This window comes from Diceros bicornis, chromosome 26, assembly GCF_020826845.1.
Source record: "Diceros bicornis minor isolate mBicDic1 chromosome 26, mDicBic1.mat.cur, whole genome shotgun sequence".
Taxonomy (NCBI): Eukaryota; Metazoa; Chordata; class Mammalia; order Perissodactyla; family Rhinocerotidae; genus Diceros; species Diceros bicornis.
The window spans coordinates 4746274-4803599 of NC_080765.1; the positions used below are offsets into that span (position 1 = coordinate 4746274).

The 57326-nt window shown below is 50.4% G+C and overlaps 3 protein-coding genes and 1 long non-coding RNA gene across 6 annotated transcripts; 2 read left to right on the forward strand and 2 right to left on the reverse strand.

Annotated features, from left to right (window-relative positions):
* Positions 1-9992: 9992 nt before the first annotated feature.
* On the reverse strand, positions 9993-16336 carry LOC131422132 (uncharacterized). 2 transcript variants are annotated; one of them, XR_009224034.1, is made up of 4 exons: positions 16117-16336; positions 14975-15104; positions 11257-14875; positions 9993-10228 (listed from the first exon to the last, which is right to left on the reverse strand). It is a non-coding gene; the product is annotated as an uncharacterized LOC131422132 (long non-coding RNA). The 2 variants fall into 2 exon arrangements; XR_009224033.1 differs by lacking the exon at positions 9993-10228 and having other exon boundaries at positions 10235-14875; positions 16117-16329.
* Positions 16337-27316: 10980 nt separating this feature from the next.
* NAT16 (N-acetyltransferase 16 (putative)) lies at positions 27317-35278 on the forward strand. The gene is given in 4 exon segments (XM_058569103.1): positions 27317-27613; positions 31162-31552; positions 32303-32527; positions 33187-35278. Coding segments are annotated over 3 exon segments (1182 nt in total). The 5' UTR covers positions 27317-27613; positions 31162-31165; the 3' UTR covers positions 33757-35278.
* Positions 35279-40256: 4978 nt separating this feature from the next.
* Positions 40257-43512, forward strand: VGF (VGF nerve growth factor inducible). The gene is made up of 2 exons (XM_058569097.1): positions 40257-40613; positions 41112-43512. The coding sequence occupies exon 2, from the start codon at positions 41132-41134 to the stop codon at positions 42995-42997; it is 1866 nt and encodes a 621-aa protein (XP_058425080.1). The 5' UTR covers positions 40257-40613; positions 41112-41131; the 3' UTR covers positions 42998-43512.
* Positions 43513-44447: 935 nt separating this feature from the next.
* AP1S1 (adaptor related protein complex 1 subunit sigma 1) lies at positions 44448-50391 on the reverse strand. Of its 2 annotated transcripts, none has more exons than XM_058569105.1 (5): positions 50291-50391; positions 48301-48479; positions 47580-47688; positions 46459-46596; positions 44448-45222 (listed from the first exon to the last, which is right to left on the reverse strand). In XM_058569105.1, the coding sequence occupies exons 1-5, from the start codon at positions 50291-50293 to the stop codon at positions 45175-45177; spliced, it is 477 nt and encodes a 158-aa protein (XP_058425088.1). In that variant the 5' UTR covers positions 50294-50391; the 3' UTR covers positions 44448-45174. The 2 variants fall into 2 exon arrangements, with proteins under 2 accessions (XP_058425088.1, XP_058425089.1); XM_058569106.1 differs by lacking the exon at positions 50291-50391 and adding an exon at positions 49777-49834.
* Between the last annotated feature and the right edge of the window lie 6935 nt (positions 50392-57326).

Below are 57326 nucleotides of genomic sequence, written 5' to 3' on the forward strand. Positions count from 1 at the left end.
CAACAATTATGTTTTGACTACCCACGAAAACTTCATTAGACATTATACAAAGTCAGCGATCATATCAAGCTACTTTTCCTGCTGAAAAATTTCATAATAGAGATAACATGAATTTATTTGACTAGTAAACCCAGGTAGAATAAAATTTGTTTATCTGCAATATATTTAATGCTGACAACTCTAAAGACACACCTATTTTAATTAAACCAAACATAACTAGCTTTTATTTACCAAACATTATCTCAGATCACGTAAACTTGAAAAACATTAGGGTCAGTTTCTATATTTCTCAGTTTTAGCAATAGTTAATTCATAACTCATTATTTTTTTAAACCAATTGAATAGAGCTCTTTGACAAATTAATTTTGGCAATACCATCCATAGGTAGAAAGGATAAAAAAATCACATATACATAACAGACATCCATAGACATACCTAGACACACAGACAGAGACAGAGACTCTATCGCTTCTGTTCCAAAATTTTAACCTTGAACCAGGTACAACAATATAAAAATCACTAGTTTATAAATAACAATTGAATCCAAATTGGCAGATGGAACAAGTTGAGGTTACTTGTTCCAATGGCTAAAGCTTTTTACTAATATTTGTGGAGAAGACTTTTTTTTCTTTTTTGTGAGGAAGATCAGCCCTGAGCTAACATCCATGTCAATCCTCCTCTTTTTGCTGAGGAAGACTGGCCCTGAGCTAACATCCATGCCCATCTTCCTCCACTTTATGTGAGTTGCCACCACAGCATGGCCTGACAAGTGGTGCATTGGTGTGCACCTGGTCTCTGAACCCAGGCCGCCAGCACGCGCACTTAACCACTACACCACGAGGCTGGCCCCTGGAGAAGACTTTTAAGATTTGTATTGTCCTTGACAAGTAATCTTTTCTTTTTCAGATTTCCTTTTTTTATTATTATTAAGGTAACATTGGTTTATAAAATTATATAAATTTCAGGTGTACGTCATTATATATATTTCAATATCTCTGTAGATTACATCATGTTCACCACCCAAAGACTAATTGCAATACATCACCACACACACGTGGCTACTCATCCCTTTCGCCCTCCTCCCTCCCGCCTTCCCCTCTGGTAACCACCAATCCAATCTCTGTCTCTCTGTGTTTGTTTGTTGTTGTTTTTATCTTCTATTTATGAGTGAGATTATATGGTATTTGACTTTCTCCCTCTGACTTATTTCACTTAGCATAATACCCTCAAGGTCCATCCATGTCGTCACAAATGGCAAGAATTCATCTTCTTTTATGGCTGAGTAGTATTCCATTGTGTATATATACCACATCTTCTTTTATCCATTTGTCCCTTGATGGGCACCTAGGTTGCTTCCAAGTCTTGGTTATTGTGAATAACGCTGCAATGAACATACGGGTGCATTTGATCTTTATGCATCCATGTTTTCATGTTCTTTTGATAAATACCCAGTAGTGGAATAGCTGGATCGTATGGTAGTTCTATTCGTAATTTTTTGAGGAATCTCCATACTGTTTTCCATAGTGGCTGCACTAGTTTGCACTCCTACCAGCAGTGTATGAGAGTTCCCTTCTCTCCACACCCTCTCCAACACTTGTTATTTCTTCTCTTTTTAATTATAGCCATTCTGATGGGTGTGAGGTGATATCTCATTGTAGTTTTGATTTGCATTTCCTTAATAATTAGTCATGTTGAATATATTTTCACGTGCCTGTTGGCCATCTGTATGTCTTCTTTGGAAAAATGTCTGTTCAGATCTTTTGCCCATTTTTCAATTGAGTTGTTAGTTTTTTTGTTGTTGATATGCATGAGTTCTTTATATATTTTGGATATTAACCCCTCATCGGATGTATGGTTTGCAAATATCTTCTCCCAATTGTTAGGTTGTCTTTTCATTTTGTTGATGTTTTCCTTTGCTGTGCAGAAGCTTTTTAGTTTGATGTAGTCCCATTTGTTTATTTTTCTGTTGTTTCCCTTGCCTGATCGGACATGGTACTTGAAAATATGTTGCTAAGACCTATGTCAAAGAGCATACTGCCTATGTTTTCTTCTAGAAGTCTTACGGTTTCAGGTCTTACATTCAAGTCTTTAATCCATTTTGACTTAATTTTTGTGTATGGTGTAAGATAATGGTCTACTTTCATTCTTTTGCATGTGGCTGTCCAGTTTTCCCAACACCATTTATTGAAGAGACTTTCCAGGGCCGGCCCCATGGTGTGGCGGTTAAATGCATGTGCTTCGCTGCCAGAAGCCCAGGTTCAGGTCCCGGGCACACACCGATGCACTGCTTGTCAGGCCATGCTGTGGCGGTGTCCCATATAAAGTGGAGGAAGATGGGCACAGATGTTAGCCCAGGGCCGATCTTCCTCAGCAAAAAGAGGAGGATTGGCATGGATGTTAGCTCAGGGCTGATCTTCCTCACAAAAAAAAAAAAAAGGAGACTTTCCTTTCTCCACTGTATATTCTTGGCTCCCTTGTCAAAATTAGCTGTCCATAGATGTGTGGGTTTGTTTCTGTGCTCTCAATTCTGCTCCATTGATCTGTGTGTCTATTTTTTGCCAGTACCGTGCTGTTTTGATTACTGTAGCTTTGTCGTATATTTTGAAATCAGAGAGTGTGATACCTCCAGCTTTGTTCTTTTTTCTCAGGATTCCTTTGGCTATTCGGGGTCTTCTGTTGTTCCATATAAATTTTAGGATTCTTTGTTCTATTTCTGTGAAAAATGTCATTGGAACTTTGATAGGGATTGCATTGAATCTGTAGATTGCTTTAGGAAGTATGGACATTTTAACTATGTTAATTCTTCCAATCCAAGAGCACAGGCTATCTTTCCATTTCTTTGTGTCTTACTCAATTTCTTTCAACAATGTTTTATAGTTTTCAGTGTACAGGTCTTTCACCTCTTTGGTTAAATTTGTTCCTAGGTATTTTATTCTTTTTGTTGCAATTGTAAATGGGATTGTATTCTTAATTTCTCTTTCTGCTGCTTCATCGTTAGTGTATAGAAACATAACTGATTTTTGTATTTTGGTTTTGTATCCTGCAACTTTACTATATTCATTTATTATTTCTAAAGTTTTTTGGTGGATTCTTTAGGGTTTTCTATATATAAAATCATGTCATCTGCAAATAGTGACAGTTTCACTTCTTCCTTTCCAATTTGGGTCCCTTTTGTTTCTTTTTCTTGCCGGATTGCTCTGGCTAGGACTTCCAGTACTATGTTAAATAGGAGTGGTGAAAGTGGGTATCTTTGTCTGGTTCCTATTCTTAGAGGCATAGCTTTCAGTTTTTCTTCATTGAGTATGATATTAGCTGTGGGTTTCTCATATATGGTCTTTATTATGTTGAAGTACTTACCTTGTGTACACATTTTATTCAGAGTTTTTATCATAAATGGATGCTGTATCTTGTCAAATGCTTTCTCTGCATCTACTGAGATGATCATGTGATTTTTAGTCTTCATTTTGTTAATGTGGTGTATCGCCTTGATTGACTTGTAGATGTTGAACCATCTGCATGCCTGGAATAAATCCCACTTGATCATAGTGTATGATCTTTTTAATGTATTGTTATATTCGATTTCCTAGTATTTTGTTGAGGATTTTTGCATCGATGTTCATCAGTGATATTGGCCTGTAATTTTCTGTTTTTGTGTTGTCCTTGTCTGGTTTTGGTATCAGGATAATATTGGCTTCATAGAATGAGTTAGGAAGCTTCTCCTCCTCTTCAGTTTTTTGGAAGATTTTGAGAAGGATAGGTCTTAAGTCTTCTTTGAATGTTGTATAGAATTCACCAGGGAAGCTGTGTGGTCCTGGACTTTTATTTTTTGGGAGGTTTTTGATTACTGTTTCAATCTCCTTACTGGTGATTGGTCTATTCAAATTCTCTATTTTTTCTTGATTCAGTTTTGGAAGGCTGTATGATTCTAATAATTTATCCATTTCTTCTAGATTATCTAATTTGTTGGAGTATACCTTTTCATACTATTCTCTCATAATTTTTTGTATTTCTGAGATGTCCATTGTAATTTCTCCTCTTTCTTTTCTGATTTTATTTATTTGAGCCTTCTCTCTTTTCTCCTTGGTGAGTCTAGCTAATGGTTTGTCAATTTTGTTTATGTTTTCAAAGAACCAGTTCTTCATTTCATTGATTTTTCTATTGATTTTTTAGTCTCTATTTCATTTATTTCTGCTCTTATTTTTACTATTTCCTTCCTTCTACTGATTTTGGGCTTTGTTTGTTCTTTTTCCAGTTCCTTTAGGCGCACTGTTAAATTGTTTGTTTGAGATTTTTCTTGTTTGTTGAGGTAAGCCTGTATTGCTATAAACTTCCCTCTTAGAACCACTTTTGCTGTATCCCATAAATTTTGGTGTGCTTGACAAGTAATCTTAAGAAGGCTGAGGACTAGATTTGGGGCAAGAGAGCTTTTATAGCAGTTTGTATTTTAAAAGGCTTCTTTCCCTCCCTTTTTTCCCTTCAGTCTCAGGGGATTGTGGGTAGAGTTTTAGTTACCTCCTGGGGTGTTTATATTTCAAAGATATGAAAAGATTTACATTTTAAAGGGACAGAAAGAGAAAGTAAATTTTCTCCTAGGAGTTTTAGTGCCTTTTGAATGTTTTTGGGCGTCCCGATAAAATGTAGTAGTACCACCCTGTAATTAGGGGAAGCACCCTGTAAAAATAATTCTTTGGACTCAGGGTCAAATGGGGTCTCTTTGGAGTTGGAAATGAAGAGGGTGTCACTTGGGTCACTATGGTCCTGGAAATGATAAACACATTGGACCGTGCCAATTTTGCACAGCAGGAGATGGGCCACATCCTAATGTTTTCCATTCACTGTGAGCCTTAGCAGTGACCACTGGGATGGAAGGACGGGCATGGTGTGAAGCAATAAATATCCAAGTGAGAAGAGGAAGGACCCTGGTATGAATACTGGTGACTCTAGTGGCCTTTGCCTTTCCATTTCCCTCTTCTTCCTCACTAGAGGCCTCAATAACCCTATCAGCTTTTCTCTTTGCAGCAGGGGCACCTCCTGAAGTGTGTTTCTTAGTTCTGCCCTGTTCAGGGGAAAGCTGAGGGGGCTTAGGATCTGTGGTATCTCAGAGGCAGCAAGCATATAGCCTGGATGGATCTTTAAGAAAGTTATGGGGCCGGCCCCGTGGCTTAGCAGTTAAGTGCGCGCACTCCGCTACTGGTGGCCCGGGTTCAGATTCTGGGCGTGCACCGACGCACCGCTTCTCCAGCCACGCTGAGGCCGCGTCCCACATACAGCAACTAGAAGGATGTGCAACTATGACATACAACTATCTCTGGGGCTTTGGGGGAAAAAAAAAAGGAGGAGGATTGGCAATAGATGTTAGCTCAGAGCCGGTCTTCCTCAGCAAAAAAAGAGGAGGATTAGCACGGACGTTAGCTCAGGGCTGATCTTCCTCACACACACACACACACAAAATCTCTTGCAGAGAATGTGTTAGGGGTCCATTTGAGGTGAATAAAAAACAAAAAAGAAAGTTATGGAATTTAGGGTCTTTAGAGATACCAGATACCAGCCAGTGATATATTTTGGCAGCCATGAATAACAATTCAGAGCCCATTTCAAACAAACAAACAAACCCTCAATAGCCAATTAGTCCCCCTTTCTCCTTCCTGCTGCGTAAAATCTTTAAGAAAAGTTTGAATTTCAATTGAGATATAGTTTCTGATCTCAGTTTCTACCTCTTGATTTTCTTCTGTTACCTTAATCTTATGTGTTGTTACTGGAAAATTTTGGAGGATGTCACTGTGAGCTCTCTCTGTAGATGGCCCCTTTCCTTTCCAGAGTGTCCCAAGAGACCTCTCCCGGATTGGGTTTGCCTCCACTAGCGTGATATGCACAGGGTGTTTGGGAAAAGCCCCTAGGCTTCTGGAGTGAAATACCAGAGTCTTGACATGTTGGTATGCCATGGCACTGAGCAACGCCCAGGAAGCTTCCATGGGGTTTTTTATTTATCAAGGAGCTGGTGCCCCTCCTCAGGGTTCTTAGGAGGCACTGGTATCAGATGTTCAGGACATTTATATTTGTCCATTAATTTTTTTGGTAAAATCACACCAGGGATTGGACCCACAATATCCCATCTGGTCAGGGGAAGAAGAGCGAAAGTAGTTAGGGAAGTGGTGACTTTGTATTTTCCCTCTGGTGGTGCCATTGATTTCCAGTTGCAAGGCTATTTCACTCTTCTAGGTTAGAACACATAGTCCAGGCGCAACCCATCAACTCAGCGGTCGCAGGAAGAGGTCTCCCATCCTCCTCACCTATGAGAATCTTTTTCTTGTGTCTTTAGCCCAGAGCTTCTCCTTGGGCAGCGACAATAGCCTTGTGATCCAATCCACTCTCCTTAGCTGTCCTTGGTATTGAGGTGTGGAGGACCCTCACTCACATTAATAGTCAATTAAGGCCTTTATAATTGGTGGTCTAATGGTCTCATTAGACCATAGGGTCTTGTTCATGCTGCTCTGGGGAGATCTTTGGATTATTATGGCAGCCGTGACCTTTTGGATTGGATACCACAGACAACGCATGACAGAGACAATATGTGAAAGCACGTAGCAGTGTGACAGACCCCCAGCAAACAATGCTCCTTTCCACCTGAGTTAGGTGGTTAGTAAGAAGTTATAGGTAAAGGGCATTCCCCTTGGTTAATTGTAAGGGCAATCCTGCAATCCTGCTGACTACACCAATTGTTTTGTGCTGGTCTCAGCCTATCACCAACCAGTGTTGTGGCTGGACTGGCCCTTGTGGTTCTTTCATGATTGCAAGATGCCCTTCAGCAATAACCACTAGAAAACTTTGAAAAGATAAAGGTTTGTTACTTATAGGAGCTGAAAATTACACAGCACACCTGGGGCCACACAGTGAAGTCAAGGGCAGAAAGAGAGAGAGTGCGTGAGTTCTGCTTTTATTGGGGTCGAGGGTGGGGGCTTGGGGTTTCATGTGCTCACTCTTTATTGGTGAATTTAAACAGAAGAGCTGAAATTTAAAGCACGGGTAGGAAAAAAACAAGAGGTACAAATGGTCAGTTATTGAAATCAGCCAAGATCTCTAAAACAGAGGAGCATCTGTTGGGGGAGGTGGCCTGGCTCCTCGTCTAGTGGGTGCCAATGTCTTTATTTGAGATAGCCGTCTTTGGGTTTTTTTCAAACTTTTTATTTTATTTTTAATTTTTTTTGTGAGGAAGATTATCCCTAAGCTAACACCCACTGCCAATCCTCTTCTTTTTGCTGAGGAAGACTGGCCCTGGTTTAACATCTGTGCCCATCTTCCTCCACTTTATATGGGACGCCGCCACAGCATGGCCTGACAAGTGGTGCATCGGTCCACATCTGGGACCTGAACCTATGACCCCAGGCTTCCGAAGCAAAGTGCAAGAACCGCGAACCGCTATGCCACCGGGCTGGGCCCATGAGATAGCCATCCTTGAAGTGGATGGCTCTCGGCAATCAAAGCTTGAGTCAGACACTTGCACTACAAAAAGAGAAGAGAAACTGTCAGGGTTTACACTTCCCTCCTCTCTCCCTCATCTCCAGACTCTGATCCTTGTCTGGGAGAGGGGCCCCAGAGTCACTTCTCAGCCATTTCCTTGGAAAATGTTGCATGTGGTCTGGTCTGGTCCCTTTTGGGATGCAGGACATATTTATTGTATCTCCGCGCTTCAGCCTGAACATCAACGTTAGCATCATGTGTGTTTTTCTCTGGATTCTTCCCCTGTGGGGCAAAGGCACCAACTTCAAGAGAGAACTGGCCACCAAAAGCTGGGGGTGTGTGAGTACTAGATCACTGTGGGTCTTCCTCTCAGAAGCCCATTCCCTCCTCTTAGCAGCAGTTGCCTCTCTCTGGGACTGTGGGGTTGGGCTGGGTGGTAGGTGAGGAATAGGATCTTTATGTGAGACACAGGGGCAAAGGAGGAGGGCCTTCATTCCCCTTAGGTCCTGTCTGAAATCCAAGACCAATGAACTCAATGGGGAGGTGGGGGGATTGGCCTGAGCCTGGAGAGGATGAGGAGAAGCCAGGAAGTCCAGTTAAGGAAATGGAGTTGGCCCTGGAGACAGAGATATGCTCAAAAGGGGGAAAGTGCTCCCAGTACCTGTGAAGCCAGTTGGGCAAGTTTCTCAGGAAAGGGGCCAGGTCTGATCGGAGTGGAGAGAGAAAGAATCCGCAGGGGCCGTTATCCTCCATGTGGAAATATCCTGGTTGGATGAGAGGCCACAGCAAGAACCGGAAAGGTACAGGAAGGTCAAGATCAGGCTTCTGTCCTGGGAGAAAGACTTCTGCCCACACGTGGGTGGGGGATGGGTGTGGTAAGTAGAATGTGCTGTAACTGCTGAGGGTGGTGGAAAGACTGTTCAGGGCACAGGTGATACTGGCTCAGCACAAGGCTGATGTAAGGGAAGCCATATTGTAGAAAAGAAATCCTATTGTAGCTTTTAATGACCTCTGACTAACTAACCCAGACGTACTCTGTAGATTTTATGGCCCCTCCCAGCTGCTGTAAGTCGATAACTTTGTTCTCTTGAGCTCCTTTGGCAAGTGATGACCCCGGGCAGAGAGTCTGCTGATAGCCGTCATCAAGGACAACTGAAAGACCAGGGTATAGGGCGTTGCTCCGGTCTCTGATGCATGTCCAGAAAAACCAAGGACTATCAGGAACTAAGACCAGATGTCCGCCCCCACCCAGAGATGGGATGGATGCCCCCACCCGGAGATCAGCCCTGTGTGTAACTGGCCTGTAGTCTTTGTTATGTAAGATGGTTCTTTTGGACATTAGTCGGCCATCCTCCCCCTTGCTAGCAAGCTGTAATAAAAGGTCCTTTCTCTCTTACCTCCTTGCCTCTTGACTATTGGCATGTCTTGTGGCGGGCAGACGACCCCGCCTTGGGCGGTAACAGAGGCAGCTGGAAACGACACTGCTGGACAATGACAGGTATGTCCCCCATTAATATCCCTCCAGGGTCCGCTTCAGCGAGGTGAGTACTACTTCTCTGTGCCTCATGCCGGTTTGGAATCCTTCCTGTCCACTGTGACAGGCCAAAGGCAACCCCCCCCCCCCACTATGAACCTTCTTCTGAGTGTGCAACCCTTCCCAAGAAACCAGCCCAGACTGGGAGGAAGCTATAGGCTTCAGGGGGCCCTGCCACGCCTCCCACCCTTTCCTGAGCCTCCCCAGGTGACCTCTGCTGCCATGCTCTGATCTCAACCTCGCTGAGGGTACAGGTCCTCTGGTCCCCAATTTCCTCCTGTTATCTGGATTTCTAGCCCTCCCTCATTAGGCATTAGTCTTGAGTGAGACTTGGTCTGAGGGGCTGGAGCCTCGTATGGAGAAGAGTGGAGAGTCCAGATGGCAGGTCCATGTCACACACCTACCACCAATCTGTTCAGGATATGGGGTCCAACTTGGAACTAGATCCCCCAAAGTCAACCTTCAACTTGGCCAATGGGTTGAGCTTGGCTAATGGGTGTCAGGATCTGACCCTGATCAACACTGCAGGCCCTAATAGGAATCAAGACTCCAAGCAAGAGGAGCTGGAGCCCAGGCCTCAGAGCAGCATCCTGTCCCTTCCTGTTCCAGCCTCCAGGTCCTAGGTCCTCAAGGAAAAGTATGCTGCACAGCCACTCCAGTGCTGTGACAATGGCCATTTACTGGGAACAGAAATAGGACAGTGAGTTGGAAGGCACCTATTTCAAGGGGAGGCTTGACCCAGAAGCTGGGTTTGCGGACCCTAAGTGGTCCCTGAGCCATCTCAGCAGGGGAACAGCAGGGAGGAGGGGCCACTGTGCAGGCAGAGGGGGAAGAGCACTGTCTCTGAGCTCCACAGACCTGGCTTTGAATCCTAGCTACCGACCATGACCTTGGCCAAGTCATCTAACCTTTCCAAGCCTCAGTTTCCCCCTGGTAACATGGGACCAACTACTTTAGAGAGGTTTTTTTTTTTTAAGTTTTTATTAAAACACAACACAGACAGGAGCACAGATCACAAGGGCACAGCTCGCATTTTCATGGACTGAACATGCACTGGGTTCTTCTGAGAAGTGAACGAGATGCACTGAAGCTCCAGGGACAGATGCACAGATGTCTTTGTGTTTAGGTTGAGGAAAACTGTCACCCTCCAGCTTGCCACCACTCTCCACCCTTGGGTTGCTGTCCTGGGTGGGTGCCCACTCATCCTCAATGGAGCTGGGGGAAACTTCTGGAAGCCTTTTTGGAGAAAGAGGAGAGAGGCCAGAACTTCAGAAGCAGGAGAGGAGTTGACCCAGCAGGCCGTGGCTGCGGGATGTTAGGGCACCACGGCAGTTGTTCTGGAAGCTCCAGACCCGGACAGAGAATCCCGCAGGGCTCAGGCTTGAGCCCTGTGCCTGGTGCCATTCGGCCACCACTTATGCAGACCCTAACGTGCTTTGGGACCCCAGCAGTCTCCTCTCTTGTACTTCTACTGGTCCTTCCTCCCGAGCTCTAGCCCGTGGGTCTTCCTCCCCTGCTCATCCCTCCGGCCCTGAAAAGTCAACCCTTCTACAGGCAGTACACGGCATCTGCGTATCTAGTGAGCTCCGTATCCTGAACTGCCTGCTGCCCCCAGAGGTAATTACCATTCCCCATTTGCACGCTGGAGATGCCAGAGTCACCTTTGCCTCCTTCCTCTCTCTCCGCCTTCCAGAACCCCAGTCAGACTTCCTGGCCTCTGCTGTCTTCCTTCCGAGTGGTTGTCAGCTTCTTCTCTTCCTCCATGCCCCCATCCCTCTGGGACCTCTCCTCAGAGATCAGAGGTCTTGCCTCTCATCTCCCATATAATGCTTTCTCATACTGTCACGATGCTCTTCCTAAAACACTGTTGTCATCATGTCACTGTCCCTACTCACTGTCACTGGATCCTCATTGCTAGAGGGTAGAAACTCCTCAGCACAGCATTTGAAGTAGCCCAGAGACAGAGCCCAACCCAGCTTCCCACCCGTCTCTAACTCGGCTCTGCTTCGTAACTAGAGTTCTGCCCAGCATCCTTGGAACTCCCACCATCAAGGCACAGCATGGCTTCCTGTATTCAGCACTTATTTGGTGTAAACCTTGGCAGGCTCACGTAGCACAGGTTGTGCTCTGTGCTAGGATGCCCAGCTGGGGATGGGAATGAAGAAGGGTTCCCTTCACAGAGCCAGACATGGGGCTGCATCCATCATGGGAAGAAAGGGTGCCGTATTAGCTTCCTAGGGTTGCCGTAACAAAGTACCACTCACCTGGTGACGTAAAACAACAAAAATTTGTTATATCACAGTTTGGAGGCCAAAATCAAGGCGTCAGCAGGGCCATGCTCCCTCTGAAACCTGTACGAGAGAAATCCTTCCTTCTGTCTTCTAGCTCCTGGTGGTGGCCATCAGCCCTTGGTTTACAACTGCATCACCCTAATCTTTGCTTCTGTTATCACATGGCCTTCTCCCTCCATGTCTGTGTCCAAATGTCCCTCTTCTTATAGGACACCAGTCATGTTTGGTTAGGGCCCACTCTTATTAAGTATGACCTGATCTTAACTTGATTACATCTGCGAAGAACTTACTTTCAAATAAGGTCACTTTTACAGGTGCTAGGGGTTAGGACGTCAATGCATCTTTTTGGAGGATACAATTCAACTCACAATAGGTACCTTTTAAAAAATTTACACAAAAGTACTGTCTGCTTGTTCCTGGGGGCTGCATCCATCCAGAGGTGGGTCTTTGGGCAAATTAGAAAAAGGATGCTCCATGGGGCAGGCCCCGTGGTGTAGTGGTTAAGTTCGTGCGCTCCTCTTCAGCAGCCCCGGGTTCACAGGTTCGGATCCTAGGCGCGGACATACGCACTGCTTATCAAGCCATGCTGTGGCAGGCGCCCCACATATAAAGTAGAGTAAGATGGGCATGGATATTAGCCCAGGGCCAAGCTTCCTCAGCAAAAGAGAGGAGGACTGGTGACAGATGTTAGCTCAGGGCTAATCTTCCTCACCGAAAAAAAAAAAAAAAAGAAAAAGGATGCTCCATGTTGGGTGGTGACAAGCATTCACCATGGAATCTTCTCTTTGAGGAAGGACACGAGCCAGGTGCACAGAGATTGATCACTAGACGGTCCTGAAGGATCTATTCTATTTTCAAGAGGCCTGGGCCCCATAGTGCAGAGCCGTTAAGGGGCTTCCCTGTACCATTTCTCCTCCCGTGTAGCGGGATAATAAGCCCCAACACTGTGCAATTTCTCCTCCTGATCTGGAATAGTCTGACTTACAAATATATGAGCTAAAGAAGCCTTATGGGCTCAGCTTCTTGCCTCCTCTCAGGGCTTCTTCCCTCCCTGCCATCCTCCATGTGGCCACCAGAGGGCTGCCTCTATTCACAAGGCAAACCTGTCACTCTCCTGCCTAAAACTCTCCCCTGGTTGGCCAGCCCCTGACTACAGGATGGATGCAACCCAGAACCGCTTATTCTTGAAAGCAGGCTGTTTCTCAGCTCTGGGCTTTGCGCAGACTGCCCCTCCCGCTGGAGGGACCCTGCCCTTCTTTATCATCGGGAGGGGAATTTTTAAGACTCAGTTCAGGTCTCACTTCCAGGACACCTCTTTTGACCTGCCAACCTGCCAGGCTGGTCCAGGGCATCCCTCCTCTGCATCTCTGTAGCTTTTCCTAAAGATCTATCACGACCCTTCTGTGTCTCTTTAAGACACCAATTTATCAAAACAGCATCAAGAAGGAGAATAACTGCATTGGATTACACCCCATTAAACATGTTTAAAATCCATGAGTTCATAATGGTTCTAAAAGTAATACTTAATCACCATTGAAGGATGCTGAGGAACCAACTCATTACTTTGAAAATTAACAAATGAAGGGAGGGGCCGGCCCCGTGGCGTAGCGGTTAAGTGCGCGCGCTCGCTGCTGACCGCCTGGGGTTCAGATCCCACGCCGGCACCGACGCATCGCTTGTCAGGCCATGCTGTGGCGGCATCCCATATAAAGTGGAAGAAGATGGGCACGGATGTTAGCCTCTTCCTCAGCAAAAAGAGGAGGATTGGCATGGATGTTAGCTCAGGGCTGATCTTCCTCACACACAAAAAAAAGCAAATAAAGGGAAAACTTTAAGCAATTTGTCCTGTCCTTCCTCCACAAACTATGCTTCAGGGTAATCATAGTAGAAGAGAACAAGTTTCCTTCTATAGGCATATTTCCGCTGGTTAAAAAAAAAAGAGCCAGCCCTGATGATCTAGTGGTTAAGATTCAGTGCTCTCACCGCCGCGCACGGGTGTGGAATCACACCACCTGTCTGTCAGTTGTCATACAGTGGCGGCGGCTCACACAGAGAACTACTAAACTAACAACTAGGATACACAGCCATGCACTGAAGCTTTAAAATAAATAAAATAAATAAACAGAATAAGAATATCACCATTTTGCAATCCCCAATAATGGATTGGATTTAAGTCTTGAACATCAATGTCTGACAAGATTTTAACAAGACAACCAGATTTGAGCCTTTGATGGAAGAATGCCACGCCACCTATGAAACAGTCTTTCCAAAAAAATGCAACCTGACTCTCAGCAAGACATTCAAGGTGAGCCACTTTATAATTTAAACTTTTCTAGTAGTAACCACTTTAAAAATGTAAAAAGAAACCGGTGGAATTAATTTTAATAATATGTTTTATTTGGCCCAATATGTCCAAAATATTGTTTCAATATGTAATCAATATAAAAATAGTAATGAGATATTTTACATACTTTCTTTTTGGACTATGTCTTTGAAATCGTTTGTATTTTACGCTTAGAACACATTTCAATTTAGATGCTAAACATCCATTGGAAATATTTGACACATATTTATCTCTTTTTTCGCTTGTTTTTTGTTTTTTTGGGTTTTGTTTTTTTGAGGAAAATTGGCCCTGAGCTGACATCTGCTGCCAATCTTCCTCTTTTTCTTTTTTTTGTTCCCAAAGCCCCAGCACACAGTTGTGTGTCACAGTTGTAGAGCTGTAGCTCCTCTGTATGGGATGCCGCCTCAGCATGGTGGTGAGTAGGTCCGGGCCCAGGATCCAAACCAGCGAACCCCAGGCCGAGGAAGCAGGACACGCCAACTTACCTGTTACACCACCGGGCCGGCCCTTGACTCATATTTAGAGTTATAAGATTCACAACTGAAAAAGTTGTTCTGAACATACTCAAAAGTTTTCCAGTAACTGAATCAATTATCCATTTTAAAATTTAAATTAATTCAAATTAAACTAAATAAAAAGCTCGGTTCTCCAGTTGTGCCAGCCACATTCCAGGTGCCCAACAGACACACGGGGCTAACGGCTACCGTACTGCACAGCACAGGGAGACCAATGCCAGCCTACAGCACAGACAGGACAGAGGGACACGGTGAGCAACATCGTGGAGTGTAATCAGCAGAATCCAGATGGTGAGCACATTTCCAGGCCGAACAATCTTGTTTCTTCACCAAATAAGTTGCAAAGAGAGCGAGATGGAGGGGAAACCTATAGATTAAAATAAATCTAAAATACATAACCCCTGTATCAGTTACCTGTTACTGCCTAGCCAATCACCCCCAAACGTACCAGCTTAAAACAACAAACACTTGTTATCACATGGTTTCTACGAGAGGAGCTTAGCAGGGAGATTCTGGCCTAGGGTTATCAGGTTGCAGTCAACTGTTGACCCAGACTCCAGTATCTCAAGGTTCGACTGGGCCTGAAGGATCCACTTTCAAGTTCACTTATGTGGTGGTTGACAGGTCTCAGTTCCCGGTTGGATGGAGGCCTCGGTTCTTTGTCAAGTGGGCTCTCCACAGAGCCATCTGAGTTTCTCAAGGCAAGGCAGCTGGCTTCCCCAGAGCAAGTGAGCTGAGAGAGAGAGAGAGAGGAATTATTTTAGGTGTGTGTTTTAGTCAGCTCAGGCTGCCATAATGAAATACCACAGACTGGGTGGCTGAAACCACACACATTTATTCTCTCACAGCTCTGCAGTCTAGAAGTCCATGATCAAGGTGCCAGCAGATTCAGTTTCTGGTGAGAGCTCTCTTCCTGGCTTGTAACGGCTGCCTTCTCTCTGCCTTCTCACACGGTCTTTCCTCTGTGCACGGAGAGAGAGAGATTTCTGGTGTCTCTTCCTCTTATGAGACTACTAATCCTATCAGATTTTGGCCCTGCCCTTATGACCTCCTTTAACCTTAATTACTTCCTAAAAGCCATATCTCCAAATACAGTCACATTGGGGATTAGGGCTTCAACACTGAATTGAGGGGAAGGCAAAATTCAGTGCATATCAAGGTGATAACGATATTAAAATAATTTACTGAAATACCAGTGAAATGATATGAGGTCTGAAATTTGTTTCAAAACATCAGGGGAGAATCACCAAGACAAAAAACAACAAATGTTGGAGAGGATGTGGAGAAACAGGAACCCTCATACACAGCTGGTGGGAATGCAAACTGGTGCAGCCTCTATGGAAAACAGTATGGAGATTCCTCAAAGAATTAAAAATAGAGATGCCCTATGACTCAGCCATCCCACTACTGGGAATCTATCCAACGAACCTGAAATCAACAAGCCAAAGAGGCTTATGCAGGAGAGGCGGAGTCAAGATGGCGGCGTAAGCAGACTCTGAACTCACCTCCTCCCGCAGACACAGCCCATTTACAACTACTCATGGAAAAATTACTCCTGAGACAGAACTGAAAACTGGATAAGAGGAACTCCTGCAACAACGGACAATCCTAACTGAGGTGGAAGAGGCAGAGACTCCCTTCTGGAGAGGAAAAACGCCGCCTTCACAAGCCGCCAGCTTCACGGCCTCTGGGAGCAGCGCACAGGTACGCAGCCCTCCCTGGAGGCGCGGGGCCCTGAGCCGGGGAGTGCCCCGCACTGTGGGCATTTTGTGGACCCAGCAAAATCGACACCAGCGGCATAATATCTGACTTTGCCTGCTACTGAAGCATTGCCGAGTACCCCCAGAAAAGCTGGTTCACAAAGAAACTAAAACTGGCTCTTAAAGGGCCCGCACACAAACTCACCCGTTTCAGAAAGCATCCTAAAATCACCAGAAAGAAAGGTGCACAGTGCTTTGGTGACAAGAGACTCACCTAATAAGCCCTGAGTGCATCTTGGTGAGGGGTGAGACCTCTCCAGGGACTGGGACATTAGCGGCGGCCATTGTTGTGGCCTGGTGCGAGCGTGCTGACACAGATGCCATTGGAGTTCTCCCTGAGGCCTGCTAGCCCAGGGTCTGCTCCACCCGCTAGAGAACCGATTTAATCCAGCTCAGCCAGGGCAGGCAGCCCACCCTAGAGACTGGCCCCACCCAACAACAAGCCCTCAGGCAACTTGTGGGCCTGCATAGATTGGTGACTGGATTCTCTGCAGCCTGGCAACTGAGCCCACTTTAGCGGGGCAGGGTGTGCACAAGGAGCAAGTGGAGAGTGTGGGGCGGTGGTAGAGTGTGTGGGGCTCCCGCCGTGGAGAGACTGGGTCCGCTTGGGGAGGTCAGGGCATTCACACGGGGCAGGACTGTGTTGACTGTGTGTGTGGACCTGTGGGCGGCAGGGCTTGTCAGCTGCAGAAGACTTGTGCTTCTCAAAGACCCACATAGGAGGTTTGCCCCACCTTCCAAAGCCCGAAACAATTGGGTGCTCCTGTGCCTGAGGCCAGCCCCACCCAGCTGCAATCCTCAGAGAGCTGACAAGAGACCTAACAGGCTAGAGGCTTACAGCAATTGTAAGGCCCTGAGCCTAACAACCTGCCACGCTGTGGGCCTACTCACTTAAAAGAAATACTGCAACACAAATGTGGTATTAGAACTTGCAGCCAACTGTGCTGGGGCTCCCCACACCTGATAAAGAGACTGAAGGGCCCACAACAACTACAAGCAGCTGAGCATGACAAGAGCTGGCCAGGAGCATAACTCAGCCTCCCTGGGCGCCTACAGGGAGAGCAAACAGGCCACAACAGAAGGACACACGTAGCCCACATAGGGGTCAACCCTGGAACATTGAGAACTGAGGGAAGCACACTGGAAGCCTCCTAAGGCATCACTTACATAAGATCACCTATCCAAGAGCAGGAGACGTAGTTGACCTACCTAATACATAGACACAAGCACAGGGAAAGAGGCAAAATGAGGAGGCAAAAGAATACATTCCAAGTAAGGGAACAGGACAAAACCCCAGAAAAGGAACTAAGTGAAACAGAAATGAGCAACCTACCTGACAGAGAGTTCAAACTAAGAGTGTTAAGGATGCTCACTGATCTGGGGAGAAGAATAGATGAACTCAGTGAGAATGTCAACAAAGAAACAGAAGATATAAAAAAGAACCAATCAGAAATGAAGAATACAATACGGGAAATGAAAAATTCATTAGAGGGACTCAAAAGCAGAGTAGAGGATACAGAAGAACGGATCTGTGAGCTGGACGAAAGACTAGAAGAAATTACCCAAGGTGAACAGTTAAAAGAGAAAAGAATTAAAAAGAGTGAGGACAGTCTAAGGGACCTCTGGGACAACATCAAGCGCACTAACATCCGTGTTATATGTGTCCCGGAAGGAGAAGAGTGAGACACGGGGGCAGAGAACCTATTTCAAGAAATAATAGATGAAAACTTCCCTAACCTAAGGAAGGAAACAGACACACCAGGAATCACAGAGAGCCCCAAACAAGATAAACCCAAAGAGGCCCATACCAAGACACATCATAATCAAAATGTCCAGAATTAAAGATAAAGAGAGCATCCTAAAAGCCGCAAGAGAATGTCAAGTTACATACAAAGGAAACCCCATAATGCTATCAGCTGACTTCTCAGCAGAAACCTTACAGGCTAGAAGAGAATGGCACGATATATTTAAAGTGCTAAAAGGAAAAAACTTACAGCCAAGAATACTCTACCCAGCAAGGTTATCATTCAAAATGGAAGGAGAGATCAAAAATTTCCCAGATAAGCAAAAATTAAAGGAGTTTGTTACCAAGAAACCCGTGCTACAAGATTTAAGGGGAAAAGAGAAGACCACAAATAGGAAAAATTATCTATTTCCATGATTAGAACGTAATGGATACAAATGCACAAAAAAGAGGTTAGATATGATATCAAAAACATAAAAGGAGGGAGGAGGGGAGTTAAAGAGTACAGCTTTCAGACAGAGGTCAAACTAAAGTGACCATCAATTCTGTATAGAAGAAGAAAGGAACAGAGAAGGACTACTAAAACACTGAGAAAAAAAAAAAAGTTAAAAAATGGCAGTAAGTACATACTTATCAATAGCTACTTTAAACGTCAATGGACTAAATGCTCCAATTAAAAGGCATAGAGTGGCTGACTGGATAAAAAAACAAGACCCATATATATGCTGCATACAAGAGACACACTTCAGACCTAAAGACACTCACAAACTGAAAGTGAAGGGATGGAAAAAGATACTCCACGCAAATGGCAATGAAAAGAAAGCTGGGGTAGCAGTACTCATATCAGACAAAATAGACTTTAAAACAAAAACTGTAAAAAGAGACAAGGGCATTACATAATGATCAAGGGAACAATCCAACAAGAGGATATAACACTTGTAAATATCTACGCCCCCAATGTAGGTGCACCTAAATATATAAAGCAATTATTAACAGACATAAAAACAGAAATAGACAGTAACACAATAATAGTAGGGAACTTGAACACTCCACTTACACCAACGGATAGATCATCCAAACAGAAGATCAATAAGGAAACATTGGCCTTAAATGACACGCTAGAACAGATGGACCTAGTAGATATATACAGAGCATTCCATCCAAAAACCGAAGAATACACGTTCTTTTCAAATGCACATGGAACATTCTCCAGGATTGATCACACATTAGGCCACAAAACAAGTCTCCATAAATTTAAGAAGATTGAAATAATACCAAGCATCTTTTCTGACCACAACGGTATGAAACTAGAAATCAACTATAGGAAGAAAATCAGAAAAGCCACAAATACGTGGAGATTAAACAAAATGCTACTGAACAACGACTGGGTTAACGATGAAATCAAAGAAGAAATCAAAAAATACCTGGAGACAAATGAAAATGAAAATACGACATGCCAGAATTTATGGGATACAGCAAAAGCGGTTCTAAGAGGGAAGTTTATAGCGATACAGGCCTATCTCAACAAACAAGAAAAATCTCAAATAAACAATCTAACAATGCACCTAAAGGAACTGGAAAAAGAAGAACAAACAAAGCCCAAAATCAGTAGAAGAAGGGAAATAATAAAAATCAGAGCAGAAATAAATAAAATAGAGACCAAAAAAACAATAGAAAAAATTAATAAAACCAAGAGCTGGTTCTTTGAAAAGATCAACAAAATTGACAAACCTTTAGCTAGACTCACCAAGAAAAAAAGAGAGAAGGCATAAATAAGTAAAATCAGAAATGAAAGAGGAGAGGTTACAACAGACACCTCAGAAATACAAAAGATTATAAGAGAATACTATGAAAAGCTATATGCCAACCAATTCGACAATCTGGAAGAAATGGATAAATTCTTAGAATCATACAACCTTCCAAAACTGGATCAAGAAGAAGTAGAGAATTTGAATAGACCAATCACCAGTAAGGAGATCAAAACAGTAATCACAAACCTCCCCAAAAATAAAAGTCCAGGACCAGACGGCTTCCCTGGTGAATTCTACCAAACATTCAAAGAAGACTGAATACCTATCCTTCTCAAACTCTTCCAAAAATTGAGGAGAGGGGAAAGCTCCCTAACTCATTCTACGAAGCTGACATTACCCTGATACCAAAACCAGACAAGGACAACACAAAAAAAGAAAATTACAGGCCAATATCACTAATGAACATCGGTGCAAAAATCCTCAACAAAATACTAGCAAATCACATACAACAATACGTTAAAAAGATTATACACCATGATCAAGTGGGATTTATTCCAGGGATGCAGGGATGGTTTAACATACGCAAATCAATCAACGTGATACACCACATTAATAAAATGAAGAATAAAAATCACATGATCATCTCAATAGATGCAGAGAAAGCATTTGACAAGATCCAGCATCCATTTATGATAAAAACTCTGAATAAAATGGGTATAGAAGGAAAGTACCTCAACATAATAAAGACCATATATGAGAAACCCACAGCTAATATCATCCTCAATGGTGAAAAACTGAAAGCTATCCCTCTAAGAACAGGAACCAGACAAGGATGCCCACTGTCACCACTCCTATTTAACATAGGACTGGAAGTCCTAGCCAGAGCAATCAGGCAAGAGAAAGAAATAAAAGGGATCCAAATTGGAAAGGAAGAAGTGAAACTGTCACTATTTGCAGATGACATGATTTTATATATAGAAAACCCTAAAGAATCCACCAGAAAACTTTTCGAAGTAATAAACGAATATGGTAAAGTTTCAGGATACAAAATCAACATACAAAAGTCAGTTGCATTTCTGTACACTAACAACGAAGTAGCAGAAAGAGAAATTAAGAATACCATCCCATTTACAATTGCAACAAAAAGAATAAAATACCTAGGAATAAACTTAACCAAAGAGGTGAAAGATCTGTACACCGAAAACTATAAAACATTTCTGAAAGAAATTGAAGAAGACACAAAGAAATGGAAAGATATTCTGTGCTCTTGGATTGGAAGAATTAACATAGTTAAAATGTCCATACTTCCTAAAGCCATCTATAGATTCAATGCAATCCCTATCAAAGTTCCAACAACATTTTCCACAGAAATAGAACAAAGAATCCTAAAATTTATATGGAACAACAAAAGACCCCGAATAGCTGAAGGAATCCTGAGAAAAAAGAACAAAGCTGGAGGTATCACACTCCCTGATTTCAAAATATACTACAAAGCTGTAGTAACCAAAACAGCATGGTACTGGCGCAAAAACAGACACACAGATCAATGGAATAGGATTGAAAGCCCAGAAATAAACCCACACATCTATGGACAGCTAATCTTTGACAAAGGAGCCAAGAACATACAATGGGGAAAAGAAAGTCTCTTCAACAAATGGTGTTGGGAAAACTGGATAGCCATATGCAAAAAAATGAATGTAGACCCTTACCTTACACCATACACAAAAATTAACTCCAAATGGATTAAAGACTTGAATGTAAGACCCGAAACTGAAACTTCTAGAAGAAAACATAGGCAGTACGCTCTTCGACATCGGTCTTAGCAACATCTTTTCAAACACCACGTCTGACTGGGCAAGAGAAACAATAGAAAAAATAAACAAATGGGACTACATCAAACTAAAAAGCTTCTGCACAGCAAAGGAAACCATCAACAAAACGAAAAGACAACCTAACAACTGGAAGAAGATATTTGCAAACCATACTTCTGATAAGGGCTTAATCTCCAAAATATATAAAGAACTCATGCATCTCAACAACAAAAAAACTACCAACCCAATTAAAAAATGGGCAAAAGACCTGAACAGACATTTCTCCAAAGAAGATATACAGATGGCCAACAGACACATGAAAAGATGTTCAAAATCACTAACTATCAGGGAAATGCAAATCAAAACTACAATGAAATATCACCTCACGCCCATCAGAATGGCTATAATTAACAAGACAGGAAACAACGTGTTTTGGAGAGGATGTGGAGAGAAGGAAACTCTCATACACTGCTGGTGGGAGTGCAAACTGGTGCAGTCACTATGGAAAACAGTATGGAGATTCCTCAAAAAATCAAGGATAGAACTACCATATGATCCAGCCATCCCACTGCTGGGTATTTATCCAAAGAACTTGAAAACACCAATTTGTAAAGGTACATGCACCCCTGTGTTCATTGCAGCGTTATTCACAATAGCCAAGACTTGGAAGCAACCTAAGTGCCCATCAAGGGACGAACGGATAAAGAAACTGTGGTATATACACACAATGGAATACTACTCAGCCATAAGAAGCGATGAAATCCAGCCATTTGTGACAACATGGATGGACATTGAGGGTATAATGCAAAGTGAAATAAGTCAGAGGGAGAAGGTCAAATACCGTATGATTTCCTTCATTAAGTAGTAGATAATAACAACAACAAACAAACACATAGGGACAGAGATTGGATTGGTGGTTACCAGAGGGGAAGGGGGGAGGGAGGAGGGTGAAAGGGATAATTCGGTACATGTGTGTGGTGATGGGTTGTAATTAGTATTTGGGTGGTGAACATGATGTAGTCCATGCAGAAATAGAAGTACAACGATGTACACCTGAAATTTTTACAGTGTCATAAACCAATGTTACTGCAATAAACAAAAAGTTAAAAAACAAAAACAAAAACAAAGAGGCTTATGCACCCCTGTGTTCACTGCAGCATTATTCACCATAGCCAAGACGTGGAAGCAACCTAAGTGTCCCTCGACTGACGACTGGATCAAGAAAATGTGGTATACATATACAATGGAATACTACTCAGCCATAAAAAAAGACAAAATCGTCCCATTTGCAACAACATGGATGGGCCTGGAGCGTATTATGTTAAGTGAAATAAGCCAGAAGGAGAAAGACAAACACTGTATGATCTCACTCATATGTGGAATATAAACCAACACATGGACAGAGAAAACTGTATTATCATTACCAGGGGCAATGGGGGTGGGGGGGGCACAGGGGGTGAAGGGAGACATACATATGGTGATGGACAAACAAAAATGTACAACCCAAAATTTCACAATGTTAAAAACTATTAAAACATCAGTAAAAAAAAATCATATAAAAAAATATCAGGGGAGGTGGGAAGTAGCTTGAGGAAAGAACGATATTAGTTATGAGTCGATAATTGCTGAGGTTGATGATATGATCATGGGGCTTCATTATACTGCTCTCTCTATTTTGTGTATATTAGATATTCTCCAGAATAAAAGTGGGTTTTTTTTTTGATGGCCAGCTAGAGTGAGCTCCTTGAGAGCAGAAGTGGAATCAACCAGGCCCCTAGAAGACGACACTAATGCTTGCCGAATAGATGACAGACATTCGAGCCAGAGTTGGTTTATGCAGACGGGAGAGAGGAAGCTGATGACTAGGGGAGAGAGGATGCGAAGTTCCAGGTACTTTTAGGCAGGCAGTCACACCTAACCTTCAGAAATGTGGTATGAGGCTGGTTGTGTATTGGTTTGGGGTTAGGAAAGCAGGAGTCTGGTTTTACCTCCACCCAACTGGGTGACCCTTGATAAATAATCAGTCTGGTCTCACTTTCCTCTACTGCAGAAACACATCAAAGTCATTCATTCATTCATAACATACTTATTAAGTGCCTACTATATGCCAAGACCTGACCTAAGCACCAGAGGTGAAAACATAACTGCGACGTCGAGCCTGTTCTGAGAGAGTTCACGGTCAGGCTCGACGGTTTTCCATCTTTCCATCCCCTGATTCATGAAGTTCCTAGAGTCCACAGCCCTGACAAACAAGAGGGGCTTCTGGTTATGTCTGAATTCCAGGGTACAAACCGTAATGCACCCCTATGAGAACTGCTGCTCCAGTAGGCTATAGCATAATATCCACCGTTAACTGAATTTCTATGCTGTGCCAGGCACGTTACATACATTATCTTCTTCAATCGTTACTAGAAGTTAGGTGCTATGCCTTCTTTACAAGTGAGAAGACTGTGAGTCACCAGTGAGTGTGTGCCATCTGTGATATCTTGCCTTCTGGAGTGATCTGGATGATTCTTTTCAGGGCTCTAATTCTGAGTAAGGCTTTTAGGCACTCACCAGCTCTGTGACTTTGGGTCAGGTACTTGGCCCTTTGATCTTTGGTCTCCTTGCTTATCTGCAAAACGAGCTGGTGGTGAAGGTTGTCCAACGTAAAGCAGCTGAGGCGTCCGGCTCAGTTCCTGTACAGCACTTTCGCATCTTTGACTTGACTGCTCTCGTCCAAGAGCAGATGCTCCACAGACAGCTGGAGAGAGCCTGGAAAGTCAAGACTGGACCCGTAGATTAGGGAATTGCCCAGATAGAGGGGTTGCTGTATCAGGGGTGGGGCAGGAGACTCAGTCATGGTCTCACAGCTCCAGAGCCAGAGGAAGAAGAGGGGTCAGAGAGGAGAATGCTCAAAACCCAAAAATCTGGAGGAGGAAGTCTTGGTCACCAGAATTCCAGGATGCTGAGGTGTTGAGAAGGCCAGGGAAGAAGATCCAAGGTGGTCCATTGTTGGGGAGGGGTGGGAGAGGAAGAGGGGGCTGGAAGGGCACTGCAGCAGAGAGTGGGCCCCACCGAAATGACAGGGATCAGCTGTACCACCCTGCTGACGGTAAAGCATACCTGGCCCAGAGAGAAGACCTACAATAGGTTGTCTCAAATAAAAGGCCCAAATAAACAAGCCCAGCATGAGGATCAAAGCCAATACTCAGGACCCAAAGTACAAAACATTGTTCACAAAATTCAGAGTGACTAAAGGAAGTCTCCAGCATTAACAGCACTGACATTCTGTTCATGCTTTATAGTTTGCAAAGTACTTTCACAAGGTGCATTTGACCTCTGAAGGTTAGCGGGCAGTAGGGTCTGAGTTTGCAGTCAGAGGATCTAACAGTGTCCCTTTCCAGCTATGGGACGTAGCCCAAGTCATGGAACCTCTCAGAACCCTCTTTCTGCATTTGTAAAGTGACTAAACAATCCTACTCACTCTATAGTGTCTGCGAGTTAAGCCAAAGAGCTTTGTAAACATTGTAGGTGGTTCTGTGGCTCACATCACGTGACCCACAGTAGGAGGTACAGGGAGGCCCTGGAACCCAGGCCTGGGAAGGCAGGGCTCTCACCCCTCAACCAGCAGATCACTCTCCCATCCCCCACTGGCCTTGACCTTGGCCACTTCAAAGTACAGTAGCACGGGAAGAGAGCCTACCTCCCTGCATCCTCAGAGCACTTGAGGATGCTGAAAGCCTCTTGTTCTCTCTTGCTGGGAGGGGCAGCCAGGAGATTAATCACCCTTCAAATTACTATGTTCCAGGGAAGTGAGGTTGGAAGAAGTCTGAGCATAGTGATTTTGGAACCAGATGGCTTTCCATTGGCCCAGTGAGCTGTCTGGAGGCGGGACTTACGCTGACATCTTGTTTCTGAGTGGCTTGGACATGAGAGGTTGGAACTTCAGGAAACTTTCCATTCTGATTGGTTGAGGGAACTGGAAAGTGGGTGAATGTTGGACCAATCCAAGAGTTTCTGGCGGCAGAAGGCAAGGCTTCTGGTGAAAGGCGAGGGATTAGAGTGTGATTGCATCTCCCTTCCGCCACTAGTGACTTTTTCCTCCAACACCTTTAACTTTTTGAGGTGCTTTGCCACAATGAGCATATTCCACCTTAACCTCAGCTTTGTGAGATGCACAGTGGGTTAGCAGTTTCAAAAATCAGGGGCGGCCCGGTGGCATGGCGGTTAAGTTTCCGCGTTCCGCTTCAGCGGCCCAGGGTTCGCTGGTTGGGATCCTGGGCGTGGATCTACTCAGCGCTCATCACGCCATGCTGAGGTGGCGTCCCACATAGAGGAGCTACAACTCTGCAGCTATGATACACTACCATGTACTGGGGCTTTGGGGAGAAAAAAGAAAAAGAGGAAGCTTGGCAACAGATGTTAGTGCAGGGCCAATGTTCCTCAAAAAAAAAAAAAATCCTAAAAATAAAACAAAAAAACCCAAAAATCAGAAATGAGAAGTCCTATTAAAAAAAAAAATGTTGGGGCCCGCCTGGTGGCGTAGGTGTTGAGTTTGCACCTTCTGCTTTGGCAGCCAGGGGTTCACAGGTTCCGACCCTGGGCACGGACATATGCAGCGCTTGTCAAGCCATGCTGTGGCAGCATCCCGTATAAAGTAGAGGAAGATGGACATGGATGTTAGCCCAGGGCCAATCTTCCTCAGCAAAAAAGAAGAGGATTGGCAACAGATGTTAGCTCAGGGCTAATCTTCCTAAAAAAAAAAAAAAAAAGGTTGATGACTTGTCAGTTACTTATTGGCCTACCTGGGCCTAGAATTCAAGAGATGACTCTCAACCCTTTAGCCCTTGGTGTGGGTATGTGTGTGTGGGAGGGGGCAGAGGTCCAGGAACATGATCCTCCAGCTTATCACATTAGCCCATCCAGTGGGATCAGTTTACCAGGTTATGGAGTTTTCACCTTGGAAAGTATAAAGATGGAATGGGATAGATGAGAGATGAACTTTGGCCGGTGGGGAGCATGGGAGCTGGGCAGGCCCTGGAGTGAGGGAGGGGCATCCCATCCTCAGCAGACCTTAATATTCCCTGCATCTCTAGAGCAGCTTAGAGTTACTAAAGGGCTTTCACATCCGTCACTTTCCTGGCTCCTTCCAGGGCAGAACTGGGGGTGTTTTTACGTCACTTTATGGGGGTGGAGGGAGCCCCTCAGGAGTTAAAAACGTGGGCCACCAGCTTATTGGAGGCAGGGCCGACCTGCACCCACTCACGTCCAGGTCTGTACTTCGCTCTTCCTCCCACCCTTCCTCCACCCGACCCCAACCCCGGGTTAGCACGGCGCGCCCAGTCTTGTGTGCGCAGTTCCCCAGCGCGTGCTTGTGCTCAGAGGTCTGTGTGCGTGTGCTCAGGTGTTCACGGGTGTACCTAGATGTCTTTCTTTCTGCTTGCTGCCCCTGCCCCCGGGGCCTTGCTGCTTGATGGCCAGCTACATACAAGCGGCTGAGTGTGAACTGAGCCGGCCCTGTGCACGGCGGGTAGGGGGTAGGGGGACGGGGGCCGGGGGAGGTCGGGGTGGTGGTGCTCTGCCACCCCAGGGAGTGGGGAGCCGTCTGACCCGTCCTGGCCTCGCTCTGCTCCTTCTAGCCTCTCTGCTTGTCTCTTGGTGCCTCCTCGTTTCCCGATCTTTAGGGGTTTCCAATTTCCTGTCGGTTTCTCCAACCGGGTCCTACCAGGGCCGTCGGCTCCCCCTCCCCTTTCCAGCCGCTCTTATTTATCCGCCGGCCTGAGGTGAGAGAGAGGGGATTACGCCGAGGGGGGTGGCCCCTGGAAGAGGGGGACTGCGGGGCAGTGGGGACTCCTGGACCGAGCATAGAGGTGTTGGGGGCTTGGGGCGATAACTCAGCCCACAATTACCCCCTCCACCAAAACCCGATACCTCGCCACCCTCAGTCCGGCTCCCCAGCCGGGACAAGGGGCGGAATGTCGTTGGCGCGACTCGAGGCCACCCAGCTGCGCCCGCCGCCGGGACCGCACGGCCGCCTACAGCTGCTCGCCCCGCCGCCCCCCGCCCCGCCAGCCGCCCACTGGACCCGAGTCCGCTCCAGATCCGCACCGGGTTTCCTCCGCGTCGCTGGGGTCTCCGCCCCCAGGAGCAGCCACCCCGGCCGAGCCCGAGCGTCGCGGCGGGAGCCACACGCACCGCCCGAACCCCAGCCGCTGGGCGCCGGAGCCCGCGCGCCGGCCTGAGCTGCGGCGCAGACCCACGTTCGCTTCCGAACTCCGAGTCGGGCCCGGACGGCGCGGCCGGGTCCCGCGCCTCATCTGAATTTGACCCTCGAGGCTCCGAAGTGACCCCTGTCTCGGCACATTTTGCTGTCTGCGCGGCGCCCGCTCCGCTTCTCAGCGTCCCGGCCCCGGCTCCGGCGAGGTAGGGGGGCCGCCGGCCTGGGGGCTGGAGGCTGGCGTGCTCCTCTGCCGCGGAATGGGGGCAGCAGAAGGCCACCGCCTCCCCCCTCCTCCGCCCTTCCCCCCCCCCCCCGGGGAAGGAAGCTGCTGCGCCCCCAATGGCCCAGCCCCTCCCAGTAGGGTGACCTGGATAATGGAGACTCAGACTTCGCCTCAGGTGTTCAGATGAGCTTTCCCGTCATCCCTCCCCAACCCCGTCGCCATTTCGCTCCCACCTCTCCCCAGGGTCTGGTGCCCAGTGGGGTCCCCTGCCAAGTAGACAGCTTCCTTCAGAATCTCCCTCCCGCCTGCTTTCCCAGAAGACCCGGGAAGACCCTCCAGGACAGCCCCCTCCTCCACGGTTGTGGCCCTCTGGGGCACCCCCTCTCCCTCGCTTGTTGGTTCATCTTCCTCATCCGCTGCCCCACTTCATCTTGTCTCCCGTGCCTCTGTTCTCGAGGTCTCCCTTCTCTTCTAGCCTCTTTTCTGGCTTTCTCGTCCCATTGACCCCTTCCCCCACCACACGCCCCGGGGAGAAGGGGGTGTGTCACGCTACTTTCTATTTATGGTCTCCCTGGGGGCCGAGGGGGTTGCCTGCTAGGACTTTTTGGGCATCTGCTGGGCCCTGAGTCACGAGGTGCCATGTCTGTGACTCTGTGTCCGTGCCTCCTCCCGCTCCCCTCTCCCATCCTTTCCCGCCTGGCATCTCCCGGTAGCCTTTGTCTCCTTTCTCCCTCCGTTCCTGTCCTTTGCGCTCTCTGCTTCGGACGCTTTGTGTAGCCGCCGCCTCTTTGTCTCCGCCTCTCCCCTCTCTGCTCCCTCTCCTCCCTCTTCCAGCTCTGAGAAGCTGCGACCTCAAGGGCATCAATATTTCAGGTGTGTGGGGTGCGGTGGAGTGGGGAAGGGGGCTCCCAGCATGCCCAGTGATGACTACAATCATTTCCTCCCCAGAGTAATCATTCATATTTATGTGATTGAGAGAATGGATACAAGGATGTGGGGATATCGATGGCAGGGGAAGTGCTGCCCCTCTTCCTGGCGCTTGGTCCAGGAGATGCCTGAACTACATCTCCCACAGTGCCCTGGAGGCACAGGACTGCCTCTGCCTGGAGAACTTATAGGAGGTATAGTTCAAGAGGACAGGTTGGAGAGTGCTGTGCTGGAGGGCGGGAAAGGATCAGAGTGTGGAGCAAGGGTTGTGGGGCCAGCAGGCTGCTTTGGCTTGGCCTGGAACCCCCGACTTGCTTTGTTCCCAGCACCCACCTCCTCCAGGGTTTAAGGACTTTGGAACTTTTGTGTCCCCCCAAAAAGGAATAGGAGTAGAGGAGTGCCTGGGAAGAAAAGATGGAGGATGAATTGGCAAGCTCTCTCTTCTTCCTTGTGACCCTGGGAACTGCCCCCTTCCCCCCCTTACAAACATAAAGAATCTCTTTGGAAATAGTCTCCCCATCCTGAAAGCAAAGGAGGGAAACCAGAGCCTAATATCTTGAACTAGTTGGATGTGTTCCAGTCTACAAGTTGCTCACATTCTGCCTCCTTTTGGGGGCAGTGCAGAACTGCTGGACTTACCACTGAACTACCAGCTGGTCTTTTCCAGGGACCCATGAACAGCTAGTGAGGTTGCGGGAATGTAGATGGGAGCTGCAAGCTAACCTGCTCCTCCCTGGGACCTGTCATCCCCAGAGCCTGGTGCAAGAAGCCCGATGCTTGAGCTTGCTGTTGGCATAGGAACTGCTGACAGTGGGGGAGGCAGTGGGGCTTCCTTCCGCAATCCCCTTTCTGGTTCTGAGTCAGCTGAGCCCTTAGCACTTGGGACCTGTGACTCCTGCCAGACCCAGTAATTCCTATCCTTGCTCTTCAGCCTGGGTTTGGAGATCCAGAAACACCAAAAAGAGATCTCCCCACTGGCCAGGGAGCCAGGAAAACTTAACTTTTAGCTTGGCTCTGCTCAAGCTGAGTCATTTTAGGCAAGATCTTAGGCCTCAGTTTCCTCACTGTGAAAGGAAGGGGTTGAACCTGTGGTCTCTACTGGCCCTAGCAGGGACTCTAAGATCCTCTGAGCCTGCACTTCCCCTGCCCTCTGATGATACTGGCCTGAGCTGTCTTACCTCACCCCAGCTTAACCAGGAGAGCCTTAGGCATCAGCATCAGACTGAAAAGAAAGAGGGAGATGGAGCTCTTGTTTTGAAGCTTGTTTGTATAGCAAGCATCCTGTGTTTTTGTGAGTTATGTTTATGGCATGAAAGCTCAAATCACCTCCAAACCATCCCAGTGCCCCTGCTGGTCCCATCTCTCAAATGTAGCTAGTGTTTTGTATTAGAAAAAAACAAAAATTCCAGCCAAGCTAATATCACCCCCTACAAAGTAGCTGGTATGTGTGTCCCCTGGGATGTTGGTTAATGAGGCTTAATGTATTAATGTAGGTTATGTGAGGGGAGAATTATAATTGGCTGAAGGAGTAGGAGGATTTCATTGGTTCATTTGGTTGATCTGGAGGAGAGAGGTCTGGAAATGGGAATCATCTGGACTCGGGGAGGGGGCTTTCTCTTTGGCCCTGTCTCTGGGCAAGGAAAAGAGAAGAGCTGGAGGCCAAAGGGGTGCCAAATCCACAGGGGATTGACCCAAAAAGGAGACTGCACGGAATGGGAGGGACAGGGAAAGCCTGAGTGGGAGATGGGGCAAGGATTACGGGAAGAAATTTCAAAAGCAGAAGACGAACAGAGGAAGAAGGGCAGGGACTCCACCTTTGGAGGGGAGGTATACGGGGAGGTGGCATGGGTGATCTCGGTGGACGTTTTGTTTGCTGGAGTTCCAGCAGAGCCCTTTGCAGAAGGATCATCTAGCCCTGGAGTGGAGGAGGGAGCAGACTAAGGAGGAAGGAAAGGGGGGTTTTGATCAGCCTGAGAGAGACGGCTTGAAATTTTCTAATGGAGATGTCCATCTGACCACTCCTTTGGCTTATGTTTGAATATGTGTGTCGGGGGTGGGGTGGTGGTGGAGGGCACTGGGGCGGCAATATGGAGGAAATCTGGGGTCTACATCCCCCACCGGCTGCTCTGGGGTGATAAGGGGCAGGAAAGGGGGTAGTTGAACCCTCTGCTTCCCCCCCCAACCCTCCTGTAGGGGCAGTGGAGATGATGGAAATTTCTTTCTCGTGTTGTTCTTGCAGAGATGTGATGGGGCCCTTGAGGGGGTGTCCCTCCATTATCCCCTCCAGGGCCTTCTCTTCTTTGACTGAGTCCCTGGGGGTGACCAGGGATGGGGGAGATTAGGGGCTAGGCTCTGGGGAGCTCAAGAGGTCCTGAGTTTGTGGTGTTGAAGAGCATCCTGGTCGGGTTGCGCAGGGTAGAGGTGGGAGCTCTGGGAGCTGGTGGGAGTGGGGAGCGGGAGGCTCCCTATTCCCAGAGTCAGTGTGGAGAGCAGAAGAGAAGGGGTGTTTGTGCAGGAAGGGGTTGTGGGGGCTGTTGGTGTAGGGGGCCAGACGTGGAAACAGGGGCCTCTGACCCTGATGCTGAGTTCTCTTTTCTGCAGGGTAATGAAGCTGGAAGCTGGCTGTGGTGTAACCACCTCAGAGGTCCCTAAGCCTGAAAAAGAAGCCTAGCCAGATGCAGAGCCACCCTCAGAGACCCAGCCACAGGAGGCTGGGGCCAAGTCCATGTCCGGATTGGGGCTTGAGGCTGAGGCGGAGCCCCTGGGGGCTGACACCAAGGCCAAGTCCCTGGGGGCCAAGGCCAGGTCTGGATCAGGGCCTGAGGCCCAGGCCGAGCCGTTGGACTTCGTGGTCGCCACAGAACAGGAGTTTGAGGAGGTGCTAGCCATCTCGGGGGACATCTACGGTGGCCTCAACTACCTTCCTAGCCGCTACCACGGCTGGCTCTGGGATCCCGACCGCACCGTGGTGCTGACCAAGCAAAACGGAGTGGTGAGAGCGAGGGGCGGGGGGCGGGGCCCAGGTGAAAAGGGGTGAAGCCACGGTTGGGTGGGTGGATCTTAGGAAGGAGAGGAAGCGAGCCTCTCCCCAGCCCTGTCAGGTTGCTGAGGAAATAGAGTCGACTTTGGAACCGGAGAGTAGGGCGTGCGGATCCAGGGGCCCAGCCAGTGAGGGTAGGGCGGGGGACGTGCAGAACGGAGGAACCGGAGGGACTGATGACAGCTTCGATATTTGAGGGTTCCTTTGAGGGGTTTCAGGGGCCAGGAGCACAAAAAGAGGAGCAGGCAAGAGAGGGTAGGCTGGGGGTGGGAGCAGCTAGAATGGGCCCCGGACCCCTGAGTAGACCGAACTCTCGCACAAAGAGGGCCTGGGTGGGGTGAGCAGCACCAGCTCAGGAATGGGCTCCCGGGAGGAGCTAAGAGGAAGCGGGGCGTGGGAGGTAACGGCGGGTGTAGAGAGCTCCTGGGGGTGGAGCCAAGGAAGGGGGCGTGGCGAGCGGCCAGGGATCTGGTGCGCGCAGAGCTGGAGCATCTCGAGAGGTGGGAGACACTCCGGCGAATGCCCTTCTGCCAGCTCTGGAATCCGAGACCCAAGTGCTGAGGACAGCTCCCCAGGCAGGCCTGGCGCCCGGGGTGGTGATGACGGAGTGCTCAGCGTGCGGATGGAGGCGAGCCCTGAGATCCGGGAGCCCTGGCAGGGGTGGAGGAGGGGAGGGGGCCCCCTAACGGCCTAGGTCCGCAGATCGCGCTGGAGTCGGTGCACGTGATCGACGCCAGGAAGTCGGCGCCGGCGGAGGGGCTGCGCGTGGCGCCCTGTGAGCGCGGCAAGGGCGTGGCCGGGCTCCTGCAGCGCTTCTGCTAGCATTTGGTCAAACGACAGCACCCGGGGGTCAAGGTGGCACGGCTCACCCTGGACGACCAGCTGGGCCCCCGGGAGCTGAAGAAATACCGGCTAATCACCAAGCAGGTGAGAAGGACAGGGAGCTCCGATGGCTGGGCCTCTCCCCCGGGGTCTCCTGGTGCCCTCCCTCGCGCCTAGCCAGTCACCGGCTTTCTCTCTCTGCCGACGTACCAATTAGGGGCGCCCTTGAGCCCTGCCCTGGGACTCCCGGTCTTTACCCAGGCCCTTTTGCCCAGGGGAAGTCAAACAGCTTCCGACTCCCAGCCGTCAAACCCTCAGTCCTTACTCCAGGACGCTGAAGAGCCCAGGCATCCGGACTTCCGTGACCCTGCCTCCCCTACATCGATCCTGCCTCCCTTCAGGGACCCAAACATCCTAATCTGAGCCTTGTCCTTCCCCTCCGCCTCCCCCATCCTACCGACTGGTGTGCTTCCCTCGCTTCCACTCCCCTTGGTGACTGAGGGGCCCACACCTCTAGTTCCCTGGGTACTTCACACTGATCCCGCCTCTCTTTGGGGAACCAGGTATTCGGAGGCCTTGCCCCTGATTCCTTCATGCCACCCTCGGGGACCCAGGCTTTCACGTACCCCACTCCACCCGGCCCCGTACGGTCGGTCCTTCCGAGGGGCCCAGGTGGGAGCCCGTGGGTGTGAATGTGAAAGTGAAGGAAGACGCCTCATTAGCCCTTCCGCCGGCTGCCCAACGCTCACTCGTGCTTCCCGCAGGGCATCCTTTTGGTCCGATTCAACGCGTCGGCGCTGCCGGCGGGGCTGGGCGCGCGGCTGGCGGCGCTGCAGGCCTCCGGCACCTTCCCACCGCTGCCCACTGAGGCCGTGTCGGAGGCAGGCTGCGACGTGGCACGCCTCCTGCTGTCGCCCTCCGTGCAGCGCGACGTGCTTCCGGGCAGGACCATCATCCAGGACTGGCAGCCCTACTGGCGGAGCGAGAGCAACCTGCACCTGCTGGTGGCCAAGGGCCTGGAGTGGTGCGTGGACAGCCGCGCGCGCCCGCTCCTGCTCACGCTGTGCACGCGCCCCTTCCCCATCCCGCGTGGCAGCGACGGCACGTGGCACTACCTCAACATCCACGCCTTCGGCAGCGACGGCGCACAGGTTAGAGCCAGCTTGTGGCACCTGCTGCGCCAGGCCCCGCGCCTTGCCGGCTTCAACGTCACGTGCCAGCTCTTCCTGGCACCCCAGTTATGGTCACAGCTGACTGACTTCTGCCCCGCCAGCTGGGGGCTAGAGCTGGTCAAGGGTTATACTGAACAGTACCTGCTGGAGGCCGACATCTGAGGCCTCTGGTCAAAGGGGAGAGAAGCACTTTAGGCCCGCCCCCTTCCGTGGATCCCCTGCAAGCCCCGCCCCCTACTATTTGCAAGCTCCGCCCCCTCCCCCCACCCTCGGTAGTCGGCTCTGACGCGTACTTACCCGGTAGCGGTCCCTCCCTTCCCTTTCCCAGACCTCTCTGTCCGCCATCTTGCCCCTAGCGCCCCCAAACGCCCTTGCCCACACCAGGATCTGCACCGCCGAGTTTGGGAGAGCCTCTTGTGCTGCTATTGGCCACCGTTTCCCGTTTCCAAAGAATGGGTTCCTTCACAAGCTTCAGAGCCTTTCCCTGTCCGTCGCCCTGGCCTGGCAGTGAATTCTGCCTTTCTGGCTTCCCCCTTCCGCCTCCTCTTGGGTGGAAGCGGGCAGAAGTGTGTGCCACGCCCAGCACCCGGCTGGGAGCACAGCTGCCCAATACGTATTAGTTTTCTTCCTCCTGCCCTTTCTCAGGCTCTCAGAGCTTGCCCCGCACTCCCCTCCTCTCTGCCCTCTCAGCCTCCTGTGCCTCTAGGTCAGTGTCCTCCCTCCTCTCTGTCCTCCCATTCTCCTCCTCCCAGCACCTCCCGGACTCTTAGCTCCTCGTTTCCCGTTCGTCTGCTCCTCCATTCCCCTTCCCTATGACCTCTCCCCATCACCCACCCTGTGTGCAATATGAGAGAGATCTGTAAATGAAATAGATTTATGATACTCCCCCCCCATTTGGCCGGCTGTTTATGCTCTGGTGATGCACTTTTCTGAGCATGCCCCCTCTGATTGGGATTTCCTCCAACTTTGCACGGTGTTGCTAATTTCGCAGGCCCCCTCCACATGCCTCCAACTAGGGGCCTGAACCAGGCCTGTGAACCAGGGGGTTCTGGCTGGAGAGTTTGGTGTAGTGGAGGGCAGGTCCCTCATGGGTGTGGGGGTCTCTCCTGATTCTAACCAGGTTGCCTTCTAGTGTGACTGGAACCCCCACCTCCGGATATTTCTGATTCCTTTATGCTTTTTGGACTCTGTCACTCTTCTCTTTAAACGCAAGTAGTAACAGTTGCATTTGCACAGCGCTGTCTCCTACACTGGATCCTCACATCTACCGCAGAGGGGGGAAACAGAGGCCCAGAAAGATCAAAGTGATTTCCAAGTCACTTGAGTAGCTGGGAGCCTGGCAGGGACTAGAACCCAGGTGCCCCAAGCCCAGATCATGCCTCAGAACTTCATTCTGTGTGGGACAGCGGTAGCTTGAACTTTTTGGTGGACAATAGACAGTGGCTAGGGATTCGTTGACAGCGAGCACAGGGTTTTCTGGGAGTGGAATCCAAGACGTGGGCAGAGGAAGGCGCCAGGAGGTGGAAGAAGGTAGGCAGAGGCCCACCGCTGCTTCCGCACTTTCCCTAGTTCCGGTTTCGCTGCTGTGCTGCTCTGCCTTGCTGCCTCCTGCCCCCGGCCATGCTGCCACCCTCCCTGTCACTTCAGCTATGGCTGTATTGCAATAAAACCGACCTTTAGCCCACTCTCTGTGTCTGTTTCACTTCTTCTCAGGGGGGAGGGATGAGACGCATTATCCTCCCCCCTTCCCCAGCAGCCTGTATTAGAGAGGATCTCTAAGCCCCGTGGCAATGGGGCTAATGACTTCCTGGAGGGGAGCAGGGGAGGGCGGCTGGCCGTTGCGCGCCCCCGCCCCCACCCCAGCCAAGCAGCGGAAAGAAGCGGTTGCTCGGAACCGAGGCAGGCAGCAGCGCGGCGCCTTGACAAGCCCCGGGCCTCGCTGTCCCCAGGACCTGGGAGCCGGCTGCTATCCAAATTCTTTGGGCTCTTCTCCCATGTTCCCCTTGGCATCCAGGACCAGCCTCCCTCAGCCCCACCATCCAGGTGTCTAATTCCCAGCTATCGACTGTCGTGGCCAGCGGTCTCGCTTTCCCCATTCCTGGGGGTCACCGCGCAGAGAGGGGAGGAGGTGGAAGCAGCCTGGGCACCGCCCCCCGGGAGCCGAGCTCCGGAGCGGCGGAGACTGCGATCCCGAAAAGTAACACGCGGGGGCGCCAGGACGTGTGCGGACGCGGGCGAGGCAGCGCAAGGTGGTTGCCGTGTGAGTGTGTCCATGGGCGTCTTTGTGTGTCTGCGTTTCTGTAGATGTGTGTACGAGTCAGGGGTGTCTGGGTGGGATGTATTTGGGACAACGTGCCTGGTGTACCCCAGAATCGGGTACTCCAACTGTCTTTGATGAGGACGACGTTCGATATGTTACTATTCGCATGGATGGGGAGGCAGGCGACTGTACACATCGTCGAGTGTGCAAGGCGTAGCCTGTGAGTCCCTGAACCGCGTCTTGGATTGTTGAAGTCACATTCCTTTAGGGCTTTTACTCTCTCCCACCATCCTGTGTAAAAGGAATAAGGGCTCTCAACATGAATCTCCATTACCCTGGTCACATCTTCCGCATGGGTCTGGGTGACCCTGATAGGCAAGGTGTGACATTGTGTTTGTGTAAGTGGGTGTGTCTCAGGATATCAGTGTAACTCTGAAAGATAGTGTGGTGTGTGTGTGTGACAGGAGGATGTTGGAGGAGGCTGGTTCAGGGTTGTGGAAGTACACAATTTCCTTTCTCTTGTTAGTTTGTGGATACCACCTTCATGGTGTGTGTGTGTTTTCCTTTCTGGGTCTCTCCAGTAGCTGTCTCTCTTTGTGTCTCTCCTCATCTCTGTCTCTTTCTCTCCTTTTCTTGGTGACTCATCTCTGCGGCTTTGCCCTCCCCCGGATTGCTGGGTCTCCCTTCCCCCACTCAGGAATGGGTGGGCGTATGAGGGAATGGGCCCCCGGGACTGAAAATCAGGGTGAGCACCCCCTTCCTATTACTCATCATTCCCAGGTCCACCAGTGGCCCCCAGCCCTCTCCCAGTCCCCTTCCCAGGACTCCCTACCCTACTGAACTGGGGTGGGAAGGGGATAGGGCAATAATGCATTCTAATGGGGCCATTTTCAGGGGGGCCTTCAGCACCTTCTTTCAGTTCAAAGTGGAGACCCCTGCTCCTCTCATAAAGTGCCCCCCTCTCTGTCGGTCCCCCCTTTGCTGACGCAATGAAAGGCTGCAGAGGTGAGTCACCAGTTGGGGGGAGGGGAGGAACAGGGGGGATGGTGAGCTGCGGGGGATCCAAGCCCTTGCCCTCTTTTTTTCTCCCAAACCTCCTCAGGGGAAAGACCCAGTGTTCTGCCCACCTCCCCTGGTTTGCCAAATCCTTAGCTTAGATCACTACTCTGCTGGACCCCATCTCCTCCTGCTACCCTCCTGGAGAGTGTGGGAGATTCAGAAACAAAGACGAAGAGAGATGGATTCATACAAACAACTCAGAGCAAACACCAGGACGTCCCCTCCAGGGCCCCATCTCAGCTTTGCCTTTTCCAGTTCTGTCTCTCCATTTCTCTTTCTTTCCTGCCATCTCCCTTCTCTCCCTGATCCCGGGAACATGCCCCCAGTCCAGCTCTTTTCCAGAAGCCCCTAGAGGCAGCAGGGTATGAAGGGCACAGCACATCTCTGAGAGGTGCAGTGTGTGTGTGTGAATGAGCTGACCCAGGTGGGAAACTGGGATGGAGACAGGTACAAACAGACCCAGAGATTCAGAGACCATGCAGACAAGAGAGATCAAGATCCAGATTGTGGAAACACCACGCCTATTGCTGTTGGTGCCCCAGGCTTCCACCTTGCTGCCCCCTCCCCCATCCCATGATGATTGATCTTGGGGTGTTGATTTCTGAGTAGCTCCCTTGGGCTTCTGGGCTAGAGTGGAGGAAGAGAGGGGTGGGGAGTTGTGAAAGAATGGAGAAATGGGGGCACTCTCTGAAAACAAGGGCAAAGATCCAAATTTGGGGGCTGCAGATGAGTGACTTGGATACTGAGGCTCTAGGGCACAGAAATCTAGAGAAAATGGTGAATGTGGGGGAGGGGCAGGAAAGACCAAAGGTACATAGAAGTCCACTTAATCTCTAGCATATACCAACAGGCATGGAGGGACCCAGAGACACATGTGTACACATACACACACATTATTGACACACCAAGACAGGCACAGTTTTCAGATAGCAGCAGATGCCTAGACGGGATGCACTCTGAAACCCCTGACCGCACAGGCATACAGGCACTCAGAAGGGATCAGACCCCACACTCACTCACATACAGACACTCGGAAACAGGCAAAAACACAGCCACACAGATTGGAAGAGAAGATTACGTATTTAAATTGGAACACTCCCATGCCCACCCATCGGATTAAATACACAGTCCCCTCAATTCCCTTTCTTTTTCTTTCCCCCATATGTTTCATTAGTATCTGTACACACACAAACACACAGGCACATGCATGTACATGCACACACCAGTGCCTGTGCACATACACAAGCCCACAGGAACACAGACAGTGTCTCTAGGTGTCTGTCTCCCCTCATCTCACACTTGGTCTCTTAGCCCCATCAGCCTCTCAGTCTGCCCTCCCTCCCTGCTCCCTTCTCTCTTGGATGGCTTCCCCTCCCCCTATCCAGATGTCTGAGCCATCTCTCTGATTCATCGTCCTCAGGAAGGTAACGTGACCCCCTCCCCATTCCACTGCTCTCGGTAACCTGGCTGGAAAGATAAAAGGGAGAGAGGGAGGAGGAGGAAGAGGAATGAAGGGAGCCCACAGGGCCAGGAGGAGGTCCTAGATAGTTGTGTGTGTGGGGGGTGAGGCACTGCTGTGGGGTCTGATGCCCCCTCCTTTCCTCCCTTTCTTTGGCATCCCACAGTCACCTTGGTTCTCAGGGCTTTTTTGTCTCCTTTAGCCTGTTCTTTCTGCCTGCTCCAGATTCCTTCCTTCTTTCCTCCCTCTCCTGCCCCCATCCCTTCTCTCTTTCCTCTCTCTACTCCTCCCCACCTCTTTCCCCGCAGAGCTGATGGGCTTTCTTCTGGGAAAGTCGAGCCACTGATGGAACCGAGAAGCCACTGCTGGCTGTAGAGGGAAAGCACGTGAGTGTGTGTGTGTGTGTGTGTGTGTGTGTGTGTGAGAGAGAGAGAGAGAGAGAGACAGAGACAGAGACAGAGACAGAGACAGAGACAGAGACAGAGAGACACGGGGAAGAATGAGGGTCAGTCTAGGAAGAGATGAGGAGGGCTGAGCACTGGCTCTGAACGAGCCTCTGAGCCCCTGATGCTCAGCCCTGCTCCCGGTTTCCAGAGTCTTAGGGCGCGCGTGCCCTGCGTGTGCCCATGGGCACCTCTCTGTCCGCAGTTCTTGTGTGTCTGGCATGTGTCATTGTCACTCCCCCCTTTCCCTGCCCACGCCCCCGCACAGCTCTCTGCCTGCACCGCAGCCCCCTCCAGCTTCCCTCCCTCCCCTTCATTCCTGCAGTGGCTGCTCCCCTTGCCTCCCTCCCCTCCCATCCCCCTACCCCCTCCCCATTTCCGTCCTCCCCCCACCCCCGCCCACAGCTGGTCTCCCTTCACTGGACCCGGCTCGTTGATGGATTCTCTTTGCGCAATCTGTGCGTCATCTCCCCCCACCCCACCCCCCGAACATCTAGCTGTCCAAGCCCCCAGCCCCAACCCTCTGGCAGGAGATATGGACAAGGGGTCTGGTGGCAGAGAGGGACAATTTCTGACGCTGCACACCCACCCCCAACCCCTCACACCGCAACCCCCGCATCTCGTTCAAACCTTCTCTTTAAGCAGTGGAGAGAGCTGGAGTTGAGTCAGCCTCCCCACCTGCACAACCCCCTCCCCACCTGGTTTGCTCTTGCCCTCCAAATGTCCTTTAGGGGGGAAGCAGCAGGAAGGAAAGAAGAAGGAGGGTGGGGAGAGGTGGATTGAAAAGGGGCACAGCGGGGGCACCAACATACGCTACAGAGTCAGCTGGACAGAAGGACAGACACATTTTTTTTCTCCAGACACGCACTGACCGTGAACAGACACGACACAGAGACACATACATCCTCAATCTTTCCCTTTTCTCTTCCGACTTGGACCCTTTCCGATGGGATTACGAAAACCGCAAGATCCACCCATCTGCCCCGGCCCAGGGCCGGCAACCCGCACCGCAGATCCACGACAGCGCCCGCAGGCGACCGTCCCTTCTCTCTCAGGTTCACGCCGTCCTTGGGCGTGTTCCCCATGGACCGTGAGGTCGGGGGATGGGGAGCCCGACCCCCTCCCCAGTGTGGATCTCCTACTGGTGCCCAGTCAGACGCTGGGAGTACCCCCATCCTATTCCGCTCAGCGACGGGCTCCCGCCGCCGCAAGTTGCTCTGTAACCCACCCTCCCTCCTTCCAGCGCCTCTGCATCCCCCCTTCCATTCATTCTCCCATTCATTCATTCATCCTTTTCTCTTCGTCCCTCCTTCATTCATTCATAGCCCCCTGCCCCGCCCGCCTCGGCATTTCATTCATTCCTTCCTTCCTTCCTTCATTCATTTCCCCGGTGCTCGGCTAGCGCACGCCCCTCCAGCCGAGGACCCCAGCGCGCAGGCGCGGACCGGGAGAAGACCGCATCCTCCAATCGCTGGGCGTCCTCCCGCCTCTAGGCGCCCGCCCGCTTCCCCATGAATGAACATTGACGTCAATGGGGCGGGGCGATCCCACGTGACCCCGCGCGCTCCCCTTTATAAAGCCGCAGAGACGCGGGCGCTGTCCAGCGTGCTGAAGCCGGAGCGAGCCAGCCGCCTGGAGCCGCACCGACCCAGCCGAGCCCAGCCCACTGGACGCCAGACCTCGACCGTTGCTCGTATCCTAGCCACCGCTCGGAGCTGAGGCGGACGCGTCCCGATCTTCCCCTGTCCCTATCCCGCCCCGACCCTCCTCTCCACCTTCCGCGTCGTGACACCAGCTGGTAAATACTCCGCTGTCTGTCCCTCAAACCCTCGGCAGCCGTGGGCGTGAGGGAGGGCTCTCTCTCCTCCCAGATGGGGGTGTTGAAAAAACAGCGGGGAGCCCCCGGTGAGGGTCCCTGGTAAATGGGGGAGTCGCCGCTTTTCTCTTGCTGCTGAAGTCGCCCACGCACCATCCGGGGAGTCCTGTAGGGAGGGAGTAGAGATTTTTTCCCTTATCCTTGCTGCTTAGTACGTGGGCGCTGGCAGTGAGATGGTTCAGAGAAGGGGGCGAGGAGGCACTGGGGGAGCGAGGGTTGCGGGCGTTTTCCCATTTACACGACTCCAGAAATCGGCAAAACATCTTCCTCCTTTGCTCCTTACGTCCCTCTTCTGGGTAAGGTTAGGGGGATCAGGGAAGCCCCGGATTTCCTGATTAAAGGTGGGGGAAGGGAACATATAATCAGAGGGCGGAAAATTCTTACAGAAATCCTTTCTTTGGCCTCTTCTATTTTTCACAGTCTCCGGCAGTCCCTTGGTCATGAAATCGCTCAGATTGCCGGCTTCCGCCCTCTTCTGCTTCATTCTACTGATCAAGGGGTTGGGAGCAGCACCCCCGGGGCGCCCTGAGGCGCAGCCACCTCCGCTCAGCTCTGAGCATAAAGAGCCGGTAGCTAAGGACGCAGTGCCCGGGCCGAAGGATGGTAGCGCCCCAGAGGTCCGAGCCGCTCGAAATTCAGAGCCGCAGGACGAGGGAGAGCTTTTCCAGGGCGTGGATCCCCGGGCGCTGGCCGCGGTGCTGCTGCAGGCACTCGACCGCCCGGCCTCACCCCCGGCGCCAGGCAGCTCCCAGAAGGAGCCAGCGGAAGAAGCAGCAGAAACTCTGCTGACCGAGACCGTGCGCAGCCAGACCCACAGCCTCCCGGCGCCAGAGACCCAGGCACCTGCGGCCCCGTCTCGCCCTCAGACTCCGGAAAATGGTCCCCAGGCGGGTGACCCCTCTGAGGAGCTCGAGGCGCTAGCTTCCCTACTCCAGGAACTGCGAGATTTCAGTCCGAGCAGCGCCAAGCGCCAGCAAGAGACGGCGGCAGCAGAGACGGAAACTCGCACGCACACGCTGACCCGAGTTAACCTGGAGAGCCCCGGGCCGGAGCGCGTGTGGCGCGCTTCCTGGGGAGAGTTCCAGGCGCGCGTCCCGGAGCGCGCGCCCCTGCCGCCCCCAGCTCCCCCGCAATTCCAGGCGCGTGTGCCCGAGAGCGGCCCCCTTCCCGAGGCCCACCAGTTCGGGGAAGGAGTGTCCTCCCCCAAAACACACCTAGGCGAGGCATTGGCACCCTTGTCCAAGGCGTACCAAGGCCTGGGCGCCCCCTTTCCCAAGGCTCGCCGGCCGGAGAGCTCACTCCTGGGCGGCTCCGAGGCAGGGGAGCGCCTCCTACAGCAAGGGCTGGCGCAGGTAGAGGCAGGGCGGCGGCAGGCGGAGGCCACACGACAGGCCGCGGCGCAGGAAGAGCGGCTGGCCGACCTCGCCTCCGACCTGCTGCTCCAGTATTTGCTGCAGGGCGGGGCCCGGCAGCGCGGCCTGGGGGGTCGGGGGCTGCAGCAGGACGAAGAGGAGGAGCAAGGGAGCCAGAGGGAGGAGGAGGAGGCGGAGCAGGAGAGACGTGGCGGGGAGGAGAGGGTGGGGGAAGAGGATGAGGAGGCGGCGGAGGCGGAGGCAGAGGCAGAGGAGGCGGAGAGGGCGCGGCAGAACGCGCTACTTTTCGCGGAGGAGGAAGACGGGGAAGCCGCAGCAGAGGACAAGCGCTCCCAGGAGGAGACGCCCGGCCACAGACGGAAGGAGCCTGAGGGGGCAGAGGAGGGCGGGGAGGAGGAGGACGACGACGACGAAGAGATGGACCCACAGACGATAGATAGCCTCATTGAGCTGTCCACCAAACTCCACCTGCCAGCGGACGACGTGGTCAGCATCATCGAGGAGGTGGAAGAAAAGCGGAAGCGGAAGAAGAACGCCCCTCCCGAGCCCGTGCTACCCCTGCGGGTCGCCCCCGTCCCCACCCACGTCCGCTCCCCGCAGCCCCCGCCCCCCGCCCCTGCCCCTGCCCCCGCTCGAGACGAGCTGCCCGACTGGAACGAGGTGCTTCCGCCCTGGGATCGCGAGGAGGACGAGGTGTTTCCCCCGGGGCCCTACCACCCTTTTCCCAACTACATCCGGCCGCGGACACTGCAGCCGCCCGCTGCCTCGCGCCGCCGCCACTACCACCACGCCCTGCCGCCTTTGCGCCACTATCCCGGCCAGGAGGCCCAGGCGCGTCGCGCACAGGAGGCGGCGGAGGCAGAGGAGCGCCGGCTGCAGGAGCAGGAAGAGCTGGAGAATTACATCGAGCACGTGCTGCTCCGGCGCCCGTGACCGCCCCCGGCCCCGCCCCCGCGCGCCGCCGCCGCGCGCGCCGGCACCCCCCTCCGTGTCGCTCCTCTGCCCTCTCGGTGTTTGCATGCGCCCCGCCCCGCCTCGGCCGCCGCCGGGCTCCCCCCCCCCCCCCCCCGCAACCCCTGCTCCCGCGGGCCGCCCCGCCCCCGGGCTGTGCCGGGACCTGTCAGTTCTGGGTCCGAAGCCCGAACTCCCCAAACTCATTCACGGGTGTCCCGGGGCGAGCCCAGGTGGGCAGGTGGTTTGTGCGAGTTCCCTCCCCCAACGGGGCCTTGTACCCCTAGTCCCTCTTGGGACGTCCCTGTCTGAAACCGGAAAAGGCAGTTCAGTTAATTGTGTGAAGAAATGTGTCCGTCTTCGCCCTTTGGGCCTCCACGAGCCTCCATCCTCTCCCGATGGCTGTGAATTTACCCCTTCTTTCCCCACTCTGTTGTAAATACCCCTCACGGAGGAAATAGTTTTGCTAAGAAATAAAAGTGACTATTTTATTAGGACTTTGTTCTGGGTTATTCACCCGTCCCCTTGGGCCTGCGTGGTCCTTCCCAAGGGGCGGTGAGGGAAGCGCCAGCGCCTACACCCATCTTCTGCTCAAAAGCAAGGGTGGAGTGGCAGAACCACTTTAAGCCACAGTTGGGGCTGGAATAGGCTCACAACCATTAGGAAACCCCAAATTCCACTTCCACCTTGGGGTTGTTGGCGGTTAAAGTCATCGGTCCCCAGGGCCTGGCAGAGAGATGCAGAGTGGATGAGGTGCTGCTGTTCTGCGCCACCTAGGTTCTTTCCGTGAACCCAGGCCACTAAGGCAGTGCTGGCAGCTCCCTGCAGCCCCTGTTCCCCCTCACCCGTCGGCATACCTTACTGCTCCCTAAATTCCCTGGTCTTATGTACTTCACAAGAAATATGGGGAGAAGGGGTTGGCAGCCACAGAAACATTCTTGTTTTAGCCACTTCTCAACCTTTTTCTAACCACAGAAGGTGGGATACATCCTTGAACTCCTGAGTCTCCTCCCCAAACAAAACTAGACCAGGTGAATGAAATCTGCCACAAAGAAACCTCAGAGGAGTGAAACCAGGTCCCCAGTCCCCAGGAGTTGCTCCTCGCTGGCTGAAGGCAGCTCAGGGAGCTGGAGACCCCGTGGTCCCAGAGGCATTGAGCTAGCCAATCTGGTTGGGGTAAGGGTGCCAGAAAAAATACAGGACACCTGCATTTCAGATTTGCATTCCAGATAAACAACCGACACATTTGCATAGAACACCTTTACCCTAAAAAAAATTTCATTACCACACAAATTGAACTAGGTGTCTGTTTTTTCTGGTGCTAAATCTGGCAACTCTAGTTCTGGGAAGAGTTGAATGGGCAGTGTTCCCTTCCCTTGCTAACTGATTCCAGCAGCCCTGCCTGCCTTCACAGAGCCTAAGGCAGGCAAAGTCCAGAAATGTTTTTCCTTTTATTTCAGAGGAAAGGAAATAAAGCCAGACACTTCCCCCACCCCACTCCCTTAGCGCCTGCCTCACCCAGAACATGGAGTGAAGGAGGGACAGGGCCCAGTCTCCCATAAAGCCTGCCCTTCCCCCAATCCTCCCTTCCCTCAAAGTGGCAAGGTTAGAAAAAATTTAACTATGTTGTTCCTCCCCGACACTGGACAGAGGCCCTACTGCAGCCAAGAAGGAAGGGGAGGGGGCAGATGAGTGGAAAGGACTTCCCTCTCACTACACAGAAGCCCCCGTCCCGGGCAGAGAAGCTGCCCTGGCTGGCTGCAGGGAGGGGTGGAGGTAGGTTACGGGGCAGGGAGCAGAGAAGAGCCCTGAAAACCTTTTCCCTTTAACCTGACATATTTATATATTTACAGTTATAAGGGAGGGGAGGAAGTTGGGGGTGACATTAGTTCTTCCAAGGCAAGGAACGAAAGCCAAATAGCACCCCCATCTTGGTCACACATTTTCCTACCTCCTAGCTCCTAAAACGTTCAGTGGGAACAGGGAAAACAGGAGGTTTGGGGTGGAGAGAGGGAATGTCTGAGGGTCGTGAGCCCACAGCTCACTCCAAGAGAAGGTGAGGCAGCAGAGGAGTGGCAGGCGGGTCCTGCCAAGGAAAGGGCCACTCGTGCCCCGCATCTCCACCAGCTCCCCGCATCTCCACGCGGCCCGGACGGGGGCTAGGCCAGACCCATCTCCTCCAGCACACTGCGTGGCGACTCATCCTCCTAAAGCAGAGAGACAGGGTGATGCAGAGACACCAGGAGAGGCAGGCAGGGAATGAGGGAGGGGAAGGTGGGCAAGATGACAGCAGTCACGAGGACAGTCAGATAGGGGAGGCACAGAGAGACAGGGGTGGCGGGGGAGAGAAGCCAATGTGAGTCTGAGGTTGGAGCAGCTGGGGACCCTTCAGGGGAGCTCCCCAGCCTCCCCGGACCACCCTCCAGAGCCAACTGTGGCAAAGAGGGGGGTCCAGGTTGAGTCCACCACCACCCAGAGAACCCAAAGCCCAAGGAGCTTGATGAGCAGGGGGCTCAGCCTCTGTCCCTGAGGGGGAGGGAGTGAAGTTGAGACCAGCGGCTGGGACACCTGCTTTCCGAGGGCTGGCGGTGCTTTTCTCAGAGTAGGGGGAGGGAGTAAGAGGTTGGCATCAGGTCCCTGGGGGAAGGTGAACCCAACTGCAGAAAGATGAGTCATTAGGGTCTCAGCACAGCACCAGGAACAAGAGTAAGTGAGAGTGTGTGAGTGTGTGTGTGTGTGTGAAGGGGAAGCTGGACCAGCGAGGTGGCAAGTTCAATCCTGCCCTTTCTCCCACTGCAGAGACGAGTCCCCCCATCTCTCCCCCTCCTCAGAGCCAGCTCAGGCCGGCTTGCTCGTCACTGCAGATTCCGGTGACTCATCTTCCTGCACCAAGTCTCAGCAGTGGCACAGCAGAGAGGGGGCAGGCAGTAACGGGGTGAGGGTAGGGGCGCCAGATAGCAGGGAGAACCAACAGTCAGGCGCCTCTACCCCAACCCCCAAATCCCCACAGCCTTTTGCTTCTGAGAAGCAGAGGCTTTTGAGTATGTGTGTGTAAAAAAGAAAAAAAGAAGGGAAGACACCAGTGAAGAAAAGAATTATCAGGTGCCCCTTGTCCAATTCTCTGAGCAACCCTAGGTGCCAAGAGAAGCGTGTGTCAAGGCAGATGCGGCTGGGACAAGACACCCTGGGTCTGGGGAGAATTGGCACAGGCAGCTGTCTGCCACCCCCACCTCCCACTGCGAGCAGCTAGGGCCTGAGGACAAGCTGGCCAACCGGGCACCGTGGGGGCCAGACACCACAGGGAGGGGGCCCCCTCAGTGGCGGGAAGGGGGCAGCTGGGGCCGGCAGGCAAGGTGTCCAGGGGAGGGAGGGCACCCTGCGCCTGGGTACTCTTCCTCCTCCTCCTCCTCCTCCTCCTCCTCCTCACTGTCCTGGGCCCGTACCTCCTGCAGCAGGTCTGCCTGCTCGATGGCCTTCAGCACACTCTTCTTGGAGGTGTCCTGGACATCACCCCCCATCAAAAACTCATCCAGGATGAAGTAGGCCTTCTCGAAGTTGAAGATGATGTCCAGCTCGCACACCTAAGATGAGGGGGAGAAGGTAGAGTTGAGTGTCGAGGTGCATGCCCACCCCACCTGCACCCCAGCCGCCTCTTTTCTCACCATGGCAACATGGTCTTCTTCACAACCACTACCTCTCACCTCAAGCTCTTGCCCCAGGTCTATGCCCTCCCAACCCCTACGCCTTAACACTTGGTTCAGCTTTTCCTTCTCCTTCTCTGTGATCATGAAATATCAGTTGCCCTAATCCACCCTCGACTGTGGTTCCTGTTGTCTTCACCCCCAAAATCTGTGACACTGTTCCCACCAGTGGCTGGGCTAGCCTCCCTCCCTAGGCACTGTGGGGCAGAGAAGGAGGAGATTTGGGATCATGAGGTAAAAGACTTGAGCTCCAAGCTGGGCTCTGCCACTAACCAGCGAGATGTACACGTCATTTAATTTCTCTGAGTCTCAGTTTTCTCATCCGAAAATGGAGATACCAACACCTACTCATAGGACAGAATGAGGAGCGAACAAAAGAACCTAAAAGCACTTTGTAAATTGTTCAGTGGAATATAAATTATGGAGTTATTACTAATCCCCAGCTAAGATCTGAGCTGACTGCCAATGCCCAGGCTACACCCCAGACCAGTCAACTCAGAAGCTCTGGGGATGGGACCCGGCATCGCTATTTTTAAAAAACTCTCCAAAGATTCCAATGCAAAGTCAAGGCCAGGAACCACTGATAAAATCTGAACATGGCCTCTGTCCTTGTGCGGGGAGTCTGAGCTGAGCTCTAGATGGACTGATTAAATGGTAGATTCAGGTCCCCACCCTTCTCCCCTGGGCTGATTGAGGGGCATGGCTAGCAGGCTTAAGGCTTACAGAGGGAGATTAATTACTGCTCTCGCTGCTCCAACTTCACCTCTCCCGAGTCTTCCCGGGCAGAGACTGGAAGAGCCCCAGAGTTCGGAAGAAAGAGGGGATCGCTAGCTATGGAAATTGCGGCGAGTGGGGGGACTTACGCTGCCGAAGTATTTGTCCAGGAGCTCCACATATCGGTGGATCAGCTCCAGCGTGATGAGCTCATTGTCTTGGCCCTCGATGGCGCAGCAGAAGTAGAGGCTGGCATATCTGAGGACAGGGGCACATGAGGGACAGCTGGGAGGGCTGCTGGGCCTGCTTCAGGACCCGGGCCTTCTGGGCTCAAATCTCCCATTTCTCCTCATTCCCAACTCAGGGCCTGCGCCCTACTGGACACAGGTGAGGTGGCCCCAGGGCATGCAAATAGTAACTCACTCTGCCTCTCAGGGCCTCTCACAAGCACAGGCAAAGACACAGCTCCTTCCCTCTTGCCCTCTGACCTGTTCAGTTTGATTCAGCAAAAAACCTGAGCCAACTAATCCACCTGCTCAGAGAAGGAAATAGAAAGGGGGTGTGTGTGTGTTGGGAAAAGTGGCACAGGATCTTGAAGCAAGGGACATGTGCAATGGACAAGATAGGGCCTTTGGGACAGAGGTATGTGTATGAAGTAGGTGTCAGGCTTGAGCAAAACCAGGTGGGAACAAGAGTTTCTTCAAGGCGAGTTTGGAAAGTACAGGAAGCTGGAGTTCACCGCCCTCCAGATGTCCTTAGCTCCCAGCTCTCCCTGACCCAAGGGACCACTTATTACTCAGCCATCTGAACCCACTGCCAGACCCCAATCAAGCAGGATCCAGGCAGGTCTGAAAGTAGGTGGGGAGTCACCTCTTATAGACAACTTTGAGGTCCCTCCACTCCAGGAAGCTGCACATCTTGGGCTTGCGAGCCAGAACAACCTGCATAAGCTCCCGAACCATCTTCTTTCGCTCCTTGTCTGATGTGGCCAGGTACCATTTTTGCAGCCGCAGCTTCCCCTGCCGGCTGAACAGCAGCATGAATCGCATCTGGGGGTGGGGAGGCAGAGCTGAGGGTCAGAGGTTTGGTTCTCTGAGTTTGTTTCCTCCATAAACACACAACCCCAAACTTATCCCATCTAACTCTTCTCTACTTGAAGCTCCTACTTTCTTCAAAAATCAGCTCTTGCTGTCGACTCTGAGTATTCCCACCAACAGGTGCCTTTCCTTCTGGGGGGTGTCGGAGCTTCTCAGTCTGTCATTTGGGTTTAAATCCTGGCTCTACTAGTTGAGTAATTTGCCTTGGGCAATTACTTTATGTCTCTGTTTCCCGGTCTGTAAGACCGAGATAATAAAAGTACCTACCTTACAAAGTTGTTAGGAGGGATTAGAGTTGACATATACAACAGTGCCTGGCACATGGCAAGCACTGTAACACATTAGGTATCATTGTTATTATTCGCTGACGCTGCCTTCCAAAGCTAAGTAAAATGCTTCGCATCAGCCCACAGCTGACGTCAGAGCCGTCTGCTTTCTTGCATGCTCCTTCTATATACTATGCTGAAATCGAATATTTTGTGCCTCAAGAAGCTACCTCAATCCTCCACCCATTCCAGCCATACACCCTTGCTGATGTCCCTAACACGGTGCCCTCCAATGCGAGTCCTATGCCCAGGTGTACCCTTCACCTTAGCACGTGGTATTGGGACCCCCAAATTTCACCCTCCTCTCTCCTCAGCCATCCAGGCATTTGGCCACTGATATTTTTCTCTTTTCTTCCTTTTAGGGTGCCTCCTGGTAGGCCCACACTCCCTCTCAGATACCAGAGAACCAATTTCCCTTTCAATTCCTCAGAAAGGACACAGCGATCCAGGGTGGCTCCCCTAGGGAATGTTTGTGGAACAAAGTGCAAGCTGGGTAGAGTGGGGAGGAGGGCAGAGCCCTCACTACCCCGTGCACCCCCAGCTTCCCGGTGCCAGGGGGTCCAGGACTCATCCTGGAGTTATCTCCTTCTCCCTGCAGCTCTCCTCTCCATGGACATGACCAGGGCTGGAATCCCTGGGTGTGTGGAACAGTACTAATCTAGTAAAGATCAGAATTCATGGGTTTTTTGGTGGTGTGGAAGAGGAAGCGCTCCTAGCGTGGTGGGAGAGCAACAGAGGGGCACAAGGGAGCCGTGCGTGTCTAAGATGGGGGCGGGGGGTGGGAAGCGAGCAGGAAGACGGAAGGCCTGGGTTCCGGAAAGAGAATGGGATGGGGGACGGAGAGCTAAGAGCACGGAGCCGGGGACCCAAAGCCCGGGTCCCCGAGAGCAAGACCTCGAGCCCACTTGGCTTTCCCTCCTCACCCCAGCCTCTAGGCGAGCAGGGCGATAACGCGAGGCGGGACGTCCACTCCTCGGACCCGAAAACTATCCCCTCCCACACACCGCTCTCTCCGCAGGCCGCCGCTCCTCTCCGGGCTGCAGGGGGGCAGAGGGTCTTGACGACCCCCGACCCCGCTGCCTCCCTCCGCCAACAGGCCCCCGCGCCCCTATTCCTCTGGCGACTTCCCTGCGGCAGTGGTCGGGACCCCTTGGATCTCATCCCGCGCGCTCCCCCCGGCTCGGGATGGTCCTGCCGCCCCTAATCCCACCTTTCCGCCCCACAAATGCGCCCCCTCCCGCCCCTTCCCCTCAAAGCCATTTCCAGCTGCTCTTCCCTCCGAGGCCGGCTGGCCCACCCGCCCAGGTAAGAGAGGGCCTCTGCGGACCGGAGGAAGAGAGAGCGGCTCCCACCGAGGGCGGCCCCCAAGGACCCTCGCAGGTGCAGCCCACGCCCCTCGCTTCCCCCTCCCCTCCCCTCGCTCTTCGCACAGCCTACCATCCTGCAGCCTCCGGCTCGGCGCGTCCCTCTTCGGCCACCGTAGGCGCCAGCTCCACTCCCTTTCTTATCCTTTCTCCGGCTTCCCTCCCTCTCGCTTGAAGCCCCGCCCCGGCTCCGAGGCCCTTCGCGTTGCGTACTACGCAGGCGCCAAGGCTGCGCGGCGCGCGGGCGGGGCTGGAGGCGGAGAAGCGGAAGCCTTGGCAACCAGGTCCTTGACTTCAGCTTTGAGAAGCTCTGTCGTTATGGTAACAAGGCTGCCTTGAGGGCTGGTTGGAGGATGGGGGGAGGAAGACAATGAGGTCCTCGAGCTTTGGAACCTTGGGGGAAAAAGGCGGGAAAAGGGGTGAGAGATGGATGGGACGACCGACGAAGTTTGTGAGGAGCAGAGAGGACTAACGGAAGGGGTGTGGGCAATTGAGAGCTAGCTGAGTGGGAATCGGATGTAGGGGAGGAGGAATGATGAGAAAGACCAAGACAAAGGAGGGGGGCAGATATGAGAAAAGTATGGAGCTCAAAATAGATATCTACTGAGAACCTGCTAGATGCAACACTCTTAAAGGAAGAGAAATGCGTAGGAAATGAGGGAGATGAGAAATAAAAGAGAAAAGGAGGGGCTGATATAAAAGTGATGTAAGGAAGAGGAGGAGAAGCGTGAATTAAAGCAAAAGGGGAAGAAATAAAGAAAATCTTAGAAGGTTGCATGGGTCAAAACTAAAAAGGGACAGATGTAACCCAGACACAAGTGTAAAGATGAGGAGGATGTAAATCATAATACGAGATTTTTGGCTAAGGATGTGCGTGTGTGAGTCTGTACGTCCGTGTGTGTGTCCATGTAGTAAAATGAAGGGGTTTGCATATAAGGATGAGAAAATCTTAAATTTTGTCATGCTGAAAACGTAATGGCTATTTCTAGATAATTGTTGGTAACTAATGATGCTATTGTTTTTGAGTCTCAGTTGAAGCAATTGCTGGTAAGGCCTTACCTGTCTCTAGCTGCTCTAGTTGCAAGAGGGTGGGTCTAATTCACCTGGGATGCAATCTGGTCTCTCACCCTTACTTGATGTTTAGCCTCAGGTGGGTCATTTAACCCTCCATTTCCTCATTTTAAAAATGAGAGTAGCAATACCGACGTTGCAAGGTTGTTCTGAGGGTGTATAGAAAATACCTGGCATGCTGTAAACACTTGACAATAGTAGCGGTTATCATTATTTCCGTTTCCCAACTTCTCTCCTCTACTACTTTCTCTTCTTACTTTTTTTTCCTTTGGTGAGGAAGATTGGCCCTGAGCCAACATCTATGCCGATCTTCCTCTATTTTGTATGTGGGACGCCACCACAGCATGGCATGACAAGCAGTGCATAGGTCCGCTGGGGATCCGAACCCGAGAACCCTGGGCCACCGAAGCAGAGCATGCGAACTTAACCACTACGCCACCAGGCCGGCCCCTTGGTGTTATTTTTAAGGTCAAGAATAATATCAATAAAACAAGTTGTTAGAGTTAGAAAGCGTAAATCATTACAGAGTGAAAAGAAGGAATGGAAGTGTGTAAGAAGGACGAAGACAAAACAAATGAAAAGCAATGTGCTCCTGGGGAGAGGAGAAGGTTGTAAATAAGGAAGTAATAAGCGATGAGGTAAATATGTAAAGCAGAGAGCTAGGCAACAGCCCAAGAGAGTTTGGAAGCTCAAGATGTAAATTGCTACACTCCTTGGAAAGCTGACACTTTCTAGAATTCCTTATCTCAATGTGGTATGCCTAGCTGCAGAAAAGATAAGATTCATGAGAGAATTGTTAGAAATCTGGGTTTTGTTCATGTAGAATCATAGATTTCAAGTGGTTTAAACTAGTTAGAAGACGGTGGACTGGATTTCTTCATTGTTAGTGAGCGACGAATTTAGAGAATCTCTGAGTTAGTGGACCCAACGTGGCTTGTGTCTGCAGATGAGTTCAGATTTGATGAAGTGGGCAGTTGGGGGTTGTTATGGTCATCTGAGCTGGGGAATAACTTGATGAAAACAGTTTTAAGAAAATTAATCTCATAGTAATATGAGGGACAATTCGAAAGGACAGATGGAAAACCGGAAGATCATTTAGGAGGCAGTTGTGGGAATCCGGGAACAAAGAGGAAATGGAGAGGGACAAATTGGAGAGATACCTGTAATGGACCAATCCGCAGAAGTGGATATCTCATCTAAGTGGAGAAGAAGAAAGAAGATCAAAGATGAGCCTGGAGGGTTAGTGGCGCCATATGTATAAATGGAAAAATGGAAGAGGCGAGATTCTCCTTCATAGGTGCAGATGGTGTTTGTATTGTCGCCGTACAAACCGTGCTGACACGTCGCCGAGCTTTCCCTCTTCTGGTGGTAGAGTTGGTTCCTGTGGTGGTTGGAGGGGTGGCCCAGATGGCCTTGAGCATTTCATCTATATGAGCATATGGTCTGTATTTCTCCCTCTTGTGATGTTCTCTGCAGCCACTTTTTGCACATTCTTTAGGTAGTCCGTAGTTCCTTGATGATCTTGTTTCAGTCATCTCTGTGTTTTTTTTTTTTTTTTGACTTCTTTTTTTCACTGAGCAATTAGGACCGTATCATATGCTGTTCCTAACAGTCCTGACAATTAGAATACTTTCCGTGGTAGATATTTGCCATTATTTTTCACTTCCCAGGCTCCAACCCCCCTTCCTAGGGCTTGGAAATCCCCACCTTACTAGTCTAGGGGTAGACAGAACAGCCTCCAGTGTAGCATTTGAAATTTCCAGATGTTCACTTCCGCCGCTGCCTTTGTGCCCGGGGCATGGGCATGTCTGCTAGACTCAGCCAAAAGGTGCACCGGCCCAGACTTTGATCCAGGAGGGAATGAGGTGGTGAAGGGGTGATGGAGGGTATGTAAGACTCTGGCAGAGGGTCAGAGGATCAAAACCTAGGGCACCAGTGGAGTGGCACCAATTCCAGTGTCCTGTGCCCAGTGAGAGGGTAGGGCAGGGGCACCAATGTGATTTGGGTCATGGTCTCTACTGTGAGACCTCCCTCTGGTTCCCTGGTCCTCCTGGCAACTCCCTGAGCTCCCCAGTTTCCTTTTGTGCTTCGGTTAGCCAGAGTTGGTTTCTGTTCCTGGTAACTAAGAACTCTGACTGGTAAAGTTGGTTATCATTGCCATATTGTCCATTGACCGCACATCTCAGTCAGGCTCGTCTCTCCAGCTAGAATGTAAGCTCCTCGTAGGACAGTGTCTTATTCATCTTTTGTTTCTCCACAGCACCCAGCGCTGTGCTGGTTGATTGGCTTGAGTTATGATCGGTATACATGGTTATCAACTTTAGGTATTTTAATCTTACTTCTCATCTAAAATATGCTCAATTCTAATTTTGTATACAATAGTACATTTTTAGTTCTATTATTCCTGCTAGAGGATAAACTGTCTTCTTTTGCTGTTTCTACCGTGTCTAGCACAGTGCCTGACACGTAGAGATGACCAAAATTGGTTGAATAAATGTGTACTAGATCCCCCATTTGAAGATTCCATTGTCATCTCAAACTTCACTTGCCAAAAATGAGTTACTTCCTTCCTCCCTCCCCTGAAACCATGCCATCTCATTGTGGTCAATGTCACGGCCTTTGCCTAGGCTTGTAGACTCTCAGCCTGAGACGTGAAGGATGACGTAAAAGCATAGCTTATTCAGGGACATAGGTCAGACCTGCCTGACTAGACCAGGAGAAGGCTGCATGGAGGGAGCAGTCTGAAAACCAACCTGGCGACTTGGGACTTCTTCCTCAGATGTGCCCCTTGAACCTGCCTTGCTATTATTTTTCCTCTGTGATTTTGTTCACACTATTTTCTGGAATGCTCTGCCATTCCCTCCCCACGGACCCAAATCCATCTTATTCATCCTTTAAATTTCAATCAAGCAGCTGCACCTGATGAGGCTCCACGTTCTAGACTATAGTCGTCATTTCTACCATGTTCCTTTCAATCATTTTGCGGTGACTCGCATAACGTTTCAGCTTTTTGATGTCTCTTCTGCTTAGGGACTTGATAGTAAGAAACATCACTCACACTTTTTTAAAAATGCTTCACAGCACCCAGTATAAAGTTAAGCTTTTAAATAAATGCTTGTTCAATTGAATAGAGTTCGAACTTGGCAAGCTTTCGGTTGAAGCCACAGCTGCTTTGCATCGAGAAGAGCTTTCCACTGGAGTCAAAGCGACATCTGGTGGCTAGCGGATACAAGGCTACATGCAGGACGCTGGTGTTCGGGCTGGTGAGGCAAAGGTGTCAATGCAGGATACCCTGGTGACTGGCATGTGAGGGCAGCCGTTGTCTGAAGCCCTTCTCTGTGTTCAGGGAGACCTGTGTTCTGGGTGACACAGTGTGACAGTGAGGAACACAGACATGCCCCACTGCCTGGGGCTGTTAGGTAATAATAAGAGCAGCAGCGAGTTACGAAACCTCTCTGTGCCTTCGCGTCCTCATCTCTACAGAAGTGTTTGCGACTCTTAGTACAATGAAACTTACTTGAGGAAACCACCTAAAAAATGGTTTGGAAATGTCTCCTTGACAAGTTTCACTCTGGTCGAATATTTTTACCATTGAGGGATTTACAAAATTCATACTCACTGCCCACACGTGGGCAGATAAATAATTCCACTGTGTGAGGTTTACGAGAAATCTCCAGTAATGGTGGTTGGAGGCAGATCTTGCTAGTTTTTCATTTCTAAAGAAAGAGAGAGAGGAAGAGCGACTTGGAATGACCATGGAGGGGCCCAGGCAAAGCCAAGCAGGGCTGGGCCGGCTTTGCATTGTGAAGCTGCATCATCTTCTTTGTCCTCAAAATATCTGTGACTAGCAGAGAGCGCTGTTAAATGGGGCACTTCCTGAGGCAACTCCCTCTGCGGTGATGAGGCCTTCTGAAGAACTCTTTTCTTCTGAGCTTTCTCAGCATGTATGGACAGTTTTTGAACTGTAAACTGCAGAATCAAGGCTAGCTTCTGTTTTTTGAAGCATCTGGTGCAAAAGGAGACTCTTTTCATTTCTAAGCAAATCTGTTACAGATGGACAATTCCTCAACAACTAGCCCCGTGCTTGGAATTGATCATATTTTCAGGCTGTAAAGAAGACAAAAGATATATCTGGGTCCTGGTGTCCCTGAATTCTTGGACTGTTGCTTTCATGACCCCAGCTACCCCTGAGCCCAAAGGGAGATCTGTACGAAAGGAAGGAAATGTTCCAGCAGGAAGAAGAATACTTTGGTACCAGCTGAAGTTTTGGCCACAAATCTCAGTGTAGAAATATCTTGTGAACTGGATCAGGCCACATCTAGTTTTTGCATCTATGGTCTAAGCCAGCTAGAAGCAGGCCAAATGGCCTTAATGCCTTTTTTCTCTAGTTCTACAACTATATCTTGGTCCTACAAAGCTTGCCAGTTGCACAGTGAGGATAGGAAAGGAAAGAGGAAAAACTCATTGAGGTTGAAAGAGAGCGTCTCTCTAACGCTGAGAGTAGCTTTAGTGAGCTACCCATTCCCAGCCTCCTTTTCTCTGGCTTTGCCCTGGTTCCCACTGGCTTTCTAAGGAGAGAGGAAGACCTTCCCATCCAGGCTTGATTGGACTTAGGGCCCCTCGTCAGCCTCCTGGGAGAAGAGAAAGCTTGAAGAAGGCGAATCTAAAGACACGAATCCATTAGGAGGAGGCGTCTAACAGCCGCATCTCCTTTGAACATCTCAGCACATCACATTGGAGACACCAGGAATGCCCCTAGACTGACCCTTGAGAGGGAGACAGGAGTGGGAAGGGCCTTTAGTACATGTGGAGTGACTGAGTGAGTAAACGAATGAATATCCTTTCCGGATTTACTCTCGAAAACATCATAATTAACATTTGCTCCAAGGAAGTCTAACATAATTTTAGAGAAAATGACATGTGAACGTTCTTTTGGTTCAAGGTCTAAAATCTATTTTTATTCACCACAGTGGGCTTCTTTAGGAAAGTTGTGAAGGCTTATTTAAGCTTGAGAAAAGGTAAGATTCTGACCAGGCAAAATGGTCACTTTTGATTGTTTTGTTCCATTTGAAAATGTCTGTCTTACCAGAATCACGTAATAGCAGGATGGGGAGATTCTTAAAAGGTACTTAGTCCCGTTGCTAGGAAGTTATCCTACAGGTACACGAGTACCTATACACCGGGGTAAATGTGCAAGGATGTCCATCTGAGCATTGCTGGTAACATAATGAGAATAAAAAAGCCACGAAACAACCAAAATGTCCATCAGCGGTGGTTAAGGAATTATACTACATCTATATATGCAGCTGGTAAAAAGAATTAGGGACAGGTGTGCAAGATGTATCATTAGGTAAATAGAGCAAGATGCAGAACACTATATATAAAATGATCTTATTTGTGAAAGTAAAGAATATTTTAAATATGCTTATAAATGTTTAGCAAAGTTCTAAAAGAACACCCAAGAAACCGGGGCCTATTAAGTTCCCACTTTTGCCCTTTCTAACTGTTTGAATATCTTTCTATGTGTATGTGTTCTTTATCATTTGAAAAAGTCACTTCATCTTATACGCTGACTGCTGAAGCATCCCCGCCAACTGGTCGTACTGGCTTTCCTTCAACACTTCCAGTGACAGATAACTCACTACCTCGTAACTATCAGTTAGTGTTTTGACCAAGGCCCCCCAAGACGATAATTAGTTCCTAAGATATGACTTAGGATTCCAGGGAGCTGGATCTGTCAGTCCTCTCTTTAGGGTTCTGGAGCTGGACAGCATGCAATTTTGACAGCTAGTTCTTGGTATTTTTTCAGTTAAAAATTTTTTTTTGGAATATGTGAACAGAAACCAATTGGGGGAAGCATGTCTTCTGGCAAGAGCCTGCAAGATACGGAGGAGGCAGAGAATAGAAGACTCTTCAGGACGCCGTTTTCAGGAGGGTATGAAGAATCTGTATAACAAAAGAGCCTTGTTTTCAAGGAACCTGATATGTGGATGGGGGTGGGGAGAGTAACACGCACACTCAGAGATAGAGAGCATATA

What these genes read in the sequence shown, in the direction of transcription:
- VGF (XM_058569097.1), top strand. Translation starts at nt 41,132, where the DNA reads ATGAAATCGCTCAGATTGCCGGCTTCCGCCCTCTTCTGCTTCATTCTA.
- AP1S1 (XM_058569105.1), bottom strand. An exon ending in CTCAAAGTTGTCTATAAGAG is followed by an intron (nt 47,689 to 48,300) that starts GTGACTCCCCAC and finishes CCCTGTCCTCAG; the next exon opens with ATATGCCAGCCTCTACTTCT. An exon ending in AGGCAGACCTGCTGCAGGAG is followed by an intron (nt 45,223 to 46,458) that starts GTACGGGCCCAG and finishes TCTCTGCTTTAG; the next exon opens with GAGGATGAGTCGCCACGCAG.